At 35.3% G+C, this 72,089-nt stretch overlaps 4 protein-coding genes across 9 annotated transcripts in view; 3 read left to right on the top strand and 1 right to left on the bottom strand.

Annotated features, from left to right (window-relative positions):
* Window positions 1-21,717, top strand: part of LOC141459276 (brain-specific homeobox protein homolog) — a 22,954-nt gene extending 1,237 nt beyond the window's left edge. The window contains exons 2-5 of one of the 2 annotated variants that reach the window (XM_074138140.1): window positions 6,039-6,180; window positions 8,803-8,984; window positions 11,642-11,750; window positions 18,263-21,717. In XM_074138140.1, coding sequence (XP_073994241.1) covers window positions 6,039-6,180; window positions 8,803-8,984; window positions 11,642-11,750; window positions 18,263-18,393 — 564 coding nt within the window. In that variant the 3' untranslated portion in view covers window positions 18,394-21,717. The remainder of the gene's footprint in view (window positions 1-6,038; window positions 6,181-8,802; window positions 8,985-11,641; window positions 11,751-18,262) is intronic. The other variant, XM_074138141.1, reaches the window with a different exon arrangement.
* A 2,836-nt stretch (window positions 21,718-24,553) lies between these two features.
* Window positions 24,554-33,896, top strand: homer (protein). Its single transcript, XM_074138378.1, has 9 exons — window positions 24,554-24,981; window positions 26,159-26,315; window positions 28,296-28,427; window positions 28,536-28,838; window positions 29,109-29,285; window positions 30,100-30,256; window positions 30,341-30,486; window positions 30,565-30,726; window positions 31,425-33,896. The coding sequence occupies exons 1-9, from the start codon at window positions 24,956-24,958 to the stop codon at window positions 31,446-31,448; spliced, it is 1,284 nt and encodes a 427-aa protein (XP_073994479.1). The 5' UTR covers window positions 24,554-24,955; the 3' UTR covers window positions 31,449-33,896.
* Window positions 33,897-38,283: 4,387 nt separating this feature from the next.
* LOC141459363 (facilitated trehalose transporter Tret1-like) lies at window positions 38,284-47,398 on the top strand. Of its 2 annotated transcripts, XM_074138377.1 has the most exons (9): window positions 38,284-38,520; window positions 38,980-39,076; window positions 40,344-40,435; window positions 40,516-40,599; window positions 40,920-41,291; window positions 41,744-41,959; window positions 45,477-45,792; window positions 46,221-46,546; window positions 46,653-47,398. In XM_074138377.1, the coding sequence occupies exons 3-9, from the start codon at window positions 40,424-40,426 to the stop codon at window positions 46,785-46,787; spliced, it is 1,461 nt and encodes a 486-aa protein (XP_073994478.1). In that variant the 5' UTR covers window positions 38,284-38,520; window positions 38,980-39,076; window positions 40,344-40,423; the 3' UTR covers window positions 46,788-47,398. The 2 variants fall into 2 exon arrangements, with proteins under 2 accessions (XP_073994478.1, XP_073994477.1); XM_074138376.1 differs by lacking the exon at window positions 38,980-39,076 and having other exon boundaries at window positions 38,378-38,520.
* A 9,854-nt stretch (window positions 47,399-57,252) lies between these two features.
* Rich (Guanine nucleotide exchange factor subunit Rich) lies at window positions 57,253-69,551 on the bottom strand. Of its 4 annotated transcripts, none has more exons than XM_074138371.1 (25): window positions 69,278-69,551; window positions 68,151-68,258; window positions 67,566-67,718; window positions 67,304-67,481; window positions 67,001-67,134; window positions 66,826-66,917; window positions 66,638-66,754; window positions 66,401-66,557; window positions 65,875-66,006; window positions 65,370-65,576; window positions 64,306-64,666; window positions 63,939-64,132; window positions 63,643-63,871; window positions 63,445-63,554; window positions 61,820-61,951; window positions 61,221-61,460; window positions 61,043-61,157; window positions 60,827-60,948; window positions 60,554-60,723; window positions 59,893-60,158; window positions 59,686-59,820; window positions 59,428-59,596; window positions 59,060-59,248; window positions 57,493-57,793; window positions 57,253-57,391 (listed from the first exon to the last, which is right to left on the bottom strand). In XM_074138371.1, the coding sequence occupies exons 1-24, from the start codon at window positions 69,416-69,418 to the stop codon at window positions 57,526-57,528; spliced, it is 4,119 nt and encodes a 1,372-aa protein (XP_073994472.1). In that variant the 5' UTR covers window positions 69,419-69,551; the 3' UTR covers window positions 57,253-57,391; window positions 57,493-57,525. The 4 variants fall into 4 exon arrangements, with proteins under 4 accessions (XP_073994472.1, XP_073994474.1, XP_073994475.1 ...); XM_074138372.1 differs by having other exon boundaries at window positions 57,257-57,391; window positions 57,480-57,793; XM_074138373.1 differs by lacking the exon at window positions 69,278-69,551 and having other exon boundaries at window positions 68,146-68,255.
* Window positions 69,552-72,089: the final 2,538 nt, after the last annotated feature.

Here is a 72,089-nt window from a genome sequence, read left to right as displayed (position 1 = left end):
GCTTAATAATGTTGTGGGTAACGTGACTTACAGTTCACCGTTAATCAAAGTAAAAGGCTACATTGAAACCTAGTTTGATGAAGACCCTTGTGGTGTTACTATTCACCAGATCTGTGAATACGTTCAGTAATGTGCCACTCTCAGCCAACAGATACTTTGCAAACTCCGGGTGAATTTAGCATTCCATTTGTATTCTTCAGGCTAATCTTGCAACTTCTCTCAGAAACTCCGGCTAAAATGTTTAAAATAAAATTAATAAACCTACACTTTTGTTGTGTTAATTCGAAAAAGTAGAAAAATTGTCATCCATTTTTTTCCTCTACCCCTAGCAAATTTTAATTTCCACTAAAATTTTGAATTTAATGAATCTGCAGTAAATTCGCAATAATGTTATTGGAACTTGCAGATTGAACTATTCTATTGCCATAAAGTCAATTGAATAATTAGCTCTATTCAAGTTCAATTGTAAAATAATAAATCAAATTAATTTGATCATGGACAAAAATTCCCAAACAGAGAATTGGATGTTTTTTTTTAAACATAAAATACTGACAGAAATGTCAGAATATAAATCGAGGAAAATTAAAAGTAAATTATTCCCCTATTTGTTCAGGCGGGGCTATCCTCCAACTAGCTATTGGGTGTCGTGGACAGAGGCGGAAGCTCATACTTTACTATAAACAATCTTTTCTAACAAATAAAAAGTAGTCATCATACGCGGCATTCGATTTGGGGATCTCCCACTTACAAAGCCACACTCTTGACCACTAGACCAACACCCGCCCCTAAAGGAAAATTAGAAATCATTGTGTAAAAAAAGCATAGTAATACGCGACAAAGTCGGGTAAATGCAAAAAAACAAAATTCTATTGTGTTTTAACAAATTTTTATAGCTTCCATATAATTTAAGAAAGAAGGAATAGACAATATCTTTTGTCTTAGAATCTAGAAACAAATATAAATATTGCTTTCTGTTTCCCTGTTGATAACCGACCGTAGTTTTGAGAATGTCTTATAGAAGCGCGATTTGGCAAAATTGGGTGATATAAGGACATGACATGAATCTGTTGATATGGTGGGTTTTAAATGAGAATTTTATATTGGATCCAATGGTTAAAAAACGTCATGAAAAACCGTCATACGGGAGGTCTTTGTAGAGAAAAATAGAAGATAGATAGACAATGTCTTTTATTTACAAAAAAAAAAAAATATATATATATATATACAATAACTTTCAATATAAAACTAAAAAAAATATTCTACAATAAAAGATCTACGCTAAGTCAAAGACCATTCGCGGAGGTTGTTGTACAGATTCTACAGACTGACCATAAAATAAAGAAAACTAATTATTTATATGAAAAAGTAAATATACAATATATTATAAAAGTAAGAAACCAGTACACTTATAGTATAGAACTGATAAGAATATGTGAAATCAATGTTATTTCTCATTAATTTTATTATTTCTAAATACGCATGCAGTCTTACATTATTTTAACATTATATCCCAACCCTCTCCATCCAAATATAAGATTAATTCTTCATTAGAAATGGTTGCTTTATTATCACAAGCTAATTTGTTTATAGGCCGAACAGTGTGCGACGAATTAGGTTACATTTTCTATTTCGCCCATATCACACAATGAACATAACTGTGAATCTGCAATAATAATATATCTTTTGTGCTTTAAATTAAGTAAATCTCCTCTTAATTTCATAATCCATCAATGTTTTATTGTAAAATTATCATCAACATAAAATTTATCAAAATCTTAATTGGAATTTGAATGTTTATAAACAACTGGGGACTGCGAATTTTGGGCTTTATATATACCTACTAAATTGAAGTTTGTAATAGTTAGAAGAAATCTTACTCTCTAAGTAATCTAAATTCATTTTTCGAGTTACAGAAATCTTCACAATTTACATTAACTATTGAACCATGCTCATTGTTAAAATTACTCAGATCTTTATATAAGTAGTAAAGTAAAGAAATCGCCTATTTTTTCAGGCAGGGTTTAACGTCCAACTACCAATTAGGTGTCGTAGACGGAGGCGACTAGCAAACATACTTTACTGTAAATTTCTTTTATTAACCATTAAATAAAATCTAAGGCCTAAAGACCGGGAATCGAACCCAGTACCACAATACATATTAGCTTCACAGGTCTCGCCCCATATCTTTATACTAATAAGCTATTCTTTTTATTGTTTCCATTGCCAGCAGTTTGAGGTATCTCACAATTGGCACGTTTAGTAGTTTAATTAAATAATCATGATGCAGAAGTAAAGTAAATAAGTACATGGGAGTTCTACAAAAAGCTTTAAATTTATATTATTACTTAGTATTATTAAAAAGAATCTATCCCCACTAAACATTTTAGCTTATACAGACTATGAGAGAGTTCTGCCTTGGAAGTCATGTAAAAGTTAAGAGAAACAAGAAAGATTAAAACTATGTAAGCCCAGTTTTCAGATGTCATCTGAATGGAATTGATATTTTCTACAATTAAAATAAATATTTGGCATTCCAGTTGAAAAACAAGTCTGAGTTTCGTTACGTCGAGGTTAAATTTATCTGGAAGAGAACTATAATTTGATCAGTAACTTGTAATTCAAATATTTCTGCCATTTAATTCTTTAAATTATCATAGGTCTCATTAACCAATTTCTATCCTGAAGTATGGTCAAAGTATCTACCTCAACAATATCAGTTAATTCAGTTAACTAATTCACAATTTGTCTGTTGAACCGTTAGTGGTTAGAAGTGTTGTAATGTGATCTGATAGCTAAGTAATTACTCTAAACAAAAACTGAAACTTTTAGTGATAAATATCGCGTAAGGCAGCGCAGTTTGCTAATCCCGCTGATGTTGGATTTCCAATAGTGCTCAGTTGATTAAAGTCTCTTTTCACGCGGATAACATAGTATCAATATCCCACCTGCAGCGAAATCTTTTGGAAAATGGACGAGTACTGTGCGAAGTAAAATCTCAAGATAACTTTTAAAAATCTAAAATTATGGTGTTTTTAAATGGAGGTAGAGTAATGTTAAAGAACGCTGGTTATATGAAGCTCATAATATAGATATTGTAAACAGTTACTAATATTTGGGTTGCTAATTGTGACTCCTGATTGAATTTTAAAGGATCACTTTCAGGACAAAAACTGCTTCTGCAAAATTGGGAAGCAATAATGTAACCGCTTATACGTCTTAGTTTATTCATTTTAGGCAGTTTCAGCGTGGAGGTTAGCAGAATTTCAGAAAGATTGTTTCGACTTTTCGTCCAGAGTGCTCCTGCTTTTGTTTGTGGACTGCATTTGAGCCACTTTGGCTGTTAATTACTCATTAATCAGCTGACATAGGTTGGAAGTAGTTGGCGAAAGTTGATCTATGAAAGCAATCGTTAGAAGGAAGATGAGTAACTAATAGCAATAAGTGGAGTACAAGAAAGACTTGTGAAGCTTCAAATTGGTTTGCAGAGTCGCAGACAGGCCGGGGAAAGCTCCGTGATTCTAAAGAGTTTATCTAGTCATTTAATATTGTTTAAATTACCAGACTTCTCAAAAATATTGCCAGCAATAAAACTAAGAACGACGATGAACTTAACGAACATACGAATTTAGCACAGTCACTTAAATAATTATATAATAAATAATTTGATAAGTAAATAAGACAGATTATAAACCGTGTAGGTTTACATTGCTACAAAACATTGCTAAAGCTTCACCATTAGAATGGTTCACAATCTTGCTACAAAATGCCTTTGTTTGGAATAGACTCAGCGTGGGAATTTTATTATACTTCTAGTTGCCACGACATCGGACTTGCTTTTCCGACTTGAAATTGATATCAACCTGCTTTATTCATGATAAGGAAGAACTTATTACACTTTATTACACTTGATCGAGGATCGAGTATAAAATTAGAGAATCACGACGATTTTAGAGGAAAAGATGAAGATGAAAAGTTTTAAAACGTGGATTTTTTTGGGAGGCTTCTTTATTTGTTTTATTTTTCTGAAATTTAATATATATTAGCAATTAGTTTTCGTATCAGGGAAAAATTCTGATCAGTTCTACATCTTAAATTAACCAAGAAAGAGAAAAGCAATTTACTATGAAGGCCATGCTAATAATTAGTTCTGTTTACCTCGAGCCAAGTGAATCCTAGAGAAGGCCCTGTCAATTTAAGAGAATTTTGCTGGAATTCATTCTGCTTGCGACCTTTCACGGTGCTGAGGTTTGTACACACTTGACATAAAAGAGGTTTAGATCGATATGAGCTGTAGTAGAATTTAATTTGAGGTTTAGAGGTGTTCTCAGTTTTCTCAAGTCATTATTGGCTATTTCCCCAGCTTTTCCCTTTCGTTAAATTTAATTATAAACCCTTACGGTTTCTGCTTTTTGATAAACCGATTAATTGTTTGCCCGACACAGCTTTTGATAACCACAAAAATTGTTTGGTTTATTTCCAATGCTGTTTTTTTTTTTTTTTTTGGAAGTTATGATCAATCTGTCTTAACTCCTGATAGGAACATGTCTAAAATCAAGTATCCTGGCTAAAATAAAAGAAGTAGATCTACATAAAAATACAATAGTTTGAATAAACGGAGACTGCAATGTAAGTTAAAAGAAAATAATTGGAACTATTTTCAAGAAAAATAAAATAATTTAGCAGAAAGGCATTTCTAGCTTATCATCGCTTAAATTACGAGCTGAAGTATTCAAGAAATGTTGGGTACTTGCTAATTTGTGTACTTTTTAGCGTTTAATCAACCCTTATACTTAACTTTTAAAACTGTAAGTTTTTGTTAAGGAGTGTACAATATAGGTGTCACCACAAATATTGAACTAAATGTCACTTCAGAGGTAATGCTAACCAGTTCCCTCCTCTGGAAGTACATTTAATCGAACTTCACTGTATGTATCAAATAAATGGTCAAGAATGCAATGAGTTTCAACAAGATCGTTTTTTGCCGCTTCTAGAAAATCTCAACGAATTAAAAAGAGAAAAACAAAGAGTGCTTCCAATGTGGTGATGATCACGATATTTCCATCACATACCATAAAAGTTTTTGAATGTTTCTGCTGTTTATGTGTACTCAGACTTGGTATTTTCTGTAACTACATGGAGAAACGTGGCTGGGCCTTCGGTAGTTGGCATCCTTCTTTAGCTGAACTCACTCGTTCATTGCTGAGGTTGATCGGTAGCTTAGTCAAGCACTGGAACTTTCTATCTTTCCAGAATAATCATGCTTACGTCACTAAAATTGTAGTTCGAAGAAAAATCGCTTGATCAGCAATCTCTTATGCAATGCAGTGGTCGTTTTTTTTTTTATTAAAGTTCTTTTTCAGGAATTGATTTTAAGTAGGGGTTCTAGAACTCTCGCTTTCCTCTAAAACTTTTTGTATCATAGTGTAACTGCAGTGAAGCCAAATAACTTGTTAGTAAACGTTCCAAATCAGACATAATCATTTAGGTGTCTAAACTGTATTTGTTACCTACACAAAGGGAGCGTTAAGCCTTCATTTTGTCACTTCTCTACAGTACCTTCAGTTACTGTGCGTTCGAAACACTTGTATAATTGAAAATATGATTAAGCCTGCATAGCTGGATAATATCTTTGAGTTTAGAACTCTTAACCATCATTAGAGGTAGAGATTTCGACTTCAATTCGTCACCATCTCGCACTACACTTGCTTACTGAATGTGGGGCGTGTGTACGTAAGCGAAGTCGAAAGCTGTATACCAAACTGCTTAATCTACCTCTGTTGACGGTTGATAGTCCAAAACCGGTCGGGGATTCATGCGTACTACACCAGATGAACTCGAAGATATTATCCAGCAATGGCTTAATCATATTTTCAATTATACATGTGTTTCGAGCGCACAGTAACTGAAGGCACTGTAACCCGAAACCTGTCGGGGATACAATGTAAACATTGGCGCTACACCAGATAAAAGCACAAGTAAACACATATAGAATATTTTCTTACAAATTCTGAACATAACTGTGATTGGCTATTCCACAGATTAGCAGTTCCAGTAGAGAGGTGAGTGGTGATTGTTGCCCACTAATTCCTCCAGTAGCCATGGCAGCCGCAGCGTTTCTTACGTATCCGACTTCTTACATTCAAAAAACTCCAACGGATTCCTTCTTCTTGACGGGTCATGGTAAGTACTAAACTTCTGAACTTGTTTCATGGAAACAATTTAACTTCTCTGTTACTGCAATGTTTAGGGCTTTAGGCTGGGTCAGAGAGAATCTCAAAATTAAAACCCTTCATTACTGTCACCTGCGTTCTCTTCTTGAGGGAGTACTCTTTATCGATTTAACCTAAATATACTCCGACAACTGCACACCTAGTAGTTTTTGCTCAGTCATAATTAAACTGCATGTAAAAAAAATGGCTCTGGTCTGAAGAATTAAAGTTACTAAGGTTACCCTAAGATAGTATGTGATTTCAATGGGGAAAATTCAATGGCAAAAATTAAAGAAGAAGTTTAATAATACATTATCAACAATACATCATCTAACTCTTCGAGGCATTCGCCGAATGAAGTGATTGTCGTGTTCTTGTTGTATTTCATCTCAGGTTTGCTAAAGGTGGTATCGCAACTCATCTAAATTATTTGTGTTTGGGGAACGTCTAAAGAGCCGTCGCACCATATCCCATATTTTCTTATAGCAGAAAGGTGTGACAAGCAACTAGTGGTCACACATTGTCCTTTTGAAAGATGATTAGTAAGACCGTCATCAAAAATAGTATCAAAACTTGTCTTAAGATCTTCTAACAGGATCCTGTAACTGTTCTAACTGTTCTACTCACATTGAATTAGATTACTGTAAAAGAAAGATGTGCGAAAGTTAGAAAATGTCTTGAAAACATTTGTGCACCCCTGGGTTAGAAGATATTTACACTTTATTCATTATCAGCGCCCTCCGCAGGCAAGTTGTATTCTTATATGAGCATTAAAACCCAGGTTTGCGTAACGATTGGTTCACTCTTTTGAAAAAAATTGATAACAGATATAATTTTCAATTATTTTGCAAGTTAATGTTATAAATTTTATTGGATTGGCGTTTCTCAATCAAGACCCTGCAGATACGCACTCTGCCCAGTCTCATGCGGCGGCCCTGAGTAACTCAGTGATGCCTTTCTTGTCACCACTGAAGCCTGGATGGTAGCCTTCTGCATTGCCAGAAGAAGTGAAGAGTAAACGACGTTACACGACCGTGAATTATTCGCTTGAACACACTTAATCATAACCAAAGCCCAATAGCAGCTGAAGTGCTACCCCTCCACCAAAGATGTAAAGATCTTCGTAATGATTACTTGCCAAAATAAAGATATGTTTCGAATGGTATGAAGTACTATTTCTGTTATGGAATTTGCAATTTCCCTAGGGCTTTTCCAAAATGGTAGCGTTGAAAGCCTTCCTCGATCAAGAATTTTCACATTTGAACATAAGAGAATAATTTCGTTCCAAGCGTCGCGCGAATTTTTGGAAACAGTTACCCGCTTCATGCAAACCAACTATTATTTTCCTGTCTAAGTTGGTTAAGTAACGTTTAGCGATTCTTCAAATCTCGGGAGGATCAATGCTATACTTTCTTCTAAAATTCTAAACCAGACAAGGACTAACCTTAAGATGGCGAACATAGGGCAACCTACCTTATTTTATAGAGAAAATTCTTCACCAAAATTTGGTTTTGTTTATCAATTTGTTTATAAATCTTCTTTGATTTTTTTAAAAATGTTTTCCCAATTGAAATTATTTAATACTGAGGTTAGTATAAACAAATAGTGCAAATTTTTGGTTGAGTGGGACAGACTGAAAGATTGCTGGAGTGTAAGGATCCACTAACACAACTGCGGAATCAACCACTGGACACACTGAACCAATAGGATCAGAAGCAAAAGTTTACAAATGCTTTGGTTTGCATTTGGGAACACGAGGAATTTCTCTGACAGCCGTTCTTGTGTCACATTATATAAATCCCTTGTTAGACCCCCATCTTGAATATGGTTCCAATAATTTGGAGTCCGTTTTGCAAGGTACTGAGGCTGTTCAGATAAGTTCTTTCGGTGTTTAGCTTGCCGTTTGAGAATCCCTAAAGAAACCTATTCCGATCTACAGCTCACTCTCAATATTCCTCCACTTGCCACCAGAAGAATTTATTATGACCTTTCTTTCCTCTGCAAACTTCTCCATTCTCAAATAGACTGTCCTTAACTTCTTTCTCTAATTTCTTTTAATACCTCATCCCATACTACACGACATTCTTCTCCATTCAATGTACCGTACTGCAAACATAATTACGTTTTTTACTCCCCTATCTTTCGTATGATGCGGACAGCCAATCATTTTGACATATGTAGATTTCTTTGGCACAGATATACAAAAGTTTGTAAATAAAGCCAGATTTCAACAATTTCTTTCAACTATTTGTATTATCAATATGGTTATCATTATTAATTGTTGTTTTTGTAAACTGTAAAATTAAATTATTTATTCGTTTTTCATTTAAAATAAAATAAAATTAAAATTAAATAAAATAAGCTAAGAGATGCATAAACGTTAGTTACTCTTTGAATACTCCAGCTGTTATGCACTCTTGTTCTGGAATAGAGCTGTAGGATTGCACTACACTCAGTATAGTGATGTTTTTAAAAATGAACAAAAAATGAAAATTGCAGCCCCAAGCTAAATTGCATTGCAGTCAGAAGTAGTGGGAATGTTTCACAGTTTCCAGGTTATCTATGTGTTTGTATTTGTGTCTAATTATTACAGATGTTTCAGGTTTATTTACTAATACAGAAACAAGTAATAAACATTATAGAAGGCGTAAAGCAAGGACCGTATTCTCGGATCACCAACTAACTGGATTAGAGAAACGATTCGAGGCACAACGATATTTGTCGACACCAGAACGTGTAGAGTTAGCGCACGCCTTACATCTGTCAGAAACACAGGTTTGTGGCTCCAGCCGTTCAGAGCGCGATCGTTGACTAAATCTTCACCATTTAGCAAACCTAACCAATTTAGAAACATTACCTTAGCTATACTGAATACTCCCACCTGTTTGGACCTTCAATATGTTACCTTCCTCTAGTTTCTGTTGGCAGTGATCTAGGTAATGAGACAATGCACCCAGGTTATCTGGGGAAGTTCAAGGAGGGAGCCGGCATCAAAGAATAACTGCTACCAGTAGGTATTCTATGGATGGCTCGCCCAGTTCTAAAGAGAACTGCTAAGCTCTTCAGGCTTTAGAGTGAGAAATCAACAGGGAGGTATAATACCGGTTGTTCTACGCATCTCTCCCCGCTTAGCTATCATCAGATTTCCAAAATTAAAGGTTGGGAATATTTTAAGACGGCATCCGTCTAAGCCAGGGATGGTCAAACTCAATTAAAACACGAGCCATTTGGTGCAATAGGCAAGTTTCACGCGGGTCGCATCCATTTACAAATTTGATTAAAGTTATGACTGGAAGCCAATACGGTGATTTTTCCGTTATATTTTACCTTTCAATTTCCAAATAAAGGCTACCCTTTCTGTTTATTTTGGCCCTGGCCATAAACGTTTGTGACAAAGACCAAAAAAGTAGAAATCTAGACGAACTGGAAGCCAATACGGTGATTTTTCCGTTATATTTTACCTTTCAATTTCCAAATAAAGGCTACCCTTTCTATTTTGGCCCTGGACACAAAAGTAGGTGAGAGATTGAAAAAGTAGAAATCTAGACGAACTGGAAGCCAATTCGGAGTTTTTCCCTTGTATTTTACCATTCACTTTCCAAATAAAGGCTACCCTTTTTGTTCATTTTGGCCCTGGCCATAAAAGTTTGTGACAAAGACCGAAAAAGTAGAAATCTAGACGAACTGGAAGCCAATTCGGAGTTTTTCACTTGTATTTTACCATTCACTTTCCAAATAAAGGCTACCCTTTCTGTTTATTTTGGCCCTGGCCATAAACGTTTGTGACAAAGACCGAAAAAGTAGAAATCTAGACGAACTGGAAGCCAATTCGGAGTTTTTCCCTTGTATTTTACCATTCACTTTCCAAATAAAGGCTACCCTTTCTGTTTATTTTGGCCCTGGCCATAAACGTTTGTGACAAAGACCGAAAAAGTAGAAATCTAGACGAACTGGAAGCCAATTCGGAGTTTTTCACTTGTATTTTACCATTCACTTTCCAAATAAAGGCTACCCTTTCTGTTTATTTTGGCCCTGGCCATAAACGTTTGTGACAAAGACCGAAAAAGTAGAAATCTAGACGAACTGGAAGCCAATTCGGAGTTTTTCACTTGTATTTTACCATTCACTTTCCAAATAAAGGCTACCCTTTCTGCTTATTTTGGCCCTGGCCATAAACGTTTTTGACAAAGACCGAAAAAGTAGAAATCTAGACGAACTGGAAGCCAATTCGGAGTTTTTCCCTTGTATTTTACCATTCACTTTCCAAATAAAGGCTACCCTTTCTGCTTATTTTGGCCCTGGCCATAAACGTTTGTGACAAAGACCGAAAAAGTAGAAATCTGCACAACGGTTGTCAGAATCATTTAAAAGTCGAGCAATTAGGTGCAACAGGTAAGATTCACGAGAGCCTCATTAAATTTACTAATTTGATTTGATAGGTATGATCCACAACATCTCAACCCAGAATGCTCTTTTAAAGTTTTTCGCTATTGTTATCAGTTTACATCACGTGACACGGAGAGTTTCTAAACGTCGCCGGTAGTAGTCACCCACAGGCCCCCATTAAAGGCACTGGGCCACGTGTATACTTGTCTTCGGTAGTTAAAGGGTTAACGGAATTGTGTGTGCGGCATTGTCTCGATCTCCCCTAAGCGCTATTTTCTTAGTAACAATTTTTTATATTTTCACTTATTTTAGAACATCGTGGGCCATAAAAAATTACCTCGGGGGCCGCATGCGGTCCCCTGGTCTAAACCTATAACCGCCCAGGCCGTATAAAGAATTACCAAGGTTTCGGGGGGCCGGCAGTCGTATAACCACTACGTGATGTCACTTACACAGGAAGGATATAATTCTGACCCAACACCTAGTGATCAGCTGTGCCCAACACCTTAAAAAGCTAACAAACCTTCCCGCGAGAGAGGTTATTTCCTCCTCCATCACCCGACATTTAGGAATCATTTTGACGAATCAAACATCCGAGGGCATTTTGAAGAGGTTACATACCCTTTAATTAAAGCTTGCGTTAATTAGGGAAGACTTCTTAACTCTAAAGGAGCGCCTGGTACCTTTTTGGCTTCGCATTCGATCACCTGTACCATCCATTCTTCGACTCGGGTCGCCTTGGATTAAGGAAGAACTGATAAGAAATCAGTATATCTTGCTTTCGTGCGTCCATCTTCTTGCGCTGTTCACCCACTCTCAGTAAAATAAAGAGTTTTGAGATTGAGGAGAACTTCGATCCTGGTTGTGAGATAAGTCTTCGTATCGTCTCTGCTGGCCTGCTCCTAGGAGCTGTAATTCGGAGGGGGAGGAAAAGTCGAAGTTTGCCCCCCCTATATACTTTCTTAGGCTAGTTTGCACTAGTTTATACGAAATGCTTTTAAAACGATTTATCTATCTATTAATAGATTCGAAATTATGCCCTACAGGTGAAGACTTGGTTTCAAAATCGGCGGATGAAACATAAAAAGCAGTTAAGGAAATTGCATGACCGAAGTATTAATAAGAATTCATCGAACTCAGCGAGCCAAAATAAAGGTAAGTTTCGAATGGTATGAATGGTATACTATGTCTGTTTGGGAATTCGGGAGTTCCTTTGGAGTTCAAAAATAGCTCGAATACATCCGACGTCATCTATGTAAAGACTCATACGACGTTTTTACCCTTAACATCGAATGTTTATTAAATGTTGGCAGGTTGCACTATAATAGAAGTTATTTGGTTTCACTACTAAGTATACAAAGACTGAAACAGTAGAAATCTAGACAAGGGTTATCAAACTCATTTAAAAGACGAGCAATTAGGTGCAACAGGCAATATTCACGCAAGCCTCATTATATTTACAAATTTGATTTGATCAAAATTTGATTTGGAAAGGTGACGAATCGGAAACCCTTTATGAAATCAATTATTATGAAAAGAATTCTAAACAAAATCGAAAGGTTTTTATCTGAACAGGAATTCAGAAGTGCTATAGAACACCTTTCTACTTCTTTGTTTTTGTTTAATTTTTTAATTTTTATCAAATAATTTAATTTATAAGTGACTGGACCAAAATAGCACTTCAGATGAATTCCTAGTCCCTTAAAATGATAAAAAAATTTCTAACGATTTAGAGCTTCTTGCGGGAATTAAAATATTAAATATAAAGAAAATCAGTTAGCCCCTACAGTATCACTTCCGGTAGGCTGAGCTTGTCGAAAGGTTACTTCCTGTCGCATCGTGGCACCTAAACCAAATATCAGTTTGAACTCCATGATTGTTTCTTGGTTGAGTAATGCTGATCACACACATTAACTAGTTTTTTTGTAATTACGGATTCCCAAAATTGTTAATTCTTGTGTAAACTCAAAATGTAAAATATGCAAAAATCCAATTAATGCAAATATCTCCTCTTAGAAGGTAAAAGAGAAAGCGAAAGAAGTACTATCACTTTTACTTAAAAATGGATTTCTTTCTCGGCTGGCTGAAAGTTGAGAATAGATTTTTTTTTTTTTCATCAGGGTTCAGAAAAAGAGGGGTTCTAAGAGTTGAGGATTGTAAAATAGTTTAAAAAAAATAAATGGAGAAATTACTGAGAATATTGTGGGTGTGGTCATATTTGAAGAAGTCTTTAAAACGATGCTTTTTGGAGGGGTGTTTGCTGTTGTGGGGCGGACGGGCACAGGCCTAAGTCCCGCCCTAACCAGTATTTGGTTGGTTAGGTCTCGAGTCCTTGTGGTAGGCGTGACCTCCCCTCCATCTGACTATTCATAAACTCTCTGTCTTACTCCTGGTAGTGGGGAAGGAAGCAGGAGAAAATCTACCCCTCCAATTATTTGGGCACAGTTTAAGTGCGGGGACCTCTAAATACCTTGGATCGGCCATAACTGCTTCGATTACACACACACAGACACTCTCTCTCACTCACACACACTAAGAAGGTAGCTGAAGTTAACAAATCGATTTTGCACCCTCTCCTACTGTAAAGATTGAGGAGTAAACTGAATGTACTCTCACGTATTGACAAGAAAACGAGTTTTAGACCTTCCTCCACTAACAAATTTGACAAGATACAGAAGTGCGTATCAAAAAATTTCAATTTCTTATAAAGGTAACCTACACTTCTGGATGAATAAACACTTTTTGGTAGAAAACATTGGTTACAAATGGGCAGATTGTACAATTTAGGGAATAAATAAAACGTTGCCTCGTTTTTCGTCAAAACGTAATATAAAGTAACAACAATGCTTGAAGACCGAACGATCAATTTTTTTCTAGGTTACATAAAAGTAATAACTCGGGAAGATTGAAACTTCGTAGAACAACAGTTCACCCTCAAACTTAAAAAGGAATTCTATTATTGATACCCAAGTCTATGTATTTATTGGGTTGGCATCAAGTCCGTTGATTAGAATTCCAAAAACACGTCCGCCGATTGCGTCATTGTTTTTAAGTTTTGTACCTACACATTTATTCAAATGCAGTGGAATTAATTCAATCACAATAAAAGGGGATTAGTTGATTAGTTTACGTATTCTAATAGAGTATATTTTCGATTCTGACTTTTGAGGATCTCCCATTTACAAATCCATGTTTCATAATCACTACACCAACACCCGCTCCCACGTCTACAACATTTTATTGGTAGTTGGACGTGCCAAAAAAAAATAGGTGTTTACTTTTTACTTTTTTTAAAGTACCGTTTACTGTTACAAATATTAGAATTTACCCAGTATGCCATTTTTTAAAGTGATCTAATCAGGGGCCGAATCATTATCAAGAGATGACCTTATTTACTTACCAATAAGGTAAGAGTTGAGTTCTCACACTCCTTGCTTAAAACGCTCTTAGAAAGAATAGACAAATTGTATTATTTTAGTTTTTATGCAGAATTACTAGTTGCATTCGGTGTCATTGCATAATAATGTGCTACTTCTTAATTTCCCAGTGTTATACTAGTAGGTACTAGTAGTTCGTGCAAAAAAACTAATAAAAAGATTTATTCTCTTGTGTTACATTAATCTGTTGTGAACACTTCCGTGACATGCGCTTAACTTAATGTTTTGACTCACAAACATTCTTCAAATTCCGAATATTGGAGTATTCTATTTGACATTTACAGTTTGTCAAATCACAAATTACGCTGAAATGTAACCTTATAGGGAAGCCTTAAGCTACTCAAATCTCAGACTAGTTTTTAAAAACCACACTTTCATACATCAAGAGACCTAAAACAGATCTTTCCAGAAAAATTTCAAAATGGAAAATGTGCATGATTACAATAACTTTCTCCTTACGAAGAGTAAGAAAAAGTAAGAAGAACAGTGCTTTATTTACAACAGATATAAAGATAAAATAAAAGAGAAAAAAACGGTTGTCAGCATGGAAAGTAAAAAGATAAGACACTGCAAGCAAGGTCTTCAATTATAGAAAATACAAAACTACTTTAAATAAAATATATGAGTCAAGATCTTCAGAATTTTTGTTGTCTTTTTTTTTTTACTAAGGGGACCGCATTTTCGAAAAGACAAATGAGTTCAGAAAATCTACTGGAGTTAGTATCTGTGCCTAAAAAGCAAGAGTATCAATGCTAAGGATTGCCTTAGGTTAATTAATAAAAGTAAAAGTAAAGTAATCGCCTATTTTTTCAGGCGGGGCCTAACGTCCAACTACCATTTACTAGGTGTCGTGGACGGAGGCGACTAGCAAACATACTTTACTGCAAATTTATTTTATTAACCATTAAAATAAAATCCAATGCCTAAAGACCGGGAATCGAACCCAGTACCACAATGCATATTAGCTTTGAAGGTCTCGCCTCTAACCGCTCGGCTACCGTGGCACCTAGGTTAACTAATAATTAAAAACGAAGCAATGAAAGGACTTTTAAGACACTCTTTAGAAGTTTGAGGCCCGGAAATAGCTTGGTGTCACAGTGAATGGTGTTTAAAACAGGGCGAACTCATCCCCCACCTGGATTCGTGTACTTTACGGTAGCACACCAGAATTGATTACACTTTAAAAGGAGTTTGGGGGAACTGTCGCCCCTTTTTTCATTATTAGTCGTAACAATAGGCAGAGTCAGCTACATCAACCCCCAGGCCTTGTCTTTTACCACTCGAGTTAAAAGGAGAGCTTCTCCAGCAAAATGGTTAAGAGTCCTGAATATAACTGACAGAACTGGAAGGGGTAAAGAAGTTATTAACAACAAAAAATGGCGGTGCAACTCGCTTGGCAACATGGGGTAGTGGAGAGGGTTAACAAGGGTCTTGACACAAACTTCTTGACAGAACACAAGACTTAATGAGCCTCGTCAGGCATATCAAGTAGGCAAGTTATTGTAGCACAATATAACCTCGAATAAAACCTTCTTCCTTCGCCTAAACACCTAGTATTTTAGATTAAAGCTCTCCCACCTTTTCATTCTCTTTTACCCTTCTAAAGAGAAGTGCTATCTTACCGATGTTATATCTTGTGCCTTCGCCGAGAATACAAGTTTTGGCCTACCTGGTGGGGTGAACAAAAAGAATCTAGATCAATATGATGAAAAATCTTCTGATGATACATGAAAATCCGAAAATCGAACGTGGTATGACGGATAAAATCAACAAAGCTACAACTTGATTTTGCATTTTATTCACGCAAATTCATTTTACACCAGTTTCCAGAGGAAGAGGTAAAACTAAGCTTTCTTATGAAATCTATTTCACAAAAGCAGAGCGTTATCTTTACTTTTAAACCTTACTGTTGGGCTATAATAAAGAAAATAATTTTAATTCTCTAATTATACTGTATTACTCGTTTCTACTGATAAAGCGTTTCCTATTTCAAAACTTTCGTGCAGACATTCCCTATTTAAAAGCATACTTACTGCAAGTAGTGTCTTCAACCTTCAAATCTCCATCGCCGCATTCCTTAGAATATCTGCTCAGTTACCTCTTGATGTGCAAGCAAACTCTTCCATACCTGCTGGTAAGGATACTGTGCTTCAACTCAACCTTTGAAACATTAATATTTATTAACAGTTTTTTTACATTTCCTAAGTGACTGATGTTCTTAGAATCCTTCTTTCTTATAAACCAATTAATTTTGTCCAAAATCAAGAGCCATAAATGTAGCAAAAGCGAATTATTGCTCCTTCAATGCTATATGGGTTGTGTTATAAATATTAGGTGCTTCTGTGTGCAAATCTAATTTTATTCATATGAAAAAAATCCACAAAATTAAAGTTCCTAATTCATTTAAATTCAATATAAAATTTTATCTTTTCCCAATCTAAGTTTTGATAAGTATTCGACTGAAATTTTTTAAAGTTGTTTGTTTAACCTAGAATTTGCGTGTCACTCCGAAAAGGCTAGTGTTTTTACGCAGAATCGTCTGCTTAACTTTGATAATTAAAAATCTTTATTCATGCCCCGATTGCGCCATTAAGAATATAATCTCATCTAACCCCATGAGATTCCAGACCTCTGGAATGTGGCTTATGATGGAATTTTGCGTATGGAAATGCCAAATGACACTTTTCTAGTTGGATATGCGGACGACATTGTAGCTGTTATCTCGGCTAGAGATATAGATGATGCTCAACTAAGGCTTAACCAGGTAATGCGCCGTACACAATCCTGGTTAGAGGATCATGGTATGGAATTGGCATCACAAAAGACGGAAGTCCTCCTCATTACAAGACGGCACATTGATACCAGAGTCCAGATGCAAGTGGGAGAAGTAGCAATGGGAACCAAAAGCGCGTTAAAATATCTAGGAGTATTCCTAGATACAAAACTAACTTTTGGGGAACATTTAAAACATGTATCTCTTAAGGCGGAAAAAACCACATCGGCACTAAGCAGGCTAATGGCCAACGTTGGAGGACCTTTGCCTAGCAAGAGACGGCTCTTGATGTCCGCGGCAAATGCTGCCATGTTATATGGCAGCGAAATTTGGGCGGAAGCCCTAAAAAAAGGAAAATATAAGAAGTGGCTGGCGGCAGTCTAAAGAAAAGGGGAACTGAGAATTATCAGTGCTTATAGGACGGTTTCCAGGTCGGCGGCCCTGGTAATAGCAGGTGTTCCCCCCATTGACTTGGTGGCAATGGCCAGAAGAAGGACCTACCTGCTGAGGGAGTCTCTAGGTAGTACCGACGCCAAAAAGAGAGCGATTGCTCGGCTGGCACAAGATTGGAGAGCCTGCTGGGCCAATGACTACCATGGGCGATGGACGGCAGAATTAATTGTTGACCCGGTGATCTGGGCAGAAAGGAAACATGGGGAGGTGGATTATTACCTCACACAATTCCTTACTGGCCACGGGTATTTCGCAGGATTCCTTAAAAAAATAGGGAAAAGGCCGTCTGGGGCGTGTATTTACGGGGACTCGGACTCGGATGACGCCCTGCACACCTTTTTTGAGTGTACACGATGGGTACAAGAAAGAAGAAGCTTGCAGGAAGTCACCGGTCCGATAGCTCCGGACAGCATCGTCGGGCGGATGCTGGAAGATGAGGAAGCCTGGGCAAAGGTATCTTCCATTGTTAAAAAAATATTAATAAGGAAAAAGAAGGACCTCGAATTATTGTAGGTAAGGTGGAAGAGTAAAAAAAAAAAAGAAGGAAAGTCAAGTAACGAGGCGCCATCCCGAAGTAATGCTGTTTGGCGGTTCCGGGATGGATATTTACGCCTGAAGGGGAGGAGGTTTTTTAGTGGGTCGAGCCCCACACACCCGACAGATCGTCGGAAGGTGCCTTTGGCATTTTTCCCCCTCGCAAAAAAAAAAAAAAACATGAGATCAGACTCTTCGCCAATATTATTGCATTAATGATATTGCCATATTAATGATATTTAATGACATTGTATTACATTTATTGATTAGACTAAATGAAAATATATTTCCATTCGAACGTATTTTTTTAACTGCCGTCCGATCTCAATTCTTATGACCATTTTTAAGTGTTTTGAATCAACCCAGAGCTAGCCGAGTAGAAATAGACATTATCCCTATAATTTTTTTATTTCATTTTATGAAGCAGCCTTCTTGACTTTTTTGTTTTTGTTTTTGTTTTGCTGTTTCAGATGCTGACCGTCCGATAGACTGTTCTCGCAGCCAAATTGGTAATCTTGAATATCACAGTTCGGACGATTCGGACCAAGATATCGACATTGTGGGCGACAGTGACAAGTGTAGATCTGGAAGTTGGGCTTAACGCAGTGTAAACGACTTACTGTGGAAGCCGTATTTTTGTAAATAATACTGTGAATGGGGCAGAGGCCTGATTATACTAGTTTTGGGTTTTCGGGAGTATATTTTATGAGTTTTGGAGGTGCTAAAATTCAAGATTTAAAGAAGTTTGGGTGAACAGAATGCCCCTATAAAACTCCTGAATATATATATGTATATATTATTTATATGTATATACATATATATCTTGAACTCTCAATACAAACCCAAAATGGCAATGCCTTCTTTTCATTTGACCCATAACTGGCTACAAGGTTTACTAGATCATGAGTCACGCAGAGAAGTGAGGAAATAAGGTTTTCTACAGGCAGGATTATGACATATTTACTAGCTTATAAATCATGGATGTGAAATTGGGTGATGATGAACAAAAAGACATGGTAATACCATGGGTTATGGAGTAATAAAGAGATTTCTAAAAAGATTCACTCATAAGGATGTGGCATCCTTACAGGGTGTATGACGTGAATTGATGTGAAATATGTTATGAAGTGAGACACAGAGATGAGGTACAACCTGGCTTGCCGTGGAGACATCAGAAGAACCTGTGTCAGATCTTGAATCACAAAGAGTGATGACGTCTATATATTGGTTATGACCAATCTAGTCATGGTAAAATTATGATAGGTCTTGAGTGAGGTGACATCACTACCAAGACATCGCAAGTAACCTTCAAGATCCAGCGAAGTAAACATGTAAGAAACGCTAAAAAGTAGTAACCATTGAGTTCTCCTGCAAGCTGATAGAGATAACAAAACTTTTAGACATAAGTATACCCAAAGTCGAACCAAAAATAAGAGTTCAAACCCAAATTAGACAAACTGAAAGCTGGCCTCCTTCAAAAAAGCAATCCAAATTGTAAGATATTAAACAAGTTCTTAAATTAGGTAGTATGAGGCTAGAAGGAGCAAACAGAACCCACAGATTCTATACCCCGAAGTAAAAATAAACCAAATAAGCTACCTCATATTCCCAATAACTTGACCTACTAACCAATGCAATTTAACTCATACTCTTAGTAACATTAAACTCAGCCAATAACCCAATTAAGGCCATCATCTAATACCTAATCAAGTACACATAAATTAACCCTGTAACCCACGGAGAATTAACCCAAATTTCTCAGCACCTTGAACTCAACATAACCCAGCAAAACTTGATTATTAAGAATCCAACTAATTTTCCCACTAAAGTAAGTATATGTACGTTAGTCGGTTTGTATGATTTTGGACCATTTGTTATTAATAATAACCAAATAAGATGGTCAAACAGATTAATTTTAACAAATATATAATTGGTTGTTACTAATAATTACCGACTATCAAGGTAATTGTAATAATATCTTACTACACTTTAGGTTGGAAGCATGCGAGCAGTGAAGGTGCTCTATCTATTATTTCTGAATGCTCCATAGTACATTGTGGACTAACATCGCCGTGTTTCCGCCCAAAGATAAGGTGGAGTAGTTTCTTAGCAATAGAAATAAAAATACGGTACTAGGGTTCATAAAATAATCAGTAATGACTTCAATTAAAAATAGTTCCAGATACAAAAATATTTCAAAGAGTGAGCTGACACGAATTCTAATTTAGGTGGAGGCTATTCTCGTAAAACCCATGAGAATTTCAACATTGCAATTGTATTCTAATCGTTGCTAAAGTAAAATATTAAAACTTCTTTACAACTCATCAATGCAAAAAAAAAAAAAACACTTCGTGTTAAATAAATAGTTTTGTAATGAAATGTTTAATTTCCCTTATAATATGAGTATATTATAAGAAGATATATTGCGAGCGAGTTTTTTTACAAATTAGACTCAGTTTTAAAAAATGTAAAATAAAAGGAAGTTTAAATTTTATATATGATTTAGGTACCACCATCGAATCTGACAATAAACTTTTAGCAAAATGAGCGAAACGGTAATGTCAATTTATAAAATAGAATTTTCAGTTTTTACGAGAGTTTCGAGAGAGAAATCCTAGTAGCCGTTACTTATTGCGCATGAGTAGTTCTGCAATGTTTCCCTAGCGAAATTCAAGGGCATTTCTGAATGGCGGTGGTGGTCTTCTAAAGTTCCTATTCAGTGGGGACTTATCACCTAATTAATATTGATAAGAGAAAAATATATTATTCCAAAATTGAAAATAATAAATTGACTACGAGTGCTATTTCAATGAAAGATTTTTTGTAACTTTTAGCGATTTTTCGAAAATCGTAAGTATCTTTAAAGTTAAAATGTATTATTGAACTCAACTACTTTTAAGTACAAATCGTAAGTTTAAATTAGACTTAACTACACTTTCTGCGGTAAGAGAATGTCTTGTGATTCAAACACAATTTTTTTTTTTTTTTTATACTCACAGTTTATAATTTGAAAGACTATAAAACTATTATCTAATGAAAGTTTTCCTATTTGTTTTCCTTAAACACATACTTTTGGGCAATTTCATTATAATCTTTCGTTTTTTACATTTATTTATGTTTTGAATAAGAACTTAGTTGGTGAAAGTATTGCGTGGCTGTTTTATGATTGAGAAAAACGGTAGATAATAAAAATCACTAAGTACTGAAATAAAAAAATCAAAATACATTTTGAATAAAATTTACTAGATTTCTCTGGTAATTATTATAACAAAATCACATTAAATTTACAAACCTGATTTATTGTTTTAACTAAAATATCAGGCCATTATTAATAATAGCCCGGTCATTATTAATTCCAACTGGATTTATAATATGAACCGAACATTAATGCGTACATACGACTTAACCCTTACTCATAAACACATTGGACTAAAACTAAACGAATTACCAAGTTTATGCTACCTCTATTCATACTGCAGAATATTTAACATAGATTAATAAATAATCCAAGGAATATTTAACCCATATTTCTATTTAGAATCTTTAAAGTTAACCAATAACCCAATTAAGGCTACCTCATTTTTCCTAGACAGTGAACGCAACGTACCCCAAATAAACTTTCTTTTTTAGTTTTACTATCCTCCTTTAGGACTGATTTTTTTTTGTTTAATTGATCCAAGTATTTATGATACCTAATTTATATGTAATTAGTTAATATGCGTATTGTTAAGCATGTATTCGTACTGTAAGCACAAATTTCGGAAATGAATGTAAATAACTGTAGATAGATTTTTAAAATATCTTGCCCAACACGTTACATATAAGTAAATAAGTGAAATTTATAAAATGAAGATTGTACTTTGCAAATTATTTAACAAATAATTGTAAATATTTTATTACTTTTATCTGTATAATAAAAACGTTTACCGACTAAAATAAGCTTTGAAATATTGTCCTTAAGTATTAAATCTAGCTCAAGCAATGGGCGTAGTTGATTTCAATGGATCACACTATTCCAGACTACAATATTACTTCGCCAGTTCGTGTGAGATAAAATTAAGACCATGGGCGTCTTCAGAAGATAGCGACAAGTAGGAACAGCTGCTCCTCTTAAGAGTCCCTCATATATAGGGTGATCCATTTAAAACGTACCAATCGCTAATAACTTTTTAGGAAAGCGGAATTCCGATAAAACCCACGAAGTAAACTATATGTTTTTTTTTGTCTAGTTTTCAAATTTTTCATTCCCGATGCTGTATCATTATTTTTGCCGGAGTTACAGCCAAAACCCGATTGGGGTTTCATAAGGACCACTGGTTTTGACAATGATTATGAAATTCTTACCGTAATCATAGGTCAAGAAGTCTGGCATACTGGGTGCATTAAAATTATATGATGATTGCTTTTATTTGATGATGAAACAAATTTATCCCTGATTCACCTATAACCATTACATTACACTACATGTTTGAAAATCTTCAATTATTATTATTTTTGTTATTTGCGATACAAATAACATTTTTTGCAGTCAGAGGACCACCCAAAACGTGTATTTCTGGTGGGAAATTAATATTGAAAATCGATCACGAATAGATAAAGTTATAACTTTGATCTTAAATATCTCAACAAATATTAAGGATATCGAAACGGGATCAACGTTATTTTTCACAATTTTTTATATAGTTTCCATAATCATTGTCAAAACCAGTGGTCCTTATGAAACCTTGATCAGGTTTTTGCCCTTAACTCCGCCAAAAATAATGATACAGCATCGGGGATAAAAAATTTGAAAACTAGACCCAAAAAAACATATAGTTTACTTCATGGGTTTTTACGAAATTCCGCTTTTCTAAAAAGTTATTAGCGATTGGTGCGTTTTAAATGGATCACTCTGTATATAAATTTAAAAAAAGTATAATAGAAAGAGGGACATTTTACGATCAAAATACATTTATGTACAAATGATGTCAAATCTAAAAAAAAGTCTGTTTCGTTAAAGTACTGAAGGGAATAAATACTGCTAAACTGGTGGAATTCACGATTAAATTCATACATTGGAATGCACTCCAAATACAATATACTTGCCTTTTGCACTTTGTTATAAAAGAAAAGTTGCACTTCATCTGGTAAAGTTATAAGGCTTGAAACTTTTACAATTTATTTACTTCAACCCAAGATCTCAAACGGAGAGAAAATTTCTGTAAATGAAGAAGACGCTTATGGCACACAAATCACATTGGTAAACAAAACAATTGTGAAGATTTTATTCAATGAAATATTCAGTCTGTCTAGTCTAGAATTTGATGAGAAAGTAGAGTTATTAAACTTCCTCCATGCCGAGAATCCCTCAACGGTACACGGAGGTAACCGACTTCGAATGGGGAAAAATTGTCAGTTTGCATAAAGTAGAAAGCACAAAAGAAAGACCGAAATCATTCTTGACTGTTTCAGGGAAGAAACAAAAACCTTATTTTAACGTTCTAACATTCTGTTTTTATACTACGGTTTCAACAACATATTAGGTCGGCTGGTTTTGGAAGTAGCAGTTTTAAAAAAGGGAAGAAATGGAAAAGCTTTGCTAGATTTACGAGAAATAACGAGTAAATGTTTTAAAAATAGTTTTAACATTAGTTATATGTAGGTTGTGTTGATTGCACACGGCTGAGTCCAAAAAAAGTCTGTTTCGAAATTGTCATCTGCTGTCGTACTCGATATTCCCAATATGAAAATAGCCATAATCGTCAATTAAAATTTTAAGTACTATTGGTTTACGGTAGGAATGTGGAACGTGGTGCCTAAATTGTATATATCTCTGCCAAACAAATGCGAGCAAAATTATTTAAAGGCTTGAACAACTAGTTAGAGTCAAGAACATTAATCATTTAGAAGAGACTAATGAATGTCCATTTCATCCACCTTCATACCTTACAAATAGTAGCTTATTAAAACTGTCCTGTTGAAGGGAAATTAGAAAATTTAATAAATGACAATTTTTTAAACATTTAATGATCAACCTCTTAACTAAAATTTTTACAACGAAAACTCTAGGATAACAGACAAGGAAAATAACAAAAACAAAAGACAAAAATATTAGAGAGATACATATTTAAGGAAGCATCCTTAATTTATATTACATATTAAGGGAGCACCCTCAATTAACTACAAAACAGACACAAGTAACATAATGCAAATATGTTTGTAATCATATTGTAATTGTTATGATTAAGAAATAATAACAGATCGGAAGGATGTTTAAAATTAGAATGGTTCTTAATTTCGTAGAACCTCCAAAATCAATTTTCTTAAGAAACTAAAGTGATAAACAACAGATGAATAAATAGTTATGCGAAATTATAGAAAATTGTTGTCTTCGAAAAAATCCCCCCAAAAAACTGGAAAATCGCATGCCTGGTTGATGAATTTCGAATATCGGAAGCTCTTGCTTTCCCAGAGGTTACTAGGAATAAGAGAAACAAAAATCAAGAGACGGCTCCCCCCTTATTTGAAATTATAATGTATTCTTTCTATTAAATATAACGGAATTAAAGTTTCAATATATTTTTAATTTGACCAATTGCTATTATTATTCATTTGAGCTAAGTTGAAATAATTTATACAAAAAATGAGGAAAGTAGAAAAATTTTATAAATGAATTTGATCTAACAATCTTGGATAAGCCGAAAGTTGGGTAACTTGCCTGGTAACTTACATTTTAGAATTTTCCCCAGTACGTAATTGTGTCTTGTTGTTTTTAGGGATTCTAAATGTATGTTTTAGTGTAAATTGCCTCGAAATTGTTATTTAGGAAATTTTTTATTTTTTTTTTTTTTAGATTATCAGAGAATTTTTTAAATGTTTTGAAACAAACCACAATTCCAGAAATATCCAGCAGGAAACCAGATAAAAAAAGTAAAATAAATTAACTGTAGATTGTTTTCTTTCAGGAAAAAAGTGCTAAAATTGAAGTGTTTATCCGGTGTGAACATATATTTTTTGCTGCTTTTTCAAAGTTAATCCCATTTTTTGTGGGCTTAAGACTATTCTTTTTCAAGTTATAAATATTTGTAGACTTAAACTGCTTCTTTCCTTTCAAATCTGCTTTACTTAAAGTTAACATATCGACAACTATCAAAGAGTTTTCTGTACAAAATTAACATCCTGGTATGACGTCTGGCAAAGATGCAATGGGGTAGGTTTCTAAAAAAACTTATGTATCATTCTATTCAAATAATTTCATAATTTACGTTTTGCTAGGTGTAAACTTACTTCATTTTAAACACAATTTGTCCAGAATAGTGCGAGTTCACCATCTAAATCTTCATTACCGATAAGCTCAACCGGTTCGAGAAACATTGCCTGAATAGACTGAACACTCTTTCAAGAATTGTCATGCACTATTATTGTAGTCTGGTTTGTCTCACACAAGATGTGTAACCGTATTCGGTAGTCCCAAGCAATGTGAGCTTACCTAATAAATCTAACCTGTTGAGAATGATTATCTAAGCCACTACTAAGGAGAACTGAATGTGATCTCAATCCTCGCGTAAAACATGTTACCAAATGCTGTTGTCCAGAGCAATATGAGTTTACCAACTAATAAACTAAATCAGTTGGAGAAAAGTGGCCTGCGCGCTGGTTAAAGCCATTACTAAAGACTGCCCCAAATTGAGTGTGGCTTCAATTCTCTCAAAAACATGACCATATACTGTATTTCAGAGCAGAGTGGGTTCACTCACACCCAAATAGTTTGAGAAACTTGCTTAAGGTGGACAAAGCCACTATTGAAAGGCTGTCACCGACTCTAATTGCAGTCTCAATCTTCACATAAAATGTGTGACCATATATTACTGTAGTCCAAACCACCGTGAGCTCACCTAATAAACCTTAGGTAAGTAATTAGTTCAACCAGTTTGTGGCTGGGCTTGTAAATAAGTATGTAACTACTCGTGTTAAAAATTTCTATGGGCTTAAGGTGGATTTGCAATAATAACCTGTAAGCCAAAAGGAAGAGATTAGCTCTGGTTAGTATAAACTATATGGTTAGTGTATCCAGTGTATACTGGATTCCATCGCGGAGATCCCAGGTTCGAATCCAGCTGCTGGCCTTTAGATTTTCTCTTCCTAGGAGGTTCTTACTGCTCACGTCTGGTGATGGACAGTGTAGTCTGTAGCTAGAGACACTGTCCGGAGGCTTGGCAGTCCACTATAAAAAGCTACGGGCACCAATGTCCTCAGAAGACGACGCGCCTTAAATTAAAAAACAAATTGGAAACAAACTTACATTTAGTGAAAATCCCCATTTTTACAAGAAAATGTGTGTTGTCAGATTTTTCGAAGTGCAATAAAAAATTAATTTTCTTTTCCAGCGAACAACCAATATTCACCTGTAAAGCACACGTATTCCATATTGATCCGAAGACAAAACGTTCATGGATCCCTGCGTCAGCTACAGCAGTTAGCGTCTCCTTTTTCTACGATTCGTCCAGAAGTCTTTATCGAATCATTAGCGTCGAAGGTACTAAGGTAAAAACTTAGTTCAATTTCATATTAACTCAGAACTAGTCGCGTGTATTTTTGAGCCCGGCCTTAGTGTTGGTTAACACTCACTGTGCACTTACCAAGTTTAATTTGGAGGCCTTCACTACTCCGAAGTGAGTACACGGACCTCCTTTACGGTGTACACCTGGCATGTAACATTCCAATCAGTACAATAGGACCACAAAGTGTTTCATTCTTTCTGGTAGATTTTTATACATTTTTATATATTAACATCTTACAACTATACAGCACAGTTTCAATAATACTTGAGTCCAAAGAACTAAAATTTTAAATTCATGAAGATTTAAGGACCGAATCACTGAGATTAATTATAATTTTTTTTTTTTTTTTTTTTTTTCTGGCATTGGCTTTTTACTATACAGCCAATTTCAAAGCTTATTCCTTCCTAGGATATATAAATGTTTTTAATTATTGATTACAACATTAAAGAATTAGTATTTGTAGAGATTTTAATTGAAAACTAAGGGGGAAATATCAGGAAATTATATGAGTGACAATGATGACATGAATTCCAATTTGGAGCTCCCTGTGGCATCGCCAAGCGTTCGCATTTTTTAAAAAACGCCGAAGATGTCGTGAGAACTAGATATTTTCAATCCAAATACTCGAAATCATCTACTTCTATGGGAAAACCAGTTAAAAAGAAAGTGTACTTCACTTCTGGCATTAAATGAAATGCTTGTTCTATGTCCTTATGGTAATTTAATAGGTGAATTCTCTCTTTCTTACTAAAACCAGAATCTTACTAGTTATTGTTGTGACATGATCTCTGGCTGCGAAATGTGAAATATTTCATATCGCAACCTTGAGATAACTACGCATTTAAACACAATATGAGAAGGCGTTTCCTCTTTTCCTGGCAGAGCTTGCACATAGGTTTGCACATAACCCGACCCTGTAAAGGTTTTTCTAACGCTTCTGTGCCCTGAAAGAGAACAGTTACCAGTTACACACGTGTGCGTTTGTTTTTTTCTTGCTTTTTCCTAGGCAAATCACAAAAGGGCATATCGCTTTCTAATTGAAACAATTATTTTTTCTTCAATGATTGTAGTAATTATTATTAGCTCAGTAGTCAGCGTATACTGGATTCCGACGGGGAGATCCCGATTAAGAATCCACATGCTAGCCCCAAGATTTCTCTTCCAGCTCGTTGTTATAGCTTCTTACAGCTCACTGGCTGACGATGGACAGTGCCTGTAATGGGAGAGAACACTGTCCGGAGAGGCCGGCAGTGCACGGTAAAAGCTCCGGACTCCAATACATCAGATTTTCATACGATTTAAATTTAAAAATAATAGTAAGGAAATACATTATTATTTAGTTATGAAGCCTGTTCTGTTGAGGTCTATTCTGTTGTAGTACATGCGTTGAGCTTTATGGGCGCATCTCCGACGTTCTATTTATTTTCTGATTTTAAAGTAGAGCTATTATAACGATTTAAAAAAACTTAATTGCAGCAAGCTCCTCTTTGGACAGTCGAATATAATGAAATTATCCCAAGTTTCATTTTCAAATTTTTGATAAAATAAGAAAAAGAATTACTTACAAGTGATCATCTTATTTGCAATTGACTTATGATTAATTATACTTACCTTAAAAATGGCTTATGATATCCGGCCATTCATTCTATTGGCAAAAAATAATATTTTCGGAATAAGGCAATAAGTAATACAATTAAAAAAAATTAGAAACAAACGATCAGTGAACTTTTATTTTAAAAAATACTACATAAAAAACAAATCGTAAAGTAAATGATTACAAATGGAGTATACATTTCAAAGAATACTGAAAGTTATTAGTTTGCACTCATTATACACAGTTTGTCTATGTAACATATCTATTATTGTTTTTAATGTAACTGTTTTTTTTTTTCAATCATTGATAAGTCTGTTCTGTTACCAAAACTTACTAGGTGTTTTTTTTTGTTTACTTTTATTTTTTCAGGCTGTAATCAATAGTACTATAACTCCAAGTATGACATTTACGAAAACTTCGCAAAAATTTGGACAGTGGTCGGACATACGAGCAAATACGGTCTACGGTCTGGGATTCTCTTCAGAAGCTGAACTCAATAAGGTAAGATACACATTTAGTCTCAATTAGATATGAGTGTATTTCAGGCACCTGTTTGGGAAAACAGTTCTGGTTTTCCCCCTTTTTGATTTACCTTCTTTATCTGTGAAGTTTATAGAAAAATTTCAAGAAGTGAAGGAAGCCACAAGGACTGCTAGCAATAAGGCTGGAAACGGTCCGGTAACTACGACCCCAGTAACCAGTGCCAATGCCAGTCCGATCACTGCACGTGCCAGCTCTGCCAGTGGCACATTGAGCGATGCAGGTCCACTTTTAGAGCCACCTGCAATGCAGCCTTCCTGTACTTCACCTGCTCCGCAGAGCGGGCCCGGCGATGAAGTGACTAGCGGTAGTGGAACTCCAGGACAACAGCATCATCGTTCTTCACAACAGCCTCAAACAACTGTAGTTCAGGTAGGCTGCCCAAGGAGCTCGTACCTTAGAGCTAATACTCAGGATTTTTTTCAATACTGAAGAGATCTTTTCTGGCTTCACAATTGGTGCATGTGATGAAGGCTTGCACAAGTAGACGTATCTCACACGTTATAACTGTGATAAAATAATAGCCGGCCAGCGTGCGGCACTTTAGCCACTGCCTACTATTTCCTATATCTAAACATAAAACAAGAATTGGGTGCGAACAACTACAGATAGAGATTTTATGGGATGATTTATTTGTTTCAGGCAAGCAATGAAAGCCCAAAACATCAATCAAATGAGGCAAAATCTCCAGCGCCAGTGGGTATCGGTGCTGCAGGCGTTGTGGGTCCAGTTACATCCACTGAAGTCCAGTTGAAATATGAGAATGACAGACTAAAGTTGGCTTTAGCCCACAGTTCGGCAAATGCTAAAAAATGGGAGGCGAGTATAAAATCAATGTCTAGGCTTTAGGTTACTAGTTCATCCTTGGAAAAGAGGTCCGGCCAGCTTTCATATCATTCTAATATGTTGTTTACAAAGAGAGATACAGCGGGCACAATTTCAGAGCGAAGCATGACCCAAAAAAATTTCAACTTTCAATATCTTCTCAGTTTATGGTTCTGTACACAAAGAAACTATTCCTTATAACTGAGGAAAGTATAGTGTATAAGTGAACAAAATTTCATGCTAATATGTTATTTACCAAGAGAGTTATAACGAGCGCAATTTCAGAGCAAATCATGACCCAAAAAAATTTCAACTCTCATTATCGTCACAATTTAAAGATCTATTCACAAAAAAATTATAGCTTATAACTGAGGAAAGTATAGTGTATAAGAGAAAAAAATTCTTAGTGACATGTTGTTTAAAGAACGTGGTGATATAGCGGGCGCAATTGCAGGGCAAATCACCTAAAAAATTTCAAGTTTCAATATTTTCTCAGTTTATGGTTCTGTACAAAAAAACTATAGCTTGTAACTGAGGAAAGTATGAGTATAAGAGAACAAAATTTCATAGTAATATGTTTAAATGATTTGCCAAGCAATAGTGGGCGCAATTGCTTGGCAAATCATGACCCAAAAAAATTTTCAATCTTCAATATCTTGAGTTTATGGTTCTGTACATAAAAAAGTCTATACCAACCAGTAAACAGCTCTTAAGCCAACATCAAAGGCTGGACCGCAGCTTATTAGGCGACACAGCACGCTTTGCAGGGCCTGGAATGTGATGCGACTAATATTATGGTTGCCCGCAGGTGGAATTAGCCACTCTGAAGAACAACAATCTGAGGCTGACGTCGGCACTGCAAGAGAGCACGGCCAATGTGGACGAGTGGAAGCGGCAGCTGCATAGCTACAAGGAAGAAAATCAAAGACTCAAATCTAAATATATCGAACTGGAAGCTGCCAAAGGTTAGTGTGCTTCTCAAAGTGGCCCCAGTCATCTGCACTTCACAGATTTATGACCTACATTTGTTTGGTTGTGTTCTAAAACAGGTGGTACTGAAGCGGCTGTAGAATTACGCAAAGAATTGGCCACTTTGAGATTACGTGTAGAAACTTTAGAAGTTGAACTAAAGAGCAAAGAAGAAGATCTGAAGAGGGCTTCTGCCGGTAAACAACCAGCCGAAGATAGATGTAAGGTAAGCTGGGCTTGGCTACGCCATGGCTTTTTTTAGTCACCGTCCATTCGGCAAGTCAAGTGATTCCTATTTTCGCAGACGTTACAACAAGAGAATGCTGAACTTCAAGCGGGCGTATCATTAGCCCAAGCTCAGCTGGAGACAGCGTTAGCCGCTCACGATTCGCAGCGCAGAGTTATGGAAACGCTGAACGCACAACTAGCTGTTCGCATACAAGAATTGGCCGGCATTCATCGAGAGGTAAACATTTGTCCTTGTAAATTTTTTACTAAGTAAGTGGAGAAAGAAGTTCTGGTAGAGAGTGTATAATTAGTAGGGGACTTTAATACTTGTTTAAACTAATGAGCGCCCGTTCCAAATTCTATCAGCGTCGGACAAATACGTCATGGCAATTTCTAGGATGATTGGCATAGTGCTTGCTTTGTTGATGTGTACAAGTAACCCTTTAAAAAATATTCGCATTAGGTAAACGTCTTATAAAAAAACGCTATATCAATCGTAACAGTTCCACGGCTACTGGAAAAGCATCTAACAGCTGGTAAATGGAAACTATTACGCATGCGCTCCTTCCCATCCTAAAAAATATCTCTTTTCTATTCGTTGCTACCTAGTGGGATGTTCAAAGTACAATAAATGATCGTATAAAGTTTTCTGGTGCTGGTGTACAAAGAATACCCTTCTGTATAGTTGGGTTTAGAATATTTAATTCAAATATGAACTCCCTGGCCAAGTTTCTTTTCCTGAATCATGTCAACCACTCTAAATATTTTTAACCACTGTAGCCCGTTAATAAACAGAGCTGTTTTCTTCTGCTTCACTGATATGAAAATGTGGGGAATCCATTAAAAAAAACGCTCATTCTTTTCTTACACACTAATGATTGCAGAAATAAAAAATTGTACGAGTATTTCTCACTGCAAATTTGATTTCTGTTGCAGATTGCAACTGCATTGCAGACATGAGTGCATCAGACGGTTCAACAGAATAATAGCTGCAACTTATTTCAACTAACTGCAATTCGTTAACAATTTGTAATTTTACCAAATATGGCTGAATTAGCAGAAATAGAAAAGCAGATTTGGCAAAACAAATTAAAAATACATTAATAAAGTCGTTAAGTCTTGAAAAATTAAACTACAAAATGAAAAAAATGAATTTTAAGTATTTTGGGTTTATTTTATGTATGTAAGGGTAATATTATTTATTGCAAGAGTATAAGTTGAAAGAATAAATTTCATTCCAGGAACCCTTAATTAGGTACCTGGAATTCCGAATACATACATTTTTGTATTGGTTGTTTTCAGATCTGAAGTTATAAGTGGATTTGATCTCTTTTTAGTTTTAATGTAGTAATTTGTATATTTGTGTGGGTGTGTGTATGTACGTATGACTGGGCAATATTTGGACATAATCTTGTGTGTTGTGCATGTACTCATGCCGATGGCCGAGTATTTGAGCCCCTGCCGTAGTGTATTTCTTTCATCAAGGAAAAATGCACTTTCTAAACTTAATTTTATGCTTTCACCAGTGAGGCCTGAGCCCTCTTAGCTCTGTATATCGGTCACAGTGTCTTTAAGGCATTGTCATGGTGTACAGCATTAAGTCTGTGTGAGGACCAGAGCTCGAGAATTTGCGCCTCAACCTTATAGTAAAAGTTAATCTGCCCTACAAGCTACAGTTTTTAAATTAATCTGGGGCTTCAACACTCTGGCCTGAGCACATCTCAAAAGTGTGTGTGGGGCATTGTTGTGTTAGTGTGGCATTGTCATGACGTGCCGCATTAAACCTGGTGGGTTCAGAGCTGAGCTTGAGTATTTATGCCTCAACTTTAGTGTTGTGTGACGCTCGCTGCTCACCTTCTAAACTTAATTTGTGGCCTTAACATGTCTGGTATGAGAGCTCATTACATATCTCTGTTACTGTGACATTATGGTGAGCATCATTGAATCTGTGTGGTTCTGAACTTTTAGCCTTCACCGTCCGTTGCCTTGACCGTCTGAAATTCGTGCGCATTCTGTCGGAACATCGAACGGTTTCTTGTCAACTATACAAAAACATGCAAAAAAGTACATGCACAAATACATACAGCCAGCCATTTTGTTCGAAATTGCTTATCAATTGTTTTAATTTTTTAGATTGGATCTTTTCCGTCATTACTTGTTAAATTTGCCCTAATTACCTGCTTTGATTACTCCCAAACCCTAGAACAAAAATATCAGTAAAGCTCATGTGCAACGAAATTCACATGGCGCAATTCTTTTCGAAATCTGTTCTGTTTTTGTCTCTTATTTGTCTCATACCTGGTGGATCTATTTGATAAAACCCTAATGCTAATTTAAAAGATTACATTTGGTAGCGCTTACATTGGCACAATTCCCGTGAAAGTGTAGTCAGAATCCATAAATAAAAAAGAGAGAAACCCAACCTGGATTACTTCATCCCCAAGTTAAGCCTAGGCTTATTCTATTAAGCATTCTCATACCCAGAGAACTCCATCGGCTTTTTCGGTGGGGCTGTACCCAGCGAAAGTCACTAATCAAACAAACTAAAGTCTGATAGAATCAGCAATCAAGATGGGTTCTAGTGAGTGCACTAACTATTTTGAGACCTCTTAACGAAATATCTCCTAAAAATAGAAGATAATGTAGCCACGTAACAGTATCCAAATAAAACTAAGGCGGTTTATTTTCACTATAATGCTTTAAAAAAAAAATACGCCAAAGCATTCGTAAAAAAGCAGCACTTCCCAACAACCTTTATAGAGGCCTAAACAGTAAATTTGTTGCTACTTAGTCACATAACATTAGTCCAAAAATGGACAAAAAGAACATCCCAGGCTCGTCTCAACCCATTAGGATTTGATGTGACATCCCCTGGGTTAATCAATTCAACAGCTTAGCTTAGTCTTAAGGGATTCCCTTTGTTAGTAAGCTCGGTCTCCGCATTTTAACTCTCCAAGTTAGAAGAAATATTGTTCTAGCCACGATCTCGCATGGCAGTGGGTATTGAACTCTTGCTATTGGACATAGAATCATGACTCAAAGGAGCTTTGTTAATTAAGCTACTCTGGTTGATGGTTAACTTCAACTAGAGCCTTTTCTCATAGAACATTCTCTATGCATTGTAGAATTCAGAGCAGTTGAACTGAAGTCAATTTCGCCTCAAAACTAGAGGTCACATACAATTCTTAGGATCCCTTCAGCTTTACGTACCCTGATGTCCACAACTTAAGTAACAACCTTCATTTGTGGCAAAAAAAAAAACTTTCAATGGACGAAGAGAACCTCAAAGAAACATTTTCTTCTTTTAGAAAGTAGAACATACAAGAGGATTTAGAAACATACACACACACCCATAGAGCAGATTACATCCTGTAAACAACGGACACCTACTAGGGTGTGGATAAATATTTGACACTGGAACAGTATAAACGTCCATTAATTTAAAGATTCTGCTCACCCCCACAATCGGTCCCATCTTATTTGCTAGTCGGATGTTTAAATTATAATTAAATAATTAGAGAGATGTTTTTTTATGAATTTAGAACTTTTAAAAAAAAATCGGTTCTGATCAAATTATCAGATGAAGAAATAGTAAAAATAAAAATATTTTAATGGTATATTTAATTATTTTTAATTTAGTTTTTATTCATTAATTTAGTTTAAATTAATGAGCTGCAATGTGATATTTTCAAAATATGATTTTCTTATTTTAATGGGAAAATTAAATACTGTACACATACTTAGTTTGAAGACATAGATTGGAATATATTTGTAATTTGAGCATGTAGTTATTTTGGAGTTGAACAAATATTCAATCCTTATCCCCCCCCCCACAAATAAAAGCATCAATAGCCTGGGGTAAGGTGCCGATTGGAATGCTGTTTTAGGTTACTCAGTGATTTTGCCCTTTTAGTATTAATTAGGTGTAGAAAGAGTTGGTATGGTGAACTTTATAGCTTGGGGTTAGTTAGCTCAGAGATGTTGCTCTGAAGGGAGAGATCCACTGCGAGGTGGTCTGGTTTGGGGCTATTCGTTTCTCACCTACTTGGTGACTACCGAAGTTTGGTCTTATCGAATGAAGCTGGAGCTACCGAGAGATTTTCTTTCTGACCCTGGAACTACCTACTGAACCTTTTTTGGAACAACCCAGGCATCCCTTTGACCGCCTTTTGAGACTAAGGATATTTGGTAACTCCCTTTGGGTAGGAACAGTCTTTACTCACTGAAGTCCTTTGAGGGCTTTTATGGCTTATCCGCAGACCTATCTTGGATCTACCGACACCAAGTCTTCTGGGTTTTACCGTTGATCTTCTTGTAGGCTTAATTTCTAGTTAAGCTACCAGAGCTTTACTCATTTATCCTCTTTCAGGGCTAAGGAAGCTTTTTCCACTTGATTTTTTTACTACCAATTTTTTTGTTGAGCTGCCTCAACTTTTCTATGAGTGATGAGGCTGCTGGAGTTTTATCAACTGACGTCCTTGTAAAGTTGCTATGGCTTTACTACTGACCATTCTGTGCAGTTTATCTTGGTTTACCTACTGATCTTCTTAGTGGGGTTCGGCTCTTGGCCCTATTTTTAAAGAGTTACTCGGGTGTTTTTCTCACATTTGCTCCAAACATAACGGAGCGTATCCAAGGCTATAGCTATAGAGACGTTTTTTCTAGGACGGCCAGGCTTCTTTGCTGGTTATCATTTCAATCTGCTCAATATTAATGTACGTGAATTGGTAGCCAAAAAGAGTTCCTTTTTGTTTGGATGTTCAGAATGTAGTAGGGGTGATGAGGCGGCAGATTGCTTAGTCTGGTAGAGGCCTAATTCTTTTGTAGAATTACAAAATGCCCTGTAATTGCAGTTTTTAAAGTGGACCACAGGAGTGGTGGTCGAAAACCTCAGGCTAAAGGCTGGCGAGAAAGTTTATTAGTAGCTAGCTACTCGCCTAAACTCAGTACGGTGTAACTTCAGCAAGGCCGGGTTCCATTGGTATAATCGTAGGCTTCTTAACGGGCCACTGCTCACTTAGGAAACACATTTCTCGCATGGATGAGGCAGCGAATCGCCAGGAAGCAGAGGAAACGGCGAAGCACATAAATAGGCTCAAGGATGGGCTCTTCAGAAGAAAAGCAAAACATGCCTTCATACTTCGCCATTCTTTGAAATATGGTTGGTCAAACAGAGGAAAAGGTGCTTGCCTTCAAATGAGCCCTCTTGGCTGTGGTAATGTAAGTTTTATGACTACTTTCTCTTGGAACATAATCTCATCTTATCCCGAAGATAGGCTGCTAGGTATTTGTAACTCAGAGCTATGGGTTAAGGGTTGAATTGTTAGAAATGATTTATTTATGTACTTTCCAGAAAAGTAAATCGTTTATTTTGTGATATTTATTAATTTTTTATTTTATTTATAATTGTTTTGTAAATATATTTACATTATTTGAAAAATGTTTTGATGTAAATAAATATATATCCCTCTATCTAATTAATTAACCAATTCACTGAACGGTGCCCTCTTAAAGATCGCTGACTTTATCCGTTTCACTTGTTGACTCAGGAATTTTAGTGGAAGACGGAAACATGGTTGAAGTCGGATTCTCTCCACTAAACTGATCAATCAGCCTCTGATGGATGAAAGTAAACCGGTCAGGAATACTTAAAAAACGCGAACTACAGTGGATAAAATCAGCGATTTATCCAGTTCTGTGAACCTAACCACATTTTCAACCGTGCTATGATGGTATTCAGAACAAATTCGAGGAAGACATATCTTTGAGCTAAAATAAGGTGGTTCATCCAGTGATGTTGCTGGATAATCCCACACACCAGAAAACTAGTTGCTGCAGACTAAGGGACAAGATGGTCAATCCTCCCCACCTTTTGTATCACTGACCTCAAAAAAAGAGAATCTTATAATGTCGGATTTTTTGGACAAGATAACAAAGAAAGCCCATTTTGCTGAACAAGGCCTGACTCCATGAAGCATGTGACCTCACTCAAAGCTGGGGAGAAATCTTATTGCCTAGCTAGCTATTCACTGTTAACTCGAACCTACTCACACTTAATTACAGTGGTTTAGCCAGATTCAGTGGGTGACCCTTGGAAGCCTGACATCTTGAAGATAATCGTCTGCCGTGTTATGATGCGTAGTGATATTTTATCCACGAAAAATCTTAAAATCATTAGACAGCTCAGATCTTAAAACACTGGATCCCCTTAAATGCCATGCTCAGCGATCCCGTCTTCGCAAAATAATCATTTAATTTCCCTAAAATTTGATTACAAGAAAAGAAATAAATTTTTTTTTTTGGTAAGTTTCCCGCCGAAAAATACAAAAATTACACCGCCTGTCGTTTCATTCTGAAGAAAAATATTAGGATTCAGCAACTGTGTCGAGCAGTTAGTTTTCTATCAATTATAAGATAAAGAATCTGGTTTCGATGTTGGAAAAAAATGTATTTTTGTTCCGTAATTTGGTAATTCTAATACTCTCGATTCAATATACTTCTCTTGTAATATTTGATACTCCATTCTTTGTTAAGTGTAAAGGGTTAGACTGAGACAATTTAACCACTGGCAAATTCCTACTTTGGCTCCCTAAGACTTGCGGAGGCACATTGATTAGCCAAAACATTCTAATTTCAATTATAATATCTTGATAAAAATAATAATAATTAGATTAGATTTCAGCGTGAAGTGGTACTATTCCCAAAAACTGTATCTAATTGGCGCCTAATGTGGGCGATTATTGCGTTAGAAGCAGTTGATTTTTTCATCAATCGTTTTCACGATATCATTTCCTGTAGATGCATTAGTGCTAGACTCGAGACTTCCACAAGTGTCGCATTCGCTATCAAGAGAACACGAAACTGAAGATGTAAACATTAATGTACGTTGCATTGGTGGTGGTAGTACTTGTATGTCAAGGAAAGCACCTGACGTAACAATCTTCGGCCGACTATAATGAGGAATTAATGATAAATTATTTTATCGACTGAACTATAACGAATGAATGAGAAATTTCTGTCATTTTAATGCCTAAATAAACGATGGATACAAGTGCTAGTTTTAAGTTAAAAGTTTATTGAAAAATGATTTTTAAAAACAGTTTAATTTTATTAACTAGGTTGTTAATCAAAACACGTTTTTAATTCCATTTCGTTCCGTGGCCCGCGGGCTGCACAGGCCTGAGCTCTTTAAGATGTCATTGACTAAAAAATATGTTGAGCCAGTTTGTATATCACGAGATGATGAAGGCCCTGTTCTACCCAAAAATACAACACCTCTGCATACCTGCAGAACTTGCAAGTCACAGAATCGTGTGAGACAATTCAATCACTCAAATTAGAGCAACTCAATGAAGTCATAGTTTAGAGCCACAAATTTACTGAAGGATCATAACTTTTACGTTCACCTATAAGAAATGTGTCAAGACTAAGCGAGGTTTCCAAGAACTATACCAGAAAAAATGCAAGAAAGAGTTTCTTGAGCATTTTTAAGGCAATACATCCTCAAAGAATATAGAACTTCTCAGTTCGGATTATTTGTATTTCAATTTACCTCTTAATCTAATATTTAAAAAATACATATAAGAATGGGGGGTTAATTAAGATTTGAGAAATAAATCACTTACTGAATAAATAATAAATAAAATGGGGGTGATATTATTTTCCCCTCCAGAGAGAAAATACAGAGTTGTATTAGGGATGCCTTATTGAAGTGAACTTATTAATATGGGATGGGGTTTGACTTGCGCATTTTAGAGTAGATTTTAAAGAACCTTCAACCACCCCTGGTCCACCTGATAGGCCTAGTAAAGTTGCAATACATATACGAAGTGAAATCCAGGAGGTGGATTCCCTATATACGCAATGTTTAAGTGAACAACTTTTTCATTAAGGGGGGAAAATTTATTAATTTTAAATTGGGGATTTAGCTTTATGTCACACAGAAATTGAAGCCATCATCACATTTATAGCCCACAAAAATATTTTTGGGGTAAAACTATGAATCCAGAGAAATTCACAATCAATATTGCACGTAAGTAACAAATGAAAATGCTCACATTAATAAATAAAATTAAAGAGGATTAATTTCCTTTTGTAAAAACATTTCCCAGAAACCCATCCGCAATACGTTGAAAACGCATTGAAATCAATTGCACCAAAAACAATGTATTAATTGAAGACAAAAATGCCTAATACTTTTTATTGAAACCGTTTCTACAGACTTTTAAGAAGTGCTTTTGTAAAGCTAAATTGAATTTTTGATTAAATCAATTTTGATGAATTCTATGATAATAATGAATCTATCTAAAACACCCTACGATCCTAAAGTTTCTACTTAGAACAAATTATCTAAAATTCTTAACTATACCTCTCTTATCCTGAGTTATTTACTTAGAACTCTCAATGAACCTGAGATAATGATTTAGAAAGACGTCATTATCCTCAGTTACATAATTCGTAAACCATATGATAAACTACGTTCCTGATATAGATACTGGACTGCTCTACCTTAGTGTGCCAACTGAGACTATCCTGAGGCACTTACTCTGAAACAACATGAACTATCCAGAACAGACTTCAATGCTAAAGTAAGTAAGTTACTATCTCAGTTACTTGAGACAGTACCTAGTTAGAACCGAGGTTTTTATATTTTATATTTATATAGTACACATATAGTCCGCTTTATACCCAGTTGGTATCACAAAGAGGTACCTACTTTTTGAAGTTACGTTTCTAATCTATTTTCTACCTAAGTTGGGCTGATATGGGGTACATCTTAGGCGGTCGTCAGCCATCCAGCACTGGGCAATCCCTGTAACTCTGACCCAGTGACGAAGATCTAGAGGTGTCCCAAGAAACTCCCCAGATACTACTTTAGGGCCAGCCTGCCATATCTAGGTAAGTCCATCCCACTAGCTTTGCTGGACAATGCAAATGGCAAAGCTTCTCGAGATCTCGCTAGTAACTCGACGTTTGTCTCGACTCAGAGTAGGCAGGGTGACTTTGCCCCATGGCCTCAAGTCCCTTTGTAGGCAATACAACCTCAGAAAACACTTCCACTTGGTGTCCTTCAGTGAGTGGGACCATTTTTTTTTCCACGAGACTCAGGCAGACTGACAGTCAGGAGAGGAAACGATTTTTTTTATCCTGTCTGATTAATAGTTATAAGAGAGCAACTTTGAGCTCTGAGAAGATAACACGCAAAAACGACTGACGGACTTTTATAAAGGTGTTTCTAGATCTATAAGGGTTAGTATACACCTTTTTTGGATGCAGTGTCTAGGAATCAGTAACTACCTCATGTTCTAATCTAATCTACCCTACTATCTTCTAAAGCTAAAAGATAAAAAAATCCTTGAGTATCTACCTAGAACTCCTAATGATTCTGTGTGCCCGTTAGAATACCTACTATCCTGAGGTACCAGTTAGACCATTCCACATCACTCAAACCAAAATACTCACTTTTAGAAATTCATAAACGTTTTTATGCTCAGTTGAAAAGTTTACTAGAAATAAATATTGATGTTTATTAATAGCAAAAGGTTATGTACTAAGGTATCCAAGGTTATCTATGTATAAGGTATCTACTTAGGGCACTGTATTGTGAGGCACTTGCCTCAAGCAATCTTAGATGCTAAAGGGACTAACTGGAACATCCTAGAATCTTATGTACATAGAACACCCTATCTTTCTAAGGTAAATGCTCAGTACACCCTATTTTCCAAGGTCCTGGAGTAATCTCACATTTCAAAGTAATAATGTATCCCAAGACCCCCAAGTATCTTCAGAGAATCTTTTGTTATCTTATAGCAACCATAAATTAGTACATTAATCTTAAAATTTTGCGGTTTCTAGATACTACCTGGTTCCTCTGAGATATGAGGTTTAAAATATTTTCCGACAGGTGAACAGTATTTTGGGAAATTCTAAACAGAATGAAGCATAAGGTATTACTTGTAATACAATATTTTCCTATGTGTAAGCTTATTACTTTTATTGGTGGCTTAGAATAAATTGATTTTTCTAGGTTGAGACTGAAGTTGTAAATGGAGACAAGACTAGTACGGCAGCTGTGATCAGGCCTAGAAGTCAGCCACATTACTTCTCTCAGGTGAGTGGAGTAGACCTTTTGCTACATTGTCTGCTACCTGTGCGGAGTTGTAGCTAATTGTTGGGGATGGATTGTGCCAGTTTTGCAATAGTATTATAGTTTGACTTTTCACTATCCTACTTCTTCTTTTTACCTCTAATCAATAAAACTATTTCTTTAAACACTGCGAGTTCAGCAGCAAGTGATTGGATTTAACTTGAGAGCGTCCCGTAAAGACTTATCAACGACACTAGATGAACCCTGATCCTATTTTTCTAGCAAAGAAAAAACTTACTGCTTTCTAACATTGACATAAGCCACAATGATGCTTTCTGTTGTAGGTAATTGCTGCATTCGCGCTTGCACTTGGCCCGCTGGCTGCCGGCCTAGGAAAAGGCTACAGTTCGCCGGCAATCGCATCGCTGCAAGAGAAGCAAGAGCTTGCAATCCATACGGGCAATTTTTCCAATACTGTACGCATGAGCCGGCAGGAAGCCTCGTGGGTTGCATCTCTGTCATTGTTGGGCGCTTTGTTCGGTGGAATGCTTGGTGGAATTGCCATGAAGTTCGGCAGGCGGACTGTACTTTTGATCACTTCAATACCATTCTCCGCTTCCTGGTTGATAACGGTATTCGCCAAGAACATAGAGATGATGTTTGCTACAGGATTTGTTGGAGGATTCTGCTGTGCGATAGTGCTGATGGTTTCCCAGGTAAGTTTCCCCATACTAATCATCCATCATGATTATCATAGGTTGCAGCAGTTTCTTGTATGATATAAGTACCAAAAATGTTTTCTGGAGAATATGTTCTTTTTATTTTATAAAATCCAGACAAGGTCTGTTTTATTCTTTCTGCTCCCTTTGAAATTATTTTTGGACATTTCAAGCAATTCTAGAAAATTTAAAACTAATAAAAAAATAAAAAAAACAGAAAAATAACTAAGTAGAACTGATTGCTCATTAGATAAAAACGTAAGCTGGATGGATAAAGTTCGAAGCGGCATTTTTATTATTTCTTAAGTGAATGTGGCCTTCCATTTAATCAAGCCCTCCTGCCACATTATTTAGTATAAGGCAATGAACAACTAAGTGGATACATCTCGTCTTCTAGCATTTATGACACTTGCTTCTATGACCATTTGATCCGTGCGCCTTCTTTATAGGTCTACATCAGCGAAATCGCTGTGCCCGATATCCGAGGATGTCTCAGCGCTGTACTGAAGATCTTCGGCCATGTTGGCGTGCTGATCAGTTTTGCTGTGGGTGCCTATCTGGACTGGCGTGAACTGGCCATGGTAATCGGCTGTGCCCCGCTGGTGTTATTCATCAGCGTTGCGTACATGCCAGAAACCCCAAGCTATCTGGTGTTAGTCGGCAAAGTAAGTGTAACTTTCAGAAACTAAGTTTTCATCGGAAAGAATGCAGTTACCTAGTCTTTATAAACCTCCGCATAGTCGTTTGACGAATATAAACAACTTTACATTAAGGTCTTGAGTTCTTACACAATTTTGTTAAACTTTAAATGGTTAATCCTAAGGTGCAGTTTTTTTTAAATAAAACAGACAGTGTTACCAAAAAAAGTACTTCCTTAAGAATTTTTATAAAATCTCAATAAATATAAAACACTTGGCGGCTCAGGCCATTAATTATGTATTTATATATTTAAAAAATATTAATTCAATAAAAGTAATAGTAAATAATAAGAATGAAACAATTAATGTAAGATAGATAGATAGTATTTTTATTTATAAAAAAACAAGAATTCAATACACACGTTTACACTATAGACAATGGACATTTGTCCGTCAGCCAAGTTAACCTCATAAAACCAACTGAAAATATGTATCTACTTAACAAAAACTTACAGTTTAAAATGTTAAGTATAAGGGTTGATTAAACGCCAAAAGGTACACAAATCAGCGTGTACTCAACATTTCATTAATACTTCATTAATAGTTAAGTAATTCTACTGCATTAATTTTCATTAATAAGTTATTTTTTAGAATTTATTAGATGTCACAGACCCTTATGCTGGCCATTTTCGTCTACAAAATATATGTTCAAGTAGCACTGTAGATTGACTGTAATATCTAGTTATTTATAATAATCAAACTATTAATTACAGGTTAAAAAGAAAAACGTTATTAAAAATAAAAAAAAAATTATGAGGCTAAAAAATTCAAAACTTTTTTTTATAAAAAACTTACATCAATAATTAAGTTTATTTTATTTATTTTTATTTTTAAATAAAAATCGCCAGTTTAAGTTCATTCTTCGATTAAAGCAATTGTTATTTTATGAAGTAGTCAAACGTTTATAATAATAGGTAATAATTATCTGGCTTTATCACAAATAATATAGTTTTCTTCAATTACATTCTCAATCTAGGTATTCATCCCACAATGTTGTATATATGTAATATAAAGTAAATAAGATATGCATATTTTTAGGACAGCTAATTATTCCAGTATTTTACTATAAGTAAAATTAGGGGGACTAAATTAATTACAATTGAGAAATGAATAATTGTTGTTGAATAATCTACTTGTTATTAACTGTGTGTTATTTGTGCTCACGAATATTTCGGTAAGACGAATTCAAGACAGTAGCCTACTCTAACTTTGTCTTTTTCTACTTTAACATGCATGTACTTATATATGTGATTTATCATAATTATAACAAAAAAATATTATAAATGAAGTGGCCAGCATAAGGGTCTGTGACATCTAATAAATTCTAAAAAATAACTTATTAATGAAAATTAATGCAGTAGAATTACTTAACTATTAATGAAGTGTTAATGAAATGTTGAGTACTCGCTGATTTGTGTACCTTTTGGCGTTTAATCAACCCTTATACTTAACATTTTAAACTGTAAGTTTTTGTTAAGGAGATTTTTGTACCTTTTGGATAGATTTTCCTTTTTGTCTATTTTACAAAGTTACATATCTTCTTTACAGATTTTTTTAAAATTTGGAATAAACAATTCTATCATTATAATCTGATAAGGTGTTAAGTCGGAACCGTAACTACCGTACACTGGAGAAATCTTTTTAAAGAATGATTATAGTTGCGGTCCCCCAAACCATCCTCAATAACAATTTTTTTGAAAAAGCGTTTTGAATAACATAGGAAGGTATTTTTACGTAAATAGCAAAATTAAACTGCGATTTCAGTACTTCCTTTTAAGAGGAGTAAGAAAAATAAACTACGATTGCAGTACTTCTCCCTAAAAGGCAAAGAGGCAAAGAGTTTTTAATCGAACGACAATTCATTGATTTAAATCGGTTCACTCATTGATAATTTAAACGATTGCAGTACTTCCTCTTAGTAGGTGCAAGAGCATCAGCAACGTAGAGGAGCTTTAACCACTTATTCGAGCTGAATTTTATCAAAATCGGACTAAGCGTTATGGAAATATTGGTAATAATAGTTTTAGAAAGGGCCTTATTTGGGTGGGGCAAACGCCCCTCCTTATGAGGTACGGTGACGAGACTTTTAAAGTGCAAATCTATACAAAATTTCGATTCGAATGACTCTTCATTCACGAAAATCGGTTATTGCGACGATAATTTGAAAAGATTGCAAAACTTCCCCTCATTAGGTGTAAGAGCAGAACGTCGCTTTAATTTTAGGTAGAGGAGCCCTATCCCTTTCACCCTACCAAATTTTATCAAAAACGTGCCAATATTTACAGAGTTATTAGTAATACTAGTTATAGAGGGGGCCTTACATACTTGGGGCTAACTCCTCTCCCATTTGAGGTACAGCGTCGAGACCCCCAAAAGGCACATCTACATAAAATTCCGAATCGAATGACACCTCATTCATGAAAATCGGTTTGCGCGTTTAGGCGCTACGCAGTTTACAAAAAAGGTAACAACAACAACAAGAAGAAGAACAACAACAATTTTTGAAAATGTTGTTTTTGCGCATTTTTCGCATCGTTTTTCTCGAAAACTAATTAATCTATGTTATTATGAAAAAATTACAGTCATAAAGGAGGATTTGCCCTACATTATAAAGAAAATTTGGGAATTTTATCTTTTATAGAAAAAGAGAAAAAAATTGTCAAAGTTGGGTGTTTTTCAACGTTACGCTTTTTCGTGCACTTTTTGACGATCAACCCTTATACAACTGTCCTACCGGACAGTTTTAATTTACTTCTAATTCTAATTAATTAATTAAAAATAATTACACTTTCTTTTAATACAATAAAAAATAGTAAAAAAAAAAATGACGTACTTAAGTAGTGAAAAAATTAGAGATAAAATAATTAGTGTGGGATTTAAGATACCATATTTAAGATAAATAAAACGTAAACAGAATAAAATAAATAAAAATAAACAATTGAAAAATAAGATAAAATTATCCGATCACGAAGGCCCTGTAAATGGAAGCGGTCTGTATGTAATTAATGTAAGATAATGTAAATATATTCAATAAAGACTTATCTATCTATAATACACTTAAATTAAAAAAAAAAATCGAGATAACATCTTTAAATAATTTTAAGAACCAAACCAATTGTTTTTATTGCTTAAGAGCTTAAGAGAATTCACTGATGCAAACAGGTGCAAGGACTTCGAAATTCGTACTGAAGTATGATTATTTCAGTATTACCTGTAAAGTTTGTTGTTGATTAAAATTCAGATAAGTTATATTCTTTGTCACAGTCATTATAGACATTTGGTCTACATTATTAGTTACCATAATATGACTACTTTTTGTATTTCACATACACACGGAAAAGTAAATAAATGAAAAATCCAAAGCAGAACTAGAAGCATGTCTTTAGATAGTTTTCTTATCTAGCTGGCTTTCTCTACACAACAGAGGAAGATAAAATACCTTAGAGAAGTAATACTTGGTCTAATAATGTCTTCGGCCTTTCAGGAGCAAGAAGCAGCCAGATCGCTGCAATGGTTCCGCGGTCCGCAGGCGGACGTTGGTAAAGAATTGTTGACAATCCGAAATAATGTGCTGGCCGCACATTCGGATAGATACCGCAATCCAAATCGCCACGCACTGTCTACCATATTGAATCCAATACTGATCACCTGTGGATTGATGTTGTTCCAAAGGTTTTCCGGAGCAAATGCTTTCAATTTCTACGCAGTTTCCATATTCAGGCAGACATTTGGTGGCATGGATCCGCATAGTGGAGCAGTAGCTGTGGCATTTGTACAGCTATTGTCATCGCTACTGTCAGGTAAATGTTGCATATTTCAGGGGTTCATATCTTGTTTAACATGCTTACTACCTGAAGCTTTACAGACGCAAAATTATCGAACATTATGTAGCAATTTACGTTCTGCGGGAAATTTAACTTGGCGTACTACTAACTGCAAAAAAGCAAGCTAGGATGCTGGAATGCCTGCGTATATTTATAACTAAACTCGTGTTAAGAGTTAAACTTTCGCTATGACTTATTTAAGTAAAAATGTAAAGCTACCATTTAGAAGGTGTAGTATTTTTTAAAAAAAGTAATTATTAAAATTAAGTACACAAGGCTAAAAATGCAAGCGATGAGCTCCTAAAAATATTTCTAAAACTCACACTTTGGTATAATATTGCGTCCATTACTAAGAAATAATCGAACCAAAATTTTTGAGCTTACTTATTATTTTCTTGTTCTAGGTCTTTTAATAGATACAGTCGGCCGATTACCGCTCTTAATAGCTAGCAGTGTCTTCATGTCTATGGCGTTGGCCGGATTTGGCTCGTTTGCCTACTATGAGAATGTGCACCGTTCCAAAGGCTATATGATAGCTCAATATGATTGGATACCATTGCTCTGTGTATTGGTATTCACAATAGCCTTTTCCATGGGTATATCGCCTATTTCGTGGCTACTAATAGGTGAATTGTTTCCGCTAGAGTATCGAGGTCTTGGAAGTGCTCTGGCCACTTCGTTTTCCTATGCTTGTGCTTTCATTGGAGTGAAGACATTCGTGGATTTTCAGGTAAGACCTATCCTAATCTTATTTTTATACGCACCTACATTAAGCAAACTAATATTTTTTAAGACATTCACATTGGTATTTATACATAATTGGCTTCTTTTTTCAGGAAATGTTCGGGTTACATGGGGCTTTCTGGTTTTATTCAGCCGTCTCTATAGGCAGCCTATGCTTTATTGTATGCTTTGTACCAGAAACTAAAGGTAAAGATCTGGCAGAAATGAACGCCAGAAGAACCGTTTAAGACTATTCTTTTAGCACACCTAAGTAAAAAGATAGTACACTGGATTCGACAAAATTTTCCTAAAAACCATCAGACCTAGACGACCAAATTTTTAAAGGCAAGAGGAAGTGTACACTTCATGATAAGGATGTAAGTTTTTTTCAATGTTCTTCCAATTTAAAAGTTTCAGAGAACTTCTTCCGTGCTGAGGAAGAATATTATTGGTCCTAATTTAGTCATAATTCAGCCATCACAAAAGACCTGCACAGTTCAACCAGTTGCCCCATTGCACTAAGGTCCCCTTAAGTGTATAGCCACAACTTAGCGACTTTTTTCTCGATTTTTTATCGCTCAAATCCAGAGTACTATCATTATCAGCCACTTTTTCGAACCTGATTTCATTGATTTTGCTCTACTATTATTTTGAAAACCTCAAAAATTGTTTTCTTTCTCCCTCATAAAAAAAATCAAATTTAAATAATAAAAAATTACGAATTCTGCTCAAATTAAAATTTTTAAAATGAATGCATTAAAATCATGAAGTTCATTAATTGGATTCAAATCCAGCCATAATTTTTTTTTCTTTTGTTTTAATCCTGCATTCTTCACCCTAAAATTTATCCTCAGTTCATTCCACCTCTTCCCCCTCTAAAAAATTTTCTAGTCATTAATCATTAATAATCAATTTTTTTAAATTTGTATTATTCATCGAATGAATCTTTTCACTTTTTTTTTTAATTTTTAAATAGAATTTTTTTTTGACAATCGACGTAATTTTCTAGAATGTACTAAAAATTGTTATCCCAACTTTATTTTTAACATACTTTTGAAGAAAGTTTAATATGGCGGGTTTTCATATTTAAAAACTCGCTAACTGAGTTAAAATCAATTGGTAACTCTAATAGCTATCTGCAACAAATACCCACAATGACTGGATTATCTATTGCACAGGAACTGTGCCATCTCTTCAAGATTATAATTACTCACTTAATACATCCTGTAATAAGTAAAAAAATACTCGACTACCCAAAGTGAAGGAAATCACATCTTTCATAATTAATTACGGGAATTCCAACAACCTGTATACAGTAGTGAATCAAAGTACTCACAACCATCAAAAGAACGCTGTACAGAATCAAAGTCCTTACGGGTACCCTAAAAACAGTAGATTCTTAATTTCCTCTCCAGTTGCCATTACATATTTCCTGCACCATCACTTATTGAGAAAACATCCTTACAACTATCAAAAACACTACAATAAATCAAATACTACCTGCATTAAACAAAATTCCTCACCAAACGCAGTGATAGATAAAATTTCCCATCAGATTGGCTAAAATTACACCCAAATCACATATCCATAACAATCATATCACAAAATGGCCGCCAATTTTGATAATAAATAACTCTGCCATTCAAAACATGGAGTTACCATTAATAATATTAAATATTTAAATATATTTTAAGTTTCAAATACATTTATAAAGCATTAACATATAAATAAAACGGTGCCTTTAACAAAATTAATGTAAGCACCAAATTTATTAAACATGTATTCTGTCACATGTAGTGAGTAAGATGTTGTGAGTTAAATCGTCTTTGGGAAACTTTTATCTCTGTCCAGCACCTGTGAGCAAATAATGTTGATCAGAACAATGTCAGTTCACTATAATATTCTCCACAAACTAATAATTAAGTCAACCACTTTCTGTAACATTGCCTGAGGTGGAATAAATAGCATTTTAAGGACTGCCAAGACTGGGATTGTGACTCATTCTCAAACAAATCATCTATGTACTCCATGGCAGTGAGAGCTTACTACTGGACCGATGATAAAAGTTTAATTTAATTTGGTCTATTGAAGCCTTAGTTTACTATTATAAGATTTAAACCAATCGAACAATACTAAATGACAATAATTCTCTTAGATATTATAAGTAGCTTAAACTAATTTAATTTGTAAAATTAATAAACGTGTATTCCTTATATTTTGTACTTACGTAAGGGCCTAAGTTTGTGTTAGTTGGAAACAGGAAGGCTACAAAATGGGTTTACTTTAAGAGAAACATGAATGGTTGTAGCCTTTATGTGGCAGTTTGTCTGTTCTCACAAAGTACTGCTTCTAAACTTAATTTGAGGCTTTTGTCAGTCTGGCCTGTGTACTTCTCAGCACGTAACTCGGCCACAATCTGCCTGTGTGGCAATAACAACCTGATTTAAATGTTTTTGCTAAAACATTAACGGCAAACGTAGGCAAACTAAGAAAACTCAAACTTAAAAATATATGGCAGTTATTTAAGAGCTTTCAATGATAGAATTTACTCACTGAAATAATGCGTATGACAAATAAAAAATTGAATTATGCTTCTAAAATAAATACTTTCTACCATTTTTAAGTCTACAGCTAATTAAATTACACTACTATATAAAAAATAACTGAAAAGGCAAAATAAGGCTTTTAATGGCAAATACGACAACGAATTTTTTATTTTCTATAATTAGAAGCGTACCATTGAGATATTGTTTTGTGTGAAATATGTCATATTTTGGTCTAGTGTGTGAATTCTGCTAAGAATTGAACGAGGGAGAGATTCACCTAGGAACCTTAGGGCAATGACGTGAAACTTACTTTGGAAGCCTCTGCAATTCATCCACTCTTTCTGGAATCTATATATAGCAGCACTAGAAACCCTGGTTGACTTTTCAAATCATCAGATATCCTTCCAAAAACCTTCGCCATACCCTACCATTTCCTCACATCGTACATTGTAGGACTTAAGTGGGAGTCAGCCGAAGTTGAGGGCTTAGTCTGCGTACTGTGTGTGTGATCTGCAATATATTTGTACCAACAGCCAGTAACAAGGAGCAGCTCTAGAAGCTCTAAGCTACTTATTAGAACCTACAAAAAATTAGAAATAAAAAATGTAAATTATAATAAAAAAAAAATTAGAATCCTATCTAAACCTTGCATATCCCAGCACCGACATCAATACTGAGCAAGTGTAGAACCTCTTAACCCTAAAAATACCCTATACAGAATCTTCGCCATAATAATGCTAAATGCAGGGCATTTAGTCACAAAGAAAACATAAGAAAAAGCTTTGAGCCTCCAAAAGGTGAAGGAGCGGACTGTAATATATCTGCCCTGACTAGAAATTAATAGAGAGCAACCATAGAAGGACTACTTACCAAAGCACCAGATTCTTTGCCAAAATTCACCAGATCCTTTCAAGAACCTTTGCCAAAATTCACCAAACCTCACCCAGCGAAATGTTGACTCTGTAAAGGCAGCATAACAATCTGTGGGTCTGTAGAAGGTGGAGTAGACTGTAGTATATCTGTTCTTTCAGACAGTACAGAGCAAATCTAGAAGTCCTGGGCTACTTACTACGACGTTTAGATATTCGCTTACATTTTGTCACCATCCTAGCATCCTCAAGGAAAAAAGTCTCACAGCGTATTTAGCCGGCTCATTCGGGACCTTAGGTAAAGAACACGCAATAGATCTGCTTAGAAAACCCTTATTTTGCCCGAGAATACATCTCGAAAAAATTCAAGAGTAATCATAATCTATTCTTTCTATTTTATGTCTCGGACAATACCAGATTAAAATGATTAAAATGCACCAATTAGATTTTACTCTGCTATGTTTAAATGAAACGAAATGTTGATGATTTCAAAAAACCGAAACTATAATTTTCCTTTATTATAATCTGTATTTAGTAAAACTTTTTATTTTGTGTAGGTAACGTTATTGGGACTCAAAACTAAACAATAAGCAATTTTTTTGAGAGGTTCAGGACTGTACTCGAGTTTTCGAGCCCAGTCTCAGTGTACCAGTTTGTCTGTCAATATTTACTAAACTTAATTTGGTTCCTTCATCAGTCTGGCCTGAGCACTCCAGACTGAGTAATGTAACGCGTGAACAGTCAGCGTGGCATTGTCACAGTTAAGCAGCATTACGCTTGTGATTTTCAGAGCTGAGCTCAGCCTTGGTGTACACTAGACGGTACATCCTCAAAACTTAATTTCGGGCATTCAACAGACTAGACTGAGAACTTCTCAAAATTGTGACGAGGGTAATGTTTGTTTACTTTGGCACTGTGCGGCACTAAGCATCAAACCCTCAATAATGTTACCTCAGTCATTAGAGAAATAAAGTACCTGTAGTTTAAAATATTTTTGCAAAACCTTTGTGCTTTAAATCAAGACAATAAATAAGCATTTTAAAAAATGGTGGTAGAAAATGAATTAATTTTATGTTCAATTAATCGAGAACAAATCTAGAATATCGAGAAGTCTTCCTTAATGTAGTCTATTTTTAATTAATCGTAGTTGTAATACAAACAAGTTAAATTAATTATTCTAGTTAAAAAATAATTTAATTAAGAATTCTCAAAATTGTAAGAATTAAAGAGATCTAAGGCCAAGAAACTAAAGAATGACACTTTACCTAAAGTACATTTTTTTTTTTTTTGTTTTTTGTTTTTGCGCTCACAAAGTCGATAACTATGGTTATAGCGCCCAGTACCTACTATTATTTTCTGTTTTAGTCAAAAATTGAAAGATTTATAAATAGTTATAAAAAATAAAGATGGCGTCTGTACTAATTTGGTATTTTCAATTTCTGCTGTTTTTGCCTGATCTACCTGGAAAGTTAAATGTAATTTTACTGATTTAGTAGCCAATACAATATGCTTTAATTTGCAGTTAATTGTACCTTGTATTCCTATAGGTCACTTAGAGCATTGCTTAGTTCACTTTCAATATTGGAGATTTTACACATTACTAAACTTAGGTACGTACCTTAAATCCATGCTTTGGTTTCTCTTTATAAGTTAGCAGATTTGTATGTTGGATTGATTTAAACTACTTGGAGTCATGCTTAGTTCACTTTAATAATATGGTAGATACAGATCTACCATAACGTACAGACGGTACTGAATCCACTTAGGAGTTATGGTTTAATACCTCTTATAAAGTTGGGTACACTGTAATCGTTTATACTACTTAGGAGTCATGTCCAGTTTCTCTTAATATCATGTTAGAATGACTTTTTCACTTCGAACTCATGCTTTTGTTCCTTTAATATTGTAGTTGTTTTATACAATGTACTGATTTAAACCACTTGGTGGAAAACTTTATTTTATTTAATATTGTAGTAGTTCTGTATTCTATAAGTGACTTCCGCAATTAAAGTTCCATTTTTCGTGCTGGAGAACTGGACGCGAGATACCTCGCTGGTTCCTGTAACGAAGATCTTCAATAATTGCTTACTATTCTCCATAGTTCTAGAACTTTCTGTGATTTAGAATTAAATTATGAGGGCTTGGAGGCGAAGTAAATAAAAACTCAAGAGTTTACAAAATCATTTATTTTAAGAGATTAATTTTAAATACAGGTACCCATTGGAGCCAATATGGCTCAACTTATTAAGTTTACAATACTTCAACTTTTAAAGTGACTTAAATTTTGATTGACTTTAACTACATGATATTTTTTATTTCCTTTAATTCTGACTTTAATCTACAAAAATATGTGGGGGTTAAAGCCCCAAAAGGGAAGATCAGAAATTTTAGCTCTAAGGACGAAAAGTGTGAGCTACATAGGGCTGAAACTCTAAAATCAAGTGAGTCTGCTAAAATAGCAAACTCTGAAAGCTCTTTGTTTAGTACTGAGTTCACTAAACATCCCTATCTATGCTCCAGAAGATTGTCTATGTAGAATGGGTTGAATTTCATGAGTCCGAAAATATTGTCTAAGCTAAATTTTCTGATCCTTGAAAAGTTTTTATTTATTTTTGGCATTTTCAAATGTCCGCATGTCAGGAATGGTCAAATGTGAAGTTTCTTACGTTTTTAAAACAGAAGGAAGTACCCTGTGCCTGAGAAGGCTTGAAAAAAATACCATGGATTCTAGAGCCCCAACACATACTCCAAAATTTATGATCTCGCTTAAATATATAAATAAATATTATACATTACTTAAAAACCTAAAAAACAAAGTGACATTTAAGGAAGACCTAATATCAGACCATTCCTGAAAATATAGTTTTAATCCTAATAAATATAATTATAAAAATCTGGAATGGATTTTTGGCACCAATAATATAGATTGTTTATATCACAAAGTTTAAATAAATGCAGAATTATCCATAAAATGACAAAAACCAATCACTTTTCTAAAAAGTTGGGAGAAAAATGCAGAGATGAGTCAAGCAAAAAATGGGCGTTTGGTTTACGGTCAACTCTACAAATTGGACGGATTACAAATAAAATAAGGACCAAAATACAATTTTAAAGTGAATTTAACTACTAATGTTTGTGTTTTACAGAAAGCAAATTTTTGTATAGAGTGACTGGGAAAAGTTAATATGGATTGAAATAAATAATGCCCAATAATATATCAATTAAAAATATTAATCGGGATCAGTCTAAAAAACCATACTTCAGTAGTGGTAGTAGTTGACTTTACTTCTATTCTCGGCACACCTTAATTCAACAAAGTGGGAAATGACAATAAAAAAACATTAGGAAGCGACTACTTTATCTAAAAATATTTAAAAAAAAATTAAACTCAGAAGTATAAATACTGAAAAGTTAAATCAAGAATTAAAGATTCCAAGACTACGATTAACGAACCATCCAATAAATTCCTAAGCCGAGGTGCGAGATGAAATTCAAGCAGCACACACACACAAAAAAAAACATTGAAATAAGAAAAAATATATATGAATAATCCCATCCATACAACTATATTCTTGCAAAACCAAGTCAAATAAAGTAAAACATTTATTTTACAGCAAAATTTGGAAACCTTACACTGAATCAAATGTATCCACCACCTCCAGGACAAATAATCGCGTTCTCAATTACAGTCTACAACATACCGAATAACAACGGTAAAATATAATGAGCTTAATTTTCGCAAAGAACTAGAGGCAGCTCTGTACAAGAAAAAAGGAAGTGCACTAACTTGTGATGAAACAAATTATGAGATCATGGCTCAATTTTGATATTTGTAAAATCTTATTAGTAAATATTTTTAATAATATCTTACGTTGATTCAACTTGCCCCTAGTAATGGTAATTAATCAGATACTATCGGGTACTTAAACCAAAAAAAGATGGTGACAATGTAACCAAGGCAATATGGTTCTAAACCTATATTACGGGAAATGCTTAAAAGCTTAAACTTTTACTGCTTTGTGTGTTTGCTTGATTCACCACTTTCCTCCATTTTGCACAATTAAAACATGTGGCACATTTTTACTGCCAGAAGGTGTGAGTTATGCTGAAGGAGCTTCGGCCTTACTTCCAATGTGCACATTTGGGTTCTCTTTACGTGTTTTAAGATGAGTGAGTGCTCATTGAAGCTTTTGACACGCGAAAAATTAGCTTGATTTTCAGGTGCTTCCTGGATACAATGAGTGAAGAAGCAGAAGCCCTATAATTTCAGTAAACCCCTGGCATAGCTAAGGAGCAAGATACCAAAGCATTAACCACAACGTAAGAACTTCCACTTCAATAGCAAGTAAAAGCGTTCAAAACTTTTTTTTTTACAATAAAAAGTTTAATCATGCTTGAAACAAATTCATATATCACTGCTTATTACTTTATGCTCAATCTACTCTTAAATTTAAACTTAAGATAATAAATATTTGATTAATAACATCCTACGGTTAAATTAAAAGAATCCACCTTCTTAAATCAAAAGAATTCACACGGTAATACCTCAAAAGAGGTTCAAGGGTTGGGTAACAGAGAAATTAAAACAATTCTGCACACCTCAAAACGAAAACAACGTGTATTTTCAATGTCACAATGTTTTGAAATTTATGGATTAATAAAGCTTTAAACAGAAAAAAAAGCAATAAGCCTGTCGCAGACTATTTCGGATATTTTTACAGCAATTAAGTTCAGGTCTGATTATATCAGTAATCCTAGATAGGTATTTTGAATGTTTGCGAAAAGTGGACATTCTCGGAGGAACTTCACAAATAAGTATATTATGCGCCTTTGAAAGTAGGGGTCGGGAATGACATGTAGCTCTGAACATAGAACCACTATCGATTTTTTTAAAAAGTGTTTTAAATCAGATTACACAAATTTCAGAGACCACTGATAAGAGTGCTAACTTGATAACCGTTAAAAAACTTCTCGATGGTTTTGTGTACACTTAGCTTGGTGAACTTATTGTTGGAAGTAAACTAGAAAGCTTGTAAAAATCCCAATGATATGGAGCTACCTGACTTGAAGAAATTCTAGATACATACCTCTTCACTAAAGGCAAGTTTCAAAGAACGAAAGATTTCAGATCATACCTACCTTCTGTAGGAGTCTTTAGTACAATGTTCACAAAACAAGAGAATATTACAGCTGCCAGAACTTTCCTAGCTTAGAAAAGTGGGGAAAGTCCCAACGAGCCTTACTCCGAAAGAAAGCACTTGGAGCATGCATTTTGTGCTTCTCTTAAAGAGAGGACTGAGACTAAAATTTTGGACTAAATTTGGCTTTAGGTTAAAGTTAGGTTTAGCATGTGAAATGAAAGGCAAGCACTTCCTTTGCCAGCTCTTACTCCTTATTAGAAAACCACTGCAGAGGTAAAAAAAATAAAAATAGAATGTCATTTTTACAGAGAAAAAATCCGTTGGGCTTTTCTTGGTAATTTACAGAAGAGAGCAGCAAACAGTGAAGAAACTTTCTTCACTCAGAAATATATAAGAGAAAACTGCCGCCAAGGATTTGCTTGAAGCAAGCAAGCCGTTAGCGTACGGAGAATTTTGGGCTGTTTTTAAAGTTGGTGTAGGAATCCAGCTTCTCTGTTTAAATTTTTTATTTTATAAATTGCTCATAAAGTAGCCTAATGTCAATGGACATTAGGTACGTTTAAGGAGAGAATTTTCGCTCATGCAAGAAGCTTCATAGCTTCTTTAGTGATATCTAGGCAGCAAAATCTTTGCTTTTGAGTAAAGCTTAACATCTATGAGGACTACTTCTCAGAGCAGTCTGGGCCCGAGGAGCACTTTTAGATTCCTCGTTGCAATCTGAACAAGAACTTTGCTCTGCAAATGTCCTTCACTTTAAGTTAAAGGAACCTTCACTAGCTCCATAAAATAAATTTTAAAACAGCGTAAAAAAGACCGCTGAAAATTTTTTGAAAGAAATACGAATCTAGGCACAGTAATTTCATTATGGAAGGCAATAATAATAAGTCTTCAAATTTCTCCCACACATAAAATTTAAAAATAAAAAAGACTAAGCACCAAAAAAAATTAGCAATGCGTTTAAGTAAGTTATGAGTATTTCGTCTTTTTAACCATTTTCAATTTTATATAATGTATATATATATATATATATATATATATATATATGTGTGTGTATGTGTGTGTGTGTGTGTGTGTGAATGGAACAAGATTTACTAATACGCAGAAATACCTAATAGCATTAGGGTTGTCCATTAAGTCTATTTTAATTTTTTCTTAGACTGTCACTCATAAACCCGAAATAAGTGACTGTCCCAAGCATGACTAGAGGTATTGCATGTTGTATTTCAGGCAGTTTGTAAAGCTATTTATCTGATCTACTAACTTAAATGAACCACTCCATTTATGCTAACTGTGGCACAGTCACGTTTAAGGGGATGAGACTAAATATGTAAGAATTTAATAGTGCGCGATTTTTGGGTGTTACTTGCGTAAAAAAAAAGAAAAAATCCAAAACTTATTTAAAAACAACTTAGGCTTCTTATGATTTTCAAGCCTTAATGTATTACCTGAGTAATAATATTGTGAAGGCAGGATTTTTGACAGTTATACTCGGCAGCCATTTTTGACGGTGAAAGAAGGTCAACCTTACGCCTTTTTTTGCTTAAATTTTGAGAAAAAACTAATAGATAATAGATGGGCTAAAATAATTTGTGTCAGGCAATATGTACACGAATTAATTCAATAATAACAAAAGAGGGTACCGTAGTTTAACTAATTTACGATAAAATTAATCAAAACTAAATTAATCAAACCCACCAGTGCTTGAAGTAATTTATCTCCAGAACAATTGACATTGCCTAAGAGTAAACGATTTCAATTATTTATTTATTGCAATTGCCCCGAATTTATACTAATAATGAATAATTTTACTGAAATTACCATATTTGCTCCATTCTACTCTATTCTATGAATTTTCAAAAGATTTTAAGAGCAAAAAATTAAAATAACAATAAATTTAGGTAAATAACTAAAACGGTCTTTCATAAAATAAAATGACCAGGTGTTTTCAATGTTTTCCCTCATCTTCACTAATTACTTCAATAACACTACGAAAAACTATTTTACTGTTGAAAATTAAACCTATTTCCAGATATGTTTTCATCTTCATTGGTTATTTTTATTACAAACATAACAGTTAAATTATCATAATAAAGAAGTGGACTCAAAACTACAAAATCTGTTTTAAAAAATAACAATAATAAATATAAATATAAATAAAAATACGTGAAATAGTGCCAAGTAGTAATAGACTTGAGCAAATAAGGTAATAAAACAAAATTAAAAATTCTTAAAACATTAAGCGACGCGAAGATTGAGAGATTAAGAATATGTACCATATATCTCTTGGATGTCATATCTGAAAGAGTTGAAACATAAAATTTGTTAGTTCATGACAAAAAAAAAAAAGAGGTTACTCTTTATACTTTAATCTCTTTAATACTTACCAAAAAGACTTACCTTTACTCTCTCAGGACATTTCATCAAAATTCCTTAACTAACGCTACAAGATGGTCGTTCAGTTAATTGCACAGTGATCGATGGCGTAGGCGAAACGGTTCTTGGTGTGGGACACTCCTGGTTTTCTGTAGTTTGTTGTGGTTCAAATGTGTTTATGGCCACATTTTCATTTTTACCGGTTGAATTAACTGTACTGTCAACATAACCTGAGCAACTGTTTGAACGTAATTTACTCGCCAGCACCCGATTTAACGCGCCGATTTGGCCTTGTATGGCAGCCATAAATGGCTTATAGCCAGGGCTAAAAACAGTAAAAGATAATCACACTAAGTACAGGAAATATCTCCCTCAGGGTGGCCATTCGTCCCGTTTTAGCTTGACTGTCCCGATTTTAAAATAGAACTTTGCATAGAAATTCCCCCGCCCCTAGAATAAAGCTAGGACTCTCTCAAACGTCTCTCTAAGCTTACGTACTTGCGTGGGATCACAAAGAGGTAGCAGGGACGTTTTATCAGTTAAGTTTCTAGAGCAGATTTCTGTCGAGAGGTCGATAGGGACCCAGCACGCTAAAACATGACGAATAGAATTAGGAAAAATCGTACATTTGGCAGCTTCATATCCTAATCACCATATGCTTATATCTAGCAGAAAAGCATTACAGAGTGGTTTTTTACTCATCTATACATAGAAAGGGAAGATATTGTAATCGTACAGACTTTTGAATTGGAGATTACACCAAAATATCAGTTTTCAGATCCCCTGAGTTCGAAAAAACATACAATTTGTTTTTACAGACTGGTGTGAATGTGAGTGTATATACGTAACTCAAAAACGAAAAATCGCAGAAAATTCAAATTTAATATTTATCTTAGGTACCACAATAACGTTTTGGTCAAAATAGGTCCCCCGGAAGTATCACTTTACTGAATAGATTTTTCAGTTTTTCAAGATTTTCTCAAAAAAAAACTCTTTTCTTTAAACTAAGTTAATTCTGCGAGAAGGGGTGCATTAATTTTTTTTAACGTTTGGAGTTTGAAGAAAATTTGGAAGTTTTTTTAATTCACTAAACATAACAGTTTATTAAGAATTTATTTACTTCTTTAAAGTAATTTATTGTTCAAAAATGAAAACAAAACAAAAATGAAAACAAAACAAAAACGAAAAAAAGCAAATTTAATACATTTTCACGATGATGATACTACTTATGAATACATACTTACCTGATTAAAAAAATGAAAAGTAAAGTAATTCTTATTTTTTCAAAGGTGCTTTACTTACAACAACCGAATTAGAAATTTGATTGGGCGGAGGCAACTAGCAAACATACTTTACTATAAATTTCTCATATAAATCATTGAATAAAATAAAAGGCCTAGACCGGTAATCGAAACCATTACCACAATACTTCTTAGCTTTGCAGGCCTCGTTTCAAACCGCTCGGCTTCTATGGCGCCTAACTTAAAAGTTAAGTCTCCATTAAAAAGCCCTATGCCACTCACTTGTCTTGTTCAAAAGATTAGCCACCCTGGACCCACTTATAAATTAATAGTCGCATATTAATACTTACCATTCAGCATGGCTCCATTGTGACAACGAGATTATGTCTTCTTTAAGTCTATATACAGCATCATAAGTTTGATCTGGTGATCTTGCAGCATTCACCAGTCTAAATACAGCCATGATGTCCCTCAAGAGCACCGAAACCAAAAGTGCCCATTGCAGGCATCCAGCATCCGTCAACAATTGAAGCAAATACCTATAACCATTCAAATATATCGTTAAAGCATATATGCCACAGCTGACTGCAGCTTAGTAGCCAACACTGGACACAGAAAGTTTTTATCTTGCAGCCAGCAAAGAGCACCGTGCTATACTGAAGGGTCCCATGGTGGCTACGAGTTCTCAGCCCTATAAAGAAATCCAAATTGAGCTCACCTGAGTTGTATGTCCGACTTTTGGGAACCTCTTGTAGTTACCTGAGATGATAATTGATCCAGCACTTGCTGTGATGGAATCTCACCCCAAGGATATGTGGCACCACAACAGAATTCACTGTCATCCGCAAAAAGCAATGAATCTGTTTCACTCATCTGGCTATGATTATCTGTGATACAAATAATTTTGTGTTAAAAAAAAAATCTGGATTCAGAGGCGCAGATGCCCAACAAAAACATATATTGTTAGCATATTTACCTATTTGTAAATTTGTGATCATATGATTGTCAGATGACGCCGGCCTTAGAAAATGTCCCTGATAACTCATATATCCGCTGTCGCCAACTTGACTGGGCGGATCTGCCACATCTGTAATGCTTATCCAATCGCGTTCTAAAAAAATAAAAAATACACATCATACATTTACACAGTAACAATATAACCAAAAAATTCAAAATAACGTACCCAGAGAAGGAGATTTCTTAAGCTGACTTGTAGTTATAGCTGGATATGGCCACAGGAAATCCTTGTGCAGATCCTGTAAAGCTGCCACACAATGGTCAACTACGGCTGCACGATGTCTTTCTTTGGCCAACCATCTGACCAGTGGGAAATCTAGATGTGCAGCCATGGAGCCTAAAGAGTTCAATTTTCTACGACTTAATAAGCGCCTAGCGTGGCGTTCTATCATTACATCCATGAAATACTCTTCAGCTGATTTGCTTTTTTCCCTGCAAACAGGAGAGATTAGGTGTTTAGACTTTGAAGCCTATGTAGTGCTAAGGGCTGACCAGAACGACAGTCTATCTATTAATCTCTTAACAGCGAGAGAACTGCTAGTAATAGCAGCTTGGAGCTAAGTAGGAATCCAGTCTAAGATGACTCCAACAAAAATCTTCATCCCCAACAATAACTAGGCCTTCAGAGAGGAGGCCTCAAGGGACTCCAGGAAGTAGCTCGGTATAGACTGAGTCTAAAGAGATCTGCCTTATGCAAAAATTCTTCTAGAGAGAATGCAATACTAAGTACTCCAATTAAAAGGATTAAGTGCTAAAAGGCTAGGGATCACTACTGGTCAGAATTGACCCACATAAGTGGAACCCCTCAAAGCATTTTGAAGACATACCTGCTGTCAACCTTCACTGAAGCCACAGATTTCTTTCTTCGCAACAGATTAATATCAGTGACGGATGTTCTAGACTGAGGCCCAGTAGGCTTATCACTAGCCCCGATAGTTGCAGTATTGTTATTTATCTTCGGTGTTGTTGTCGTACTGAATGAACGTCCTCGAGAAATCTGTAAAAAAATTACGTGAACCCATTAGGTTTAGTCTGAGGCTTTCTAAAACTAAAATGAGCCTTAAGTTAGATATTTTTAATTATGTGGGGCTGAAGCGTACCTGCGCGGTGCCTAGCACTAAAGAAAGATCTTCCTCATTGCCATTAACTGGAGGTGTCTGTGGTATCCTGCAATTTGATGATACCAAAAGCGGAGCCCTCATACATTCTACATCATTTGGATCTGTGTGGGTATGAGCAATCTCAATTAAAACCTTTTGACGGTTTTTAAGGACGAAGCCCTTACACAAATAAAATTTTAGACAACCAGCACATACCTATTGCTTTAAGAAATCTAACCAACTCCTTAGACAATTCCCATTTTGAGTTACTGAGTGTAGAATCTAGAAGCATTGTTGCGTACTGCTTACTTACAGCTGAAGATTCTAAGTTCTGTAAAAAAGAAGACATTTGTAGCGGGAGACTTAGTTAATAGGCTTACCTCCCAGGACTTACCTGTAGTATAATTAGATATGAAGCGGCTGTATCCAGATGATTGTCAGCAAGGCACTTTTGGAAGAGGATAGTCGGTTTGCCAGCCACTGAGAACAGATACGGCCACAAGGCGATCTCTGTCTTCCTTGCACATTGCACCACAGTATCCAGATATACGGGGAACTCTTGGATAAACTCAATGACCGAAGGCAGTTGGGCATCAGGTAATGGTTCTTTACTTGTGGCTTCTTCCTCTAATACCTGAAAAAAAAGAAAGTTCCAGGTTATATATAGAGATAGATCCCGCAAGAAGAGCGATTGTGCGGAAAACAGGTTCGATTGGAAGGATAGTACTTCGGAATTTCGAGTAACCTGGAAGGCTACATGGATGAAAGGGACTCGCGCAACTGAGAATAACAACATCGGATTACAACCTGAGTGTTGAGCTTGGCTGAGATCATTGACATAAACTGGGACAAATTTTATGGCTCACAATATCTGATCGAAAATGTCTTATTCAATTCTATGCAAATAAAAAGGTTTTCACAAGACCATAAATAATATCCATAAATTATTTCATTATGCTACCATGATTGGATACCTCGAAAGGGTTTACTAACCTCATGTAATAGTAATTCCAATGAATGAGGAAAATATGGCAATGATGTACAACATCTGGCGATTTCCCAAGCATGAAATCCTAGATTACGCCGGATCAACTGTCTCAGGATATGATGTAGGTAAACTTGGCTCTAAAACAAAAATAAAAAAAGATGGCGGATGAATAGTAAACATGAAATGTTCAAGGTGCAAAAGGCTGGTGCTTTTTGGTACAATTAACGCTACTCGATTTTAGTACAGGGGTATTCTAAAAAACAACCTGCACACAGCTTAAAGCAAGGGGATTGTAATCCACGTAAGTTTATGTCATTTGATGCTGTCATCAGGTTTTAAGTTCCTTCTAGTTTACTGAAGCTTGTTGATACATCAAAGGTATGATTTATTAGCAGTGCTGCGGAAGTAAAAAAGAAATAGACTGTACACGAATATGATTTTCTAGAGTTTAACGTTTAATCAACGAATTGTTAAAAGAAGCTTGTGTAATTTAAAGTGGTAATCCTCAAAAAAGTGGACCCAAATACGAGAAGAGCAAGAGACGTATGAGTACACATCATAATTCAGATTAACAAGTTGCTGGCAATGGATTTAATATGTTTTGCGCAATCCAGCATTTATGATGAAACTAGCTTGAAATTGAAACACAAATGTACTGAACTAGACTTATATTCACACTAAATATTATTACAAAGCTAAATGAGTGATGACTAAATGGAATATAGTAATGGAGTTTAATGACAGAAATTAGGGCAATAGGTGTTAAATAAGTTAAAAGTTTAAGAGGTGGCTTTAAACAATTATCTGCTGGAATATCATTTTTTTTCTTCCATCTTTTGTGTCCAGATTTCTTGTTTTTCAATATTAACCCCACCCTCAGCTGGTCTGCAAACGCTGTGGTGAATTGAATCATGCCCCCATACTGGGCAGCGAGAAAAGCCGTTACAAGAGCTTTGTTTGATGGCATACTCAGCTCGGGGATAATTAAATAAAATGGGCAAGTTCTAATTTGTATTAAATTACTATAACTTTTGCAAAACCTAACCGATTTAAAAAAAAATTATTTGTTTTTTTAGGAGCTCAAGTACTATAACAATATCGAAAAACAAAAAATATATATAATTTTCCATTTGAAAAAAAAAGTTGGATGCTGTATCTCGGGATATTGGGGTTTAATGTATTATACATGTAATACAAATTTATTTCTTTTGTTATCAATATGTTAATTACATTAGTTCTATTTTTGTATTAATATTACAAAACTTTATATATTAAATCGATTGTAGCAGTCCAAATCTGGCTACAAGTTTATACGAAAATTAATAAATAAATAAAATTAAGTGCTTTGAAGGATCGAGTTCATTTGTATCTGTTAAAAATCAACAACAAATATTTAAATTAAAAATGAGGTACGAAAATGACGAAATACATTAGTTAGGAATAGGTAAGCCGATTTGACGGTATAACCGTAAGTTCTTTGTCATTTTGGTAAGATCTGTAGAATTTTATTCATGTGCAACCTCCGGTGAACAAATTCTCAAGTCTTTGGATCTAAAGCTTGAGGAGATAATGTAATCGACAAACAATTTATTTTCAGATGCATCCGCTTGTAAAGCAATTCATGACTTACCGTTCTTTCAAGTACACAAAATGGTAAGCTAAAAGGAGAATTGGCGTCAGATGTGTAGAGCACAGTATCATTTTCAGCCCCAATCAAGATGGCATCTTCAAATAGGATGGCTGAAATCCAAAATCATAAAATCAGGTTCTGAAAGTTTTCACTTTGACTCTATTAGACTATTAGTTGATGTTGGTGCGGATCCCTTACCTAAAGGATAGATATTTAAATTGAAATGTAGCATAATCCTTTTGGACATGAATGTGTGAGCATTATCACCTTGCCTAGGGAACAAAGGCAGCCATACCCGCATGCCATGAGCACCACAATAGAGCCACAAAGCTTCCGTAAGATGTGGCTTATATTTGCAAAATTTCGCAGGACTCCAGACATTTTCCACACAAGAAGCTAGTACAGTGGGATGTTGTATGACTTCATCCTTAAAAAATAAATTAAATTAAATGATAAAAAAAACTTACAAGGCTTTTATTGAAATCACTGCTTACCTGGTTATCATCCTGTTGGTTAACCATAAGAAGACGGCCTGATACGTTAACTACAAAGTTGCTTTTATGGGTCGGTAGAGTACGTGATGGCTCAATACGCAATGAGGTGAGAGTTAACGCTACAAAGCATGCAGGATGCACACTTAATGCTGACATATCCACGCCATGTATGACCTCTAAGTTGACTAGGCTGCCTACGCAAAACAATGTCAAAGCAAAGGTCATTTTAGACATGGTTAAAACACTTTAAAAAGAAAGTAGCCTTCAGTGTTTTCGATGATCCATAACTAGTACACAAAGTTAGAGTTTGAAATAATTTGGGCCAGCTCTGAATCTCTACAGGCTTAATCCTTACATAAATACCCACCTTGTTTCGCTTGACTGATATTGTAAATAGTTATACGCCCATCAGCGCAAAATGCTAGCAAGCGATCGATGAGCAAATCCAATAAGAGCAACTGTGTGGCTAATTGTGCTTTAACCATATGCTCGTTGGCTAATCGGCTAGCCGCAGGATAGACCCTCAGTTGATCGACCTGCGAGTTGACATCATAACAGCCAGCGATAATATAGTCGTTCCACCATGCCAGTCCACCACTAACTACCATATCACGTTCCTCACTTTCATTGCCAAATAGACGCCACTTATGACTCGACACAGAGAAGTGTGCCAAACCAGCGCGGCCAGCCACTACAATTTTATCACCAACTGAGTTGATACAAGTGTACTGCGAACAGAACAATTATGGTCTAAGCGCACGCGAAATTCTTATTCTACACTCAGAAGAGTATGCCACAAAGAATCTATTAATGTTGAATTTATGTACTTTGATTTAATTTTGCAAGCCAACTGATTGAATCCCTCGCTGGTATTTCGGTTTTCCAATAAAAAAACAAAACAAAAAAACAAAGACAAAAAACCTGCCCTGCACACTTTAACGAACTTCGGTAAAAGACCATCAGAAAGTAAAAAAATTTAAAATGAAAAAAAGACGTCTGATGGCGCGATCAACCATTGAACCAGCTGTCTCAATAATTTCAACCAGTAAATCCACTTTTCATCACATTAGCAAAAATATAATAGTTAATATTCTTTAGTAAAAACGAAACTCAAGATGGATTTTCTTAAGACAAGTAGGTATGTATGCATGGTGGAGACTGGCTGTGGAGCCTATGGGCCCCCATCAGACATCTTCGCAATAAAGCAGTACGTTCATCAAGTACATCTTTCTTGTCTTGGATTTAACATAGAGCAGTGTAGCTGCACTAGCTGTACGCAGTCATGGTTTTCATAAAAAGTTGCATACCGCGACAAAAGGATAAAATAGCATCTTAGACATTACATCTAAATTAAGAGATAGAAAGTTCTTTGTGGCATACTACATGACGCCTTCTATATCTGTTACGCTTGATAACAACTTCCTTCCTTACCCTAATTGGCCAATTTGTGGCCGAATATGTTGACGGTATCTGGACCACAACCCACTGTTTCGAATCCACTAAGGATGAAGTAAACGTCAATGGTGAATCCCTACCAGCGGCACTTTTGCCCATCCAAGTGTATACTTGCGACAAACCCACGCCAAGATTGATATAGAGGCGTTCCTCGCCTTGTAGACAAAGATGGTTCTGATGGCTCTAAAATATAAAAATTGATAAAATGAAAATTAGAGGCACTCACGCTACAAAATGGTCGAACACATATTTAACTTATAGTGCTAAAGACATATACGAGTGAGAGAACTGAGATATCAACCACAGTGTGAGTGAGAACTCTTGAAAGAGTGAAAAGTAAAGTAATGCCTATTTATTCAGATGAGCTAAATGTCCAACGATCAAATTAGGTGTCGTAGACGGAGGCGAGCAGCAAACATTGCATTTTAAGGACATAGCAATTGAGGACAACAGTAGGTGTTTTAAATGTAAGGCTACTTACAATGCACGGATTCACAGTAAGAGCACTTTTTACAAAACCTAGTTGGATTACACAATCTTCGGATTCAGAATTGTTTGCATCGCCATCAGATTTCTTCACCATCCACAACTGATATCCTTCTGCGGACCATTCCTGGCAACATACAACATACTTAATTATGTTTTTTATAGACTTATAAAAAGCTCATTTAAGAGGAGGGGCTTTAAAAAACGGAGGCCCTGAATTTTTAGTGGCCTTTGTCTAGGACTTTCAGAATTGTTACAAAATATAAGCTTTAAAAGGCTGACAGAGTATTGGTTAGTAAAGACGTCTAAAAGTTTATTTGAACTGATTTCTCAGGCACCTAGTACCCGTGACTTTTTCTCACAGATAGATAAATTAAAGAATAATTTCTAAACACAATTTTTTGTTTCTTGTACTCAGCAGACATCAAAAAGTTTTACTGTGAAAACTGCAAATTAAAAAATGCACGAATGCATTACTTCTCGTTTTATTTTTGACGGGGAACGAAAAAAATGAAATTTACCATTGCATGTATATTGAGAGGATTATGTAGTGATAGGTCAGAATTCAGTCCATAATCCCAGGATAATGAACACATCAACAATGAACCAAATGTACTCCATAATGAGATTCCACCTTGTGACCAAGCAACTGCTAACGCACAAGAATCCGGAGACCATCTGTAAAAGTAGGGCAAAAGAAGTTAAAGAGAAATTCAATTCTGAACTTTAATTTTTCAACACAATAAAAGCCAAAATACCTTAAACAATGAACATGACCCACTTGTCCCGGATAGACTTGCGATGGAACAGATAGCCTATGGGTCAACACCAAACCACCAGATAATTCATCTACTGAATAGACTACACAATCAGAGCTGAAAAAAAGCACACTAGCTATAAATAATAAAGCGTAATGCGTAAATATAAATTGGGCAACAATGCTTACTTTTTCCGACCAAAAGTGATCAAACGGAATTTATGATTCACGCAGCTGCACATGGCGTCATCAATATTTGGTGCCCAGATTCCTTGCATCTGCTGCATTTAAAATTGCTGATTATTAGTCAAAACACAAGAATAAGCATACCTAAGTTCTGAAAAAAAAATTATGCTCAACTCACGTTTGGATCGAATCTAAGTGTATACGCTGTCAAAAATGCAGCGCGGCCATCGTTGAATACTACAGCAAAACCACCAATCAAAGGTGAATAATCGATGTCAACAATGTAGGTATTGCTTTCTGTGATTGGCATGGCTGTATAGCAAAAGTAGAGTTAAATGGGTGATACTATATAAGTAAATGCAAGTCATGACTCTATTTTCATGTTTCCTACGAATGAAGGAGAGCTAAATAATGACCTAGTTACGTCAATGAAACCTAAAAATGTCTTAAATATTATGTAAAAAATATGACCTTGAGTTACCTTTTGAGGAATGTTGATCCAGACAGAATGGTACCCGATTTAGATCCACTGAATAGTCACGGTTCAAAGTGCCGTCCCAGCGATACCTAAGCACCTGCCCTCGATTTGTAGTTACCATCAGCTCATCCCGGACACAACAGATACTCGTTATACAACCAACTACAGACACTTCTTTCTCCTAAAACAGTGAACTCGATGAGTTTTTTTAAAAGGATTTTTGAAAGTGATTATAGGCCAACTAATTAGGCCATAGTCATCTTACCAACACTAGACATAAAGGTGGGATAACTTCTTTCATAAACAGTTCCGCACTGTCTCGTCTGAGATTTGGCTGCGGCGGATCTACTTGTTCGTAAAGGCCTTTGTGTTCTACCTCGCATGTCACTTTGTAGAACAGCAAAAATCCGCAAGATGTCTGGAAAACAGAAAAATCACTGTCAATCTTTAGAGAGATGGATTAAATCAGGTAAACCAGTTGTCTCTTACTCTAATGTAAAAGATTTAAGAAAAAAAAGTGATGTGCGTACAGCATAACAACAAAGGCGTTAGTGAATATATAAGAATTTTGCTCAGTTTGAATGCGTATTCTTACTTAAGCTGAAAAATATTTCTCCTTGGATACACTGAAACAAGCACTCGTTAGATGACAACCAAGGCCACACACATCAATTTAAATGTCGGCTTACAGCCTAGATTTGGCACGCTCTGATTACCGCCTCTTTCAGTACATCGCTTTTTAGGGGGACTCACAGATTAGTTCAAATTGAAAATGATAGTCTACATTTTGCAGCAACAAGCTTAGTTACCTTAACAAGTGCTTCAGGTAACAAAATTACAATCACCTTACCACAACGACTATGGCGCTGGAATCTGGCTTCCACTGGACCAGTTCGTTCATGCCAATGTCCTCAAGAGAGTCTTTTGTTCGGCGATGCAACACAATGAGCAGGCAAGGCTGTTACGAACAGAAGATGAAATATTAAATATGCACATATATAAAGGTTGGATGGTTTCTTGGAAACTCATGCTTTTTGTCAAGCTACTACGTAAGCGCAAAGAGAGTACTTTTCTCAGTAACATGCAATCGAACCGTAAAACCTCTAAATTTGGGTTTTTGAATTTTAATTTATCATGTGGTCTGCCTGATACGAGTGATGCCAATTTTATATGAGATGATTTAAATATTTTAGCTCAGATATTTTAAAAAATCGTGTTAAATAAATAGGTGTGAGGTGGATTCATAAATTACGGTAGCACTAAATTATCTCGTACACTTCAAAATAGAGTGTACAAAAACTGACCTTTTTCCAATAAAAAAAACCCGTTCATTGTTGCTTTTTATGAGTTTGTGTACTTATGTTTAAAATATAGCAAATTGTGACTGCCTGATGTCAGGCATATTTCTGACAGCTATTGAATCTCCTCGCTTATACTATTTCGTGGTATTCCAATCAAAACACACTAGTCCTCCAATTTCAACTTTAGTGAAATTATTTAACTTGCTACCCTCAAAGAAAGTGTGCCATGGAGACTCAAATGGTAACAGATGGTGCTTAGTCTGGACTTATACAGTCGGTGTAATAGTAGTGCAATATGGAAATGTGTAGCTGGTGCAAAGTAATATTCAAGCACTGGTGTAAAGCCATGAGGAAGAGTGGACCGTGGGCGTGCGTCTGAAGATCCATTTACGGACTGCAGGATATGGATGCACTTTAAAAATGGGCAATTAAAACAACAAAAATTGGGTGAAAGTTCCTTCAGAAAATAGGATTCAGAAGAGACCACTTCAACGCGTTGGCGACGTGAAAAAATGGAGTTCAGTTTCTGCCATCAGGTCAAATAGTTGGGGTTGTAAAGAATAATCAATAGCATTAGTCCCCTCTTATGGAACACACAGGACCACTACACAGGCTAAGTGTTAAGCTTACATAGCAAAGATGATAGACATTGTTGTTCATCACTTTCAAGACTTACCTTGCAATAATATATCAGAAGTGTGTCATCAGTTAACACTGCAAATAATATCTTGTCTCGATTACAAATTAATTGACGAATTGAGCAATTCTTACGATTCTGAATGTTTAATACTTTAGGCCAACCTATTGGAAAGTACATGGTGGGCTCTGTATCTTATGTATGTATATAATTGAACTGTTTTATGTATTTAATTTTGGAATATTCAATATCTAGAGCTATCTATTCCATTTAGTTAACTTCCTTTATAGGATAAAGGTAACCTAACTAAGGCTAACGAATTCAAGCAAGCCCAGAATGTCACATTCATTACAGTTTTAGACACTTCATTTATTGGGTGAACTAAGATATAAAAAAATAACCAAGTGTAAGGTAGCATTATTATAACCCTCTTTAAATTAATAAGTCGATTACTGGGCTTTTGATTAATCGATCGGTTTTTAGTTTTATCGTTGTTTTCGATTTGTACATATGTAACCAATTCTCATATGCTTGCTTGAATCTTGGCTCAATGCTTCGCTTGAGATTGCAGTATTGTACCGTTTTGAAACGAAAAAAGTACGTGTGAGATTCTAAAAAAAAAATCTATTGTGGTTCCTGACACGATTTTTTTCTTACTTCAGTTTACTAATTGAATTGTCTTAAATATTTAAAGGAGACTTGGTGCATTCAGTTGGATTAACAGTAACCGAGGAATGTCAATGTGGTTGACTGTGTAACATTCAAGACTGTCGAAAGATAAATGAGACTGACGGATTTTTAGACATTGTGCAATTAGAACTGAAAACTCGTCGAATGGTTTGCGAGTCAGAATAATCATCTGGCCGAGTACCTCGATTTCTTGTTCCCAAATACCTGAGGTAATAGTGATTGCTGCTTGTGCATTGAAACGTTTAATTCAAGCTAGCGAGCAAGTACAGAGCTCTTGATGGTTATGATCTCGTCATACTACAATCAATTTAAAAGTTATTTCCAATTTTCACAGAAAGTAAACCAAACTTAAAAATGCTAATATACATTTTTAAAAAATTAAATGAAAAACCGAGCCCCAGTACCGCCCTTAAAGGAAAATATTTCTAATACCAACTAGTTATACAACTACTTGTGCGCTATAAGTACACCAAGTCAAAAGAAAATAGGATAAGCAGTTTTTGGAAAAATCCCAAAACCCTGAAAAATCGATATAATAAAGTGGTACTTTTGGCTGACTGACTGACCAAAAACATGTCTGCTGATTGGCACCTAAGCGAAGAAGCAAAATTGAACTGGGATTTTAGGTTCCTGATGAATAAGAACGTTCTCTGTCGGTATTTTTCAGCTTATTGATGATGCTTAATTAACTAGTATCAGTTAATTTTCTTAAAAATCAGAATTTTTTTAACAAATTCAATGATTATCAATGTTGAATAGTGTAAGTCATTACAGTAGGATGAAAAAAATAATCCCAATTTCAGTCATGATTTTCTATTATGCCTAGCTTTCGACCTAGGGATTAGGACATCTTCAGGGCTTATTGACTATATATTTAACATTCTATACGGTTGGTGTATCTTCTGTCTTGTCTGCTAATGACGGCAGAAAAATGAAAAATTAGCGTAAGGAGCGACAATAGTCCAAAATGAAATCTGAGATTTTCTATACACACACATTTTGAACGACTGGGAAATATTTTTCATATTTTTGGTGGTAAAAACACCAAATAGGAATGTATGAACAGCCGTAACAGCGTATACAGATTAAATTTATAAGAGTATTATACTATAATAAAGGCTCGGGAACGCTTTTTTTTGGTATCTACATTAAATTCCCCCAGTATAGTTGAATGATAAAAGGACCGACCGTAGGAATGATCGTGTAAAGTTAAAACAAATGATGTAGGGTTCTAACAGTCTAGGAATTTCAATCTGATTAACCGCGTATAGGCGCCTGTTTAGAATCTGCAAAAAAAAAGGTCGCTCAAATATGGCTATTAAAATAAAAATGATCCTTTGGAAGGAAGATTGACGACCTACTTACCCGGAATCGCAATAAAATAATACTCCCTGTAAAAAAATTAACTTTATTAAATATCGCTTGTCAATTTCTCTTGAAAACAACTTCATATTTCTAGGCGCATTTTTGATATACTTTAATGTATTCTGTTTGTAAAGTAAAACTAAATTAATATTTATTTTTTCAGGCGGGCGTTAAGTCCAACAACTAAATTAGATGTTGAAGTCATAGGCGGCTAGCAATAATACATCACTATCAAGTTTTCATAATAAACATTAAATAAAATCCAAGACCTAGACCGGGGATTCCAACCTAGTACCTACAATAGATGTTAGCTTTGTGGGCCTTGCCTTAACGTGGAGTATGAAGAATAATTTAGATTTACTATTTTCCCACTTTCACGTGAATTTTGTCCATTGTTCTCTTTTGCAGATAACTTTTTTATCTGAACAGGTCCTGCGATCAACGTGGTTTTCTCGATATAGGGGAGCCCAAAAGATGTACTTCCGGTGTAAACTCGATTTTGAAAATTCGACACGATTGCAATACTTCCTCTCACTAATAGCATGAAAAAGTAAAATTAGACTTTTTTTTTATTAATCCCATTAACATCAATCAAAATCAGAACTGGTGATTTATTTACGTTGTACGATGTAGGTAAAATTAAATTAACATCTATTTTTTCAGACGGGCGTTACGTCCAACAACTAAATTAAGTGTCGAAGTCGTAGGCGGCTAGCAATAATACACCACTATCAAGTTTTTATAGTAAACATTAAATGAAATCCGAAGTGATAAGAGGTATCAAACCAGGTTCTTC

The sequence above is a fragment of the Rhodnius prolixus genome, unplaced genomic scaffold (genome assembly GCF_049639745.1).
Source record: "Rhodnius prolixus isolate KJV_2025 unplaced genomic scaffold, Rpr scaffold_11, whole genome shotgun sequence".
NCBI lineage: Eukaryota > Metazoa > Arthropoda > Insecta > Hemiptera > Reduviidae > Rhodnius > Rhodnius prolixus.
This window is presented reverse-complemented; position numbering and strand designations above follow the sequence as displayed.

What these genes read in the sequence shown, in the direction of transcription:
- homer (XM_074138378.1), top strand. Translation starts at nt 24,956, where the DNA reads ATGACGTCTGGCAAAGATGCAATGGG. An exon ending in CTCAAACAACTGTAGTTCAG is followed by an intron (nt 28,839 to 29,108) that starts GTAGGCTGCCCA and finishes TATTTGTTTCAG; the next exon opens with GCAAGCAATGAAAGCCCAAA. An exon ending in CGAACTGGAAGCTGCCAAAG is followed by an intron (nt 30,257 to 30,340) that starts GTTAGTGTGCTT and finishes GTTCTAAAACAG; the next exon opens with GTGGTACTGAAGCGGCTGTA.
- LOC141459363 (XM_074138377.1), top strand. An exon ending in AGCCACATTACTTCTCTCAG is followed by an intron (nt 40,600 to 40,919) that starts GTGAGTGGAGTA and finishes TTTCTGTTGTAG; the next exon opens with GTAATTGCTGCATTCGCGCT. An exon ending in ATCTGGTGTTAGTCGGCAAA is followed by an intron (nt 41,960 to 45,476) that starts GTAAGTGTAACT and finishes TCGGCCTTTCAG; the next exon opens with GAGCAAGAAGCAGCCAGATC.
- Rich (XM_074138371.1), bottom strand. Translation starts at nt 69,418, where the DNA reads ATGTACTTTCCAATAGGTTGGCCTAAAGTATTAAACATTCAGAATCGT. An exon ending in GGTCATGTTCATTGTTTAAG is followed by an intron (nt 66,558 to 66,637) that starts GTATTTTGGCTT and finishes CTACTTTTACAG; the next exon opens with ATGGTCTCCGGATTCTTGTG. An exon ending in TCAGTGAAGGTTGACAGCAG is followed by an intron (nt 60,159 to 60,553) that starts GTATGTCTTCAA and finishes TCCTGTTTGCAG; the next exon opens with GGAAAAAAGCAAATCAGCTG.